The sequence below is a fragment of the Abramis brama genome (genome assembly GCF_963993115.1).
Source record: "Abramis brama genome assembly, chromosome: 13".
NCBI lineage: Eukaryota > Metazoa > Chordata > Actinopteri > Cypriniformes > Leuciscidae > Abramis > Abramis brama.
Window position 1 is genome coordinate 22,361,325 of NC_139975.1, and position 72,089 is coordinate 22,433,413.

Consider the following 72,089-nt stretch of genomic DNA (forward strand, 5'->3'; position numbering starts at 1 on the left):
TCCGTGACATGAGGCTCCCTCTGGTGGATTTTAGTCTGATAAATTTTTCCAAATGCCAAAGTTAAAATAGGCAAACATTCTCTTAATTAAATGGCTGAGACGCCATTTTGTTTCCAGAGTTTCAATGATTTCCAGATTCGAAGAGAGCATCATAATATGTATGCTTTCTCAATTTCAGATCCCAAGAGAGCATCAGGCACTGTGAAAACATACTTTCCGGGAACATTAAAACCAGCACTATCTAGTTAAAAGCAAGATTTATACTTAAGCTTTTTTTTTTCTTTTTTTTTTAAAGAGACAAACACTCAGGAGTAACAGTCAAAACAGAAAAGACAAAAGAAAATAAAGTGGGATTGTGAAAAAAAGTTTTATTTCTCAACTTAAGTCTTCCTTCCACCACAGCTCAAAGCCTTGTACATGGGGTTCTCAAACAAATGTCATGTCCATTGTTACTGATGTTGATAAATACAGGGCACAAGATGTTCTCACTTGAAAATCTTGCCCTGGTTGAAAGCTTTGCCTACATGTTTGAAATCACCCTCCCATGCAAAGTATTCCTTCACCATGGTCTTGCACTCTTCGCTGTCCACATCCAACTTGCGCCAAGTGTATGACTCGTAGTCAATCTGCCAATCATCACTCAGCTGAGGGGAGATGAGAAAAAACATTTAAGTAAAAACATAAAAATAATAAATCCTCAACATTCACATTTTAATAATAATGAATGTCATTGAAGTGATTTAACACCGATTATACTGAGACAACTGAAACGGTCACAAAACTTAGGGCAGATTGTGAACTTATCACCATTTATTTCTGCCATTTGCTGAGAACTACAAACAAAACAGATTTGTACAGTCAACTTGTATCAATATTTGTCAACCAACCATAACTATATACAGATCACTGGTTTTGAAAACATTTCTGCTTTTTATAATACTACCATTTTTATCTACTTAACTGCACAAACACTGAATAAAGCACATCTAATAATGACAAAAACAGCGAGTCAATTAAGCCTGGTTTATTCTGTCTCACATGTAAACCCTTGATGTTAATTTGGTGAGCCATTTTTAGTCTTAGTCCTCTGTCAAATGTTCTTTCTAGTTATATGTTGTCAACCTTGTCCTGTTTTTGTTTAGGGGCTGTTTACACAACACCGTTTTCCACTTAAAACAAAAAATGTTTATGCCTTTTGGCCTGTATGTGGAAAACTCAAAGGAAAAACTTCAAACCAACAATAAGGCAACAACATGCAAGTGCTGACTAGTCCCAGTTTTTTTTTTATATATATAAATATAGACATAGAATACTAAGTGTTAGTATTGGGGTGACCCCAAATAGTCGAAGATTCGATGCTTCGATTGGAGGAGCCTGATTCGACTACCGATCTCACGGTCGAATCTTCGCAGAGGTGTTATTAAACGAGGATCATGCCACTTTGGCTATATAAGGGCGCTCAATGTCTGATTTCACATAGAACTACCGGTTTTCTGTCAATACGTTAATATTCAGCCTATTATGATAATGCTGTATATAAAAATGTGCAAAGAAAGAAGCTTTTAATAAATATTTTTTAACGTGCGTGAATAAATCCAAACACCCTGTGACAGATTTAAGTTTCACTTTCAATCCGTGACCGACAGAGGAGCGTCTTGGCGGCAAGGATTTAAATCTTTAACAATGTCTGGGATGAGAAAATCTAAAGTGTGGATGTACACCATCAGAAAGAATATTCTCCAAGGCTGGATTTAGCATCAGGAAAACCATGATCGCACTTCTGCCGGCCAACGTTAACAAGTTGGTTTTCCACGGGACATTCTAAAATACTTAATGTGAAAAAAGCTTTTAAACGCTTAAAAGGCACTTTAACGTGGCTTAATGTACACAGTACACACTTTATTAAGAAACCATACTATGTGCAGATAAGCAGATGAAACCAGAATATGAACGCAATGCGTTCCTCCTATAGTAAAGCATTTTCTTTACATAATTTGATATTTTAATTTAACTATTTTAAGAGATTAAGTCGTTAAACGTTTTTCACGTTAAGTGTTTTAGAATGTATTTTATCCGCGCGCACAAAAGACTCCAACGGACACAGACAGAGTGAAAGACTGGATTTGTTCTCTCGATCAGGTAGGGTACAAGTGATTTCAAAACTTTTCAGCTGGTTCTAATTTGATTTTTGGATGCTGTGAACATTTTTAGCTAAAAGGACTGCCACTCCAGTTTAGCATTTATTGTTGTTTCTGCAGTTAAAAAGACAAAGTTGAAAATTCTGGCTACTATCGGTATTTCAATAATTTCTTTATTTTTATTTTATTTATTGATCTGTCAGGGTTATCTAATCTAACTATTTTTGGCTTGTGTTTTGAATACATGTTCCCCTGCACTTTAGGCATTTTGCACACATTTGCTCATCTTGTGACTTGATTCTGATTTATTTCGTTTTGTATTTTTATTTATTAGAAAGGTATATTCTGTTCTAATTTAATGTAGTAAATTAATTGTTTATTTTTTCGGTGCATCGATGTTGTGCTGTACTTAGAGCCTGCTCGCACAGGTAATTTAGCCGATTTAATTTGATTTGCATGTGAAATGCCTTTCTGGAGTTATGTTATTTCTTAGTTTTATTGATCCAAAATGTTTTTATACATTTTCTTCTATATCTTTGTGTGATTTTCTGTACATCTCGGCTTTGAAATGTTAAAGCCCCACCCCCATACACATGATTCGACTATTAGTCGACTATAGGCAAGACTTGATTCTGATTCGACTATGAAAATCCATAGTCGGGGACACCCCTAGTTAGTATTAATAAGAAATGGCCAAAGACTAAGCAGCACTGGTTAAGTTAGGCAGGTCATTCCACCAGCAGGGAACAATCCAGGTGAAGGTCCATGAAAGTGATTTTGTTTAGAATTCAGCCTTAGTTCAATTAGGGCATTTAAGTAACTTTTATAAACGTGCCTTAAAGAAACATTACTGGTGTGCATCTTGAGACAAAATGACACCTGCATATTTTAAGATATGTCAGTGCAAGCTGCTTTCAGTTAAAACAGCTCAAACATGTAGCTTCTACCATGTTACAGATGAATTTATGCCAACCATACAATTTGATTGGAATCAGCACCAACAAAATGTGCTGGTTTTCATTTACCAACATTATCAACTTTCAATACATGTGAAATGTTCAAGACTTCTGACATTCAGGTTGTTTACTCCAGCAACGCTGCTGCATTTGTTGCTGTTTTAAGATTGATCACTACAGCAGCTGTGCTGGGATGGAAAGATTGTTTGGTTATTGGTCACAATTGGCCAAAACTCAAAGAAGCTAATGTTCCTTTTATTCAATGCTTTCTGCAAACATGACGCAAGGCGCCGAGTTAAACTTTCACAATGTGCCTTCAATTGTGCCTAATCTGGCTGGCAGTTTTTTAAAACCTGATCTAATCAATGTGGATTGCAATGTTCATAAAACTAACACGTTAAATGTACTGCACATGACATGGGGAAAGACTAGTTTGGTGTTGCTTAACCTAGAAAACAAAAAGACGGATTAAAATTATGATTCACAAATTATCTCTGAACTTAAAGGTGATTTGCTCCAGATATATTTTTTTTGCTGGTTGAAAGTCACCAAGTTAAGTGGGCTAAATGTATATGTATACATCATGGAAGGTGTAGAACCATAAAATGTTTACCCAATCATTGCATTGTCCAACCTGCCTTAATGTACACATTTCCATACCTCCGCACACCCTGCTCACATCACACATCAGTGCGTTTCATGCTACGAGTTAGACAGACGTCAGCCACGCATTTTACAGTTCCTCCTGAACCAGAACAATGAGCTTATGCTGCGTTCACGCCATAACTACTGTAATTTGGAAGAGATGGAAATCCGTATACTCGGAGCAGTGTGTGACTTGAATTTATGCCTTTCAATGGCAACACCAATGCCAAAATGAATCTGAAGCAGTCAGGTGGTACAGGTCAGAGCTCTTCCAAGTTGTTTATATTCATTATTATTGTAATGTTATGTGCTTTGAGACATGAGGTAATTTAACGGTCTCTCGAGACACTTTTGTTTGCTCCCTGCTGTAAGCATGAGTTTATATTTTAACATATGATACAGTTAAGCAACCTCACACAACGAGTGCTGTTTCCCTTCATACAACAGTTCAATAAACAGGTCAAATTAAGTCACTTGCATATGACGCAATATTGACTGATTTTGTTCCGTTTCAGCAGCGAAAATAGTTCCAAACAAAGATCACAGCAGAGCCATAGTGGTTCACAGCAACCGTGTTTCATTACTGAATCATTCAGCATTTTGAACGAATCTGTTGAGTCAAAGAATCAATGATCCATTCATAAACTGCCTCATTCTTGAATCAGTCGTTTGAACGAATCATTTGAATGACTGTCTCAATGACTCGCTCATTAAGATAGTCGCCTGCCGCCACCTACTGGCGGTTTAGTGTTTAAAAGTATCATTCTTTCCAAAGTTTCTTATTTGTATATTAAAAAAATATTTAAAACAATCTCATAACATTAATGCAGTTGTCATTTTTTAGTGTAAATGATTTAAATTGATCAGCCCTACCTAGTCTTATTCTAATTGAATTAATTGATTAAATTTAGCAATTTAAAATGAAAAATTAAGCATACAGTTAATGTTGGGGGGGGGGGATGCCCTTTAAAAGGTACAGATGAGAATATGCAGATTTAAATACATCAAAGCTGATTGAACACTGAGTATTGCTTCAGAATAAATTTAACACCACAATTTATTATTATTTTTCTCAGCAAGTTTTTGAATGACAGATTTCCACATGAAAAGGCTTAATGTAGAGCTCCGTTAAAGATCTGTCCCTTATGGACTGCGTTACTTTGCCACTTCCTGTGGACTTTTTTTCCTCGACTAACCGGCTAATAAAATTTTGGTTGACTAAGCCTCTTCTTGTTGACTAACGTTTAGTTGACTATTAGGAGGCAGCCCCACATTTTTGATACGGTGTTTATCCTGGAATCAAACTATAAACATACATATAGACACTAAACAGGGTTCTGAGTACATGTAAATCACTCACAGTAAATGCAAGGTCCTGGCCTCTGAAGACCCAGATACCAGAGATGCAACTGTCGTTGTTTGCACCGAAGAGGATGACACTGGCAAATGCATTCTTACGTAGTTTGTCAAGTCGTTGGAACATTCCTGAGGAGACGAGCAAGAGAGCACATGTAAATTTTTTTTAAAACTATGCAATGCTAAACTCTTGCGCAAGTAGCACATGCTGAATTGGAAGGAACAAACCAAAAACAAAGTTATATCATTCCAGGCACTCTTTAACGAGACAAGGCAAAGTGATCTGACTGTACCTGTGATAAGATTACAGCTCATGAAGGCCATGGTCAGCTCTTCAGGGAAGCGGTATTCAGCGTACCAAATTGAGAAGCCCTCGCGATCAAAGTGATCCCAGAAGTAAGGCAATGCCACAGTCAAGGTGTCCTCGTTGGAGTATTTCCTCTTGAACTCATCCATGACAAAAGAGCTAGTGCAAGAGGACAAAGGCAGACTGATGAGAGAGCGAACAGACTTAAGCAGTATCTATCTCTAAAGTGAAGGCGTATCAAGTACGTTTTTGGAAGGTGAGCAAATGGGTCCTTTGTTTTCGGCTCAGAAGCCAGTGCAGCCTCACATTCGTCCATCTCCTCCTCAGCAGGGGCTGCTTTCTTTTCCTCCTTTTTCTTCTCTTTTTTCTCCTGCTGCGGTTGTTGCTGCGGCTGCTTGCCTCCTTCCTTGCCACCTTTCTCCTTCTTGATAGGAGTCTCCTTTTTCGGCTGCATCTCAGCAAATTTTTTAGCTAGAAAAAGTACAATAAATAAAAAGCACATATATTAGCACTCAACATCGGGGAAAAAAATAAATAAAAAAAATTGTAAAGCCACAAACTGCTGCACTTCAAGTTTTTACAAAGGAGAGGACTCTGAAGATGAATTAAATTAAAATAAAATGATAAACACCCACAAACACTTGTGTGTGTGTCAGTTCAGAATGCATTACACAGCCTCATAAAATCACAGCCTCATTGCCAAAATGTGAGAAAAACCCTACAAAAAAAGGTGGATTTCCATGGTCATTTCCTTCTTTTATCCAGTCTAAAGAACTCCATTTCCGCATGTTCAACAAAAGCACTGCCCAGTTACAGAATTATGAAACAAATACTTCAAAGAACTATTTATACATGAATGTGCTTTTGTACATCATAATGTATCACAAACCATGTAACACATTTTGAAGCTATCACACTCCTGACAATTCTTTTCCTGCACCACATTTCCATTGACCAGCAGGTGTCCCTGCGTGCATTCGAAGCCTTGAGAAATGAAACACTAACACATCTGGCTGGAAAGCTTCATGAAGTTTCATCTCATCACCACTAAATATATATGATATATAAACATACATACACACACACACATATATACATATATATATATATATATATATATATATAGTGTGAGGAAAATAAGTATTTGAACACCCTGCTATTTTGCAAGTTCTCCCACTTAGAAATCATGGAGGGGTCTGAAATTGTCATCGTAGGTGCATGTCCACTGTGAGAGACAATCTAAAAAAAAAAAAACTCCAGAAATCACAATATATGATTTTTTAACTATTTATTTGTATGATACAGCTGCAAATAAGTATTTGAACACCTGAGAAAATCAATGTTAATATTTGGTACAGTAGCCTTTGTTTGCAATTACAGAGGTCAAACGTTTCCTGTAGTTTTTCACCAGGTTTGCACACACTGCAGGAGGGATTTTGGCCCACTCCTCCACACAGATCTTCTCTAGATCAGTCAGGTTTCTGGGCTGTCGCTGAGAAACACAGAGTTTGAGCTCCCTCCAAAGATTCTCTATTGGGTTTAGGTCTGGAGACTGGCTAGGCCACGCCAGAACCTTGATATGCTTCTTACAGAGCCACTCCTTGGTTATCCTGGCTGTGTGCTTCGGGTCATTGTCATGTTGGAAGACCCAGCCTCGACCCATCTTCAATGCTCTAACTGAGGGAAGGAGGTTGTTCCCCAAAATCTCGCAATACATGGCCCCGGTCATCCTCTCCTTAATACAGTGCAGTCGCCCTGTCCCATGTGCAGAAAAACACCCCCAAAGCATGATGCTACCACCCCCATGCTTCACAGCAGGGATGGTGTTCTTGGGACGGTACTCATCATTCTTCTTCCTCCAAACACGTTTAGTGGAATTATGACCAAAAAGTTCTATTTTGGTCTCATCTGACCACATGACTTTCTCCCATGACTCCTCTGGATCATCCAAATGGTCATTGGCAAACTTAAGACGGGCCTTGACATGTGCTGGTTTAAGCAGGGGAACCTTCCGTGCCATGCATGATTTCAAACCATGACGTCTTAGTGTATTACCAACAGTAACCTTGGAAACGGTGGTCCCAGCTCTTTTCAGGTCATTGACCAGCTCCTCCCGTGTAGTTCTGGGCTGATTTCTCACCTTTCTTAGGATCATTGAGACCCCACGAGGTGAGATCTTGCATGGAGCCCCAGTCCGAGGGAGATTGACAGTCATGTTTAGCTTCTTCCATTTTCTAATGATTGCTCCAACAGTGGACCTTTTTTCACCAAGCTGCTTGGCAATTTCCCCGTAGCCCTTTCCAGCCTTGTGGAGGTGTACAATTTTGTCTCTAGTGTCTTTGGACAGCTCTTTGGTCTTGGCCATGTTAGTAGTTGGATTCTTACTGATTGTATGGGGTGGACAGGTGTCTTTATGCAGCTAACGACCTCAAACAGGTGCATCTAATTTAGGATAATAAATGGAGTGGAGGTGGACATTTTAAAGGCAGACTAACAGGTCTTTGAGGGTCAGAATTCTAGCTGATAGACAGGTGTTCAAATACTTATTTGCAGCTGTATCATACAAATAAATAGTTAAAAAATCATATATTGTGATTTCTGGATTTTTTTTTTTTTAGATTATGTCTCACACAGTGGACATGCACCTACGATGACAACTTCAGACCCCTCCATGATTAAAAAATAGCAGGGTGTTCAAATACTTATTTTCCTCACTGTATATATATAAATAATCAAAGATGTTTCTTTAATCCATGGTGTATAGGCCATACTACCTTTATTTATTTTATATATATATATATATATATATATATATATATATATAATAAATAAAGGTAGTATGGCCTATACACCATGGATTAAAGAAACATCTTTGATTGTGCAATATGCTGATAACCATGAAATCCGATGTTCTGCACTTAAATTCAAGTTCAAGCAGAAGAGCAAAAACTACACAGCAAGGTGGTTTGAGAAACTTACCATCAAATTGAGCCATTTTCTCACAGAGCTTAACCTCCCCCAAAACAGTCTTAAACTGAGGTTGGTTGACACAGGTCACAAACCAGCGAGTGACATTGGGGTAGGGCTGACGGAAAGCAGGCTCAAGAACCTAGATAGGTGAAAGAAATTGCACAAAACATTCAAATGGCAATTTAAAACCGAAATATTAAAAATCACTCTAAAGCTGCTTTGAAACTATCTGTATTGTATAAAACACTATATATAAATAAAGGTGACTTGACTTATGCAACTGATTACCCAATCACTAATACAAGATATTATCTAATGCAAGCATGTTCTGATTAACAGATTGTAGCTTTATCAAGTACATTTACTGTACATTATCATTAGGATGGTTCAGTCATCAGATGGGTGAGGAACAAATGAGCATGGGGCATAACAATAGATTGTTATATCAGGATATTATAATAATAATAATAAGATATCAGTAATGTAAACGATGTGTTGTGATAGTTTTTTGAAGTGAACTTTACCTTATAAATACAGTAAACTGAATCTTGTATTAAAACTAATGTACTCACCCTTATTCTATGTCATTCTAACCTATAAGATCAGTTTATCTTCCAAACAAATATATTTTTTTTGAAACCTGGGAGATTTCTGCCCCTCCATTTAAAGTCTATTCCCCTAAAATTGAAAAGATCCAAAAAAGGTCATAAAGGCATCATAAAAAAAAATTATCGTGTGGTTCAATCCAAGTCTTTTGAAGACATATGATCACTATCTGAAGAACAGATTTACAACGAACATACTGTAGTAAAAGTACGTGCGTGATGTGCGAACGACACGAGTTAACAAAAACAATTGTAACATTTGGATGAAATAAACCTTTAAAGTTTGGGAATGGTCATTTTGACACCGTTTGGGATTAGAACGGTATTTACTGCATTGATCTGAAGCTCATACGCACTGCAGCGGCACTCAAATTGAAAGCACAAACATTTAAATCATATCTCATTTCTAGTTTTAGTAGTATGATGATTAAAATCGTTTTAGATAGTTTATTCTTATGTAAGTGAATTAATAGAGGGAGAGACAGGACATAGTGAGCACCAGGAGAGTCTGTCCATGCACGGCTTGTTTGTGTAACAGATCCAATTGTACTATGCGAAAAAAAAAGTTTAGAGTTTGTGACAGTACTTGAGTTTCAGTGTCAGAACTAACTACTACATATGTTCAATATAATGTATAATAATGCAATGGGGAATATGCAGGTCCTGATAATGAAAAAAAAAAAAAAAAAAAAAAAAAAAGTCAATGAGTGCATTTACATGCACCCTCAATGCGATTATAATGGGATTTTGGCAATATTGCGATTAAACTTTACCTCACGTAACCAGTACTTCAATCAAACTAATGCGATTAAGCTCGTAATCAAAGTAACCATATTCGCATTAAACTATGTGGCATACGTCGATTTTAATCGCAATAAACAGGTAAGTTTACACATTAATCTCATTATTACAGCTGACCATAGCGTGCATGTGCTCGGTTCGTCTACAGATGCCGTGTTTTATTCACACAACTTCATGAATAAACTCTGTGACATTATTCTGAAGTTCTCTCTTCTCCACATCACTAAACTGTCAACAACTCTCCGCTCCGCATCTTCATCCAGACGGCACAAAGAACGCGACAGCAGAATAGGCAAACCCGGCATTGCGATTTTCATCATAAAAGTCCATAAAATTTTTCGAAATGTCCATAAAAATGTATTTTGAATTTGAGGAGTAGATTTAAACAATGACCAGTAACACGCATAATGCATACACATCTGTGTGTGGTATAACAATACTTACAAGTGTATAATCAGAATAGCGTAAATTGCATTGAAACTGGATTGGTAAACATCTTTTTACATGCTGCAATTAAGACAGTTTAAGGAGTGTAACGATACATCACAATATAAAAATGCGACGATATGTATTGTTTATGTAAACGATACGATTCGCAAAAGAGTTAGCTTTATCCAAGGCTCAGCTTACTGTATTTGAGGTAAAATTCACCCAAAAAAGTAAATCGGTCATATACTCACCCTCACGTCCTTTCAAACATATAAGATTATCGTTCAACTTCCAAACACAAATTAAGATAATGAAACCTGAGATTTCTGTCCCTCAATTTAAAGTCCATTCCTCTAGGACTAAGATCCAAAAAAATTCATAAAGGCATCGTAAAAATCAATCGAGTGGTCTAATCCAAATCTAAGTCTTCTGAAGAAACACGATGGCTTTATATGACAAACACATTTACAACGACCCACATACAGTAGTAAACACAGATGTTCAAGCGCTTGCGTGACGTGCGAAAAAACAACATCTCAATCTGGTATGCAGGAATAATTTTTGGATGAACTAACCATTTACAGTTTAGGAATAGTCATTTCGACATGCTTTCTTGCGATTAGAACTGTGATTGATTGCATTAATCATCTTAAGCGCATGCGCGCTTCCGGAATGGCACTACTCAAAGTGAAAGTGCAAACATCATTTAAATTACCATATCACATTTAGTTTTAGTGGCAAGATTATTCAAAGCGTTTTAGATGGTTTCTTCTTGTATGTATAGTGCATTAATAGTGGGAGACAGTGAGCACTGGGAGTCTGTGCCTGAGCGGCTTATCTGTGTAAGAGATCCAACGAATGCCTGCATTGAAAGTACGAGTACTGCGTGAGGAAAAAAAAAAGTTAATGTTTACGGAGATTGTGACATTAATTCATTAAACAATTAAGATGTTGAATATAATGAATGCAATGGGGGAATATTTTGTGGGTATAAAAAAATATGGCTTAAAATATCACGATATGTATCGTATCGTGAGTTCAGTATCCCAATTTGCATCAAAACGTGACGAGTGTATCGTTACACCCCTTTTTTACAAGACCTTTCACTGATCATAAAAAAAAAACAAAAAAAAAACACATTATTTGTGATTTATCCAAGCACATATCTAACTTAATTCTGCATTTTCAGCTTCAGAATCATGAATTTTCAGAGCAAAATTGCCCTGTGCATTGGGGACAAGGACCAAGTCCAGGCCTATTCAAGCACACCCCGTAATAAATTTGTTAAATTTTTACCATGTTTTGGAAGTAATAATAATAATAAACCTCTTTATTTTTGCTAAAAGTATTGTAATAGTATTATATGTTTAGTATCGAAATACTATCATGACGTGTATAGACCACTAAAATAGACCAATAACCAATTGTCCATTTAAAATAAAACACTAAACAATACAATAATAGAAATAATAATAATAAATAGATTATCTTTAAGAATTAAATCTTAAATCATCAACAATCAATCCTAAAGAGGTAGAAATTCTTGTTAAATTTCCAATACTGACACTTAGTCACTGATATCAGATGAACCAATATGGACCCAATTTATTGTGCATCCCTAATAAAAAAAGACCTGATTACAGCTGAGATTTTCATGACACCCTGTAGACTCACCTGTTTGTAGAGCCAGAGCAGAGAGCAGACAACAGTGATGTCAGCCAGACTGACTCTCTCCCCAACCAGGAAAGTGCGAGTGTTTAAGTGCTGATTCAGGACGGCAAGGACTCGTTTCACCTCTTCCTTAGCCTGTTCTGTGGCCTATATACAAGACGAAGGACAGTCTTACAAAACATTCAATGCACTTCCTGAACGATAAATGCATTACATCAACGGATATACAAAGCTCACCTGTTTGTTGAACTGCATGATACCCAAGGTGGGGAACACCCAGGCACTAGCTGGAGGGATGATCTCAGAATCAGCAAAACTGACCCACTGCAGCACCTGGGCACTGGCCTGGGGAGTGCTGCCACGAAGAGCATCACTGCTCACTGTCGGGACACACATCAAAAGCATTGATGGCGTGCAATAAAACACCATAATGGGCTCACTTACAATTGGCCACTTCATGCATGAAGACCTGGGGTCTCATTTATAAAGACGTGCATATGATAATCCTAAATTTAAAAATACAACAATTTCCAAAATGTTGCTATGACCACTTTTGAAAAGTCTGTATGCACACACACAAAAAAAAGATTGAGTTTAGGCACTCAGCAAGGAAATCCAAGTACACTCTCCAAAAAATTGATGTGGGATAGGCATGGGCTGGTTTTCTGTACAAGGCATATCATTTTTTTCAGGATATCATTAATTTCAGTGATATAGCAGTTAAAATGACGCTAATTTGCAGATACAATTATATTAAAGCATATTATGATTGTCTTCATCTTCACATTTTCAAAATTGTTTAATTGAATTACCACGGCGAAAAGTTTGTATGCATGCTCTTCAGTTGGTGTGCGCGTAAGAACATTTTCACATCAGTTTCTGCCTTTATAAATCCTAATTTTGTTCTTCACATTTGAAGTAGGAAAAAATCCACAGAACTTATGTTAAAAACAAATGAGGCCTCAGGTTTAAAAGCCCCCTGAAATGCTTTTAAATGGGATTACAATCCGATCGCTCAATCCCCTTTAGGTTGTCGTTTGAGATGCATTCCAGATGCACCGGGACAAGTGCATTTGGTTGATGAAGTCACGCATGTAAAATACACTTCTCCCAAAATGGTAAAAAAAATAAAGGTGTGAGAGCATGTTACGTCAGCTCCTGCCTGCCAGAAACCACAGCAGCACGCATCTCCACAGATATGGCCCACCACAAATCAGCATCTCTCTTCAGCAAGCCGCAAAATGGCCACGAATGACACTCAATATTCAGCATCCTGAAGCTTAACTCGGACATCTACAATAAATGTGGTGAACAATTCTCTCACTAGAGCTCATGCCGCTCTCTCCCATTGAAGCCATGCTCTTGAAATCAGATGATAAATAAAATGCATTTGGGCAAACGTAAATGGAAATTTTGTATCAAACTGGATAACTTATCCAATAAAATGAAGTGGCCAAGCGTAAATAGGCACTATAAAGCTTACTTACAGTAGTGAGCAATGGCATTGCTCTCAAACAGACAGAAGCCATCATCACCCTGGTAAGCAGGAACCTAAAATGGATCGGAACCACATCAATTAATTAATTCAACATCAAGAACATAAGCAAAAAAAAAAAAGAAAGAACAACACTGACCTTGCCCAAGGGAAAATTGCTAAGGAAAGCAGGGGATCGGTTCGTCTGCCCAAAGGTGAAGGCAGGGGGGGCGTTTGAAATCTTCAGACGAGCCCCACTGTACTGGGCAGCGATCTGAGCCTTAAAGGCCCTCCAGTTCTCTGGGTATGTGTAGAGAGTCTGCAGAAACAAGGTTCGAGATCAGATTGCTGAAACTAATGCAGCTTGTTCGGCCTCCATCATCTAATAACAGAAAATGCCAACACAAGCTGCCCCCCTCATTACACAGCACTTTCCACAAGCTGACGCAGCTGACAGTGAATTCCCTGCAATAAAATTACTTAACAGATTGTAAACAATGATTGTATAGTCAAATAGGGGGTTACTAGTGGCAGAACTAACTAACTGGATGGTGATGCAGTGCCATTTATTTGTAAAACATATCGTTAATCATTAAAACCTATTTGATTGAGATTTTAAAGAGTCTGAAAGTGTTTGACACTACCACTAAATTTCAGAATCGGACGTGTAACGTTAAATAGTTAAACCGGAAAACGTTTTACTTTGTCTTAACTACACAATGAATGCATAACCGACTACGCTTTCTATCAGCTCACACTGGTTATTTATGCTTTTAACCTTTACGAAATGTAAGTACAACTACAAACATGACATTCTGCTTTTTACAAACAGATTAAAGCGGAGAATGAGGGGCAATGGAAGGGAAGGCAAGGGAAACGTGGCACAAAGAACGCAGCGCTGTACTTCTGCCCGTCATCACACTAACCACCTTATAAAGGGGTGTGGAGAGTATTTACAACTTAAATAATCATCGCAACAGCTTCATAAGAGACTACAAAATAACACGGTATGAAAACAACGTACAAAGATATAAGGATTAGAGTGATTGGGGTACGATTGTGGAGAGAGATGTGCTGTAATAAGGCATGTAAGGGTTTTCTCCCATCTTACTCACCCCTGCCGCCATCTTCAGGATGAGAGAAAGGAGGAACGAGCTGCGCGGTGCTGACGTATAGGCTCGTCCTGGCGCAGCAATTATACGTCATAAAGGCGTGAAAGTGAGAGTTGGACGACGTGTTTTACCTTTATAAAATGTGATTTAAACTTTTCACTGAACGATGTATTTATTATTTTTGACAGCAGCCGTGTTTTTAACTTATTTTCTTTGTTTTTTATTGCAAATTCTTCATTCACAAGAACAAGAATTTGTTCTCAACACTTTGCCTAGATTTGATGTGTTTCTCACACTGTAAAATCTCTTAAACTCATAAATAATAGTAAGAGTAACAAATTTCTTAAGAACTATGATCTTATCTTTCTTACAGGTTGAGGTTTCCTTTATTTACCTCTTTCCTGTATTCCCTTTCCATTTTTTTTCTTTGTATTTCAAATGCAGTGGCTTCTTCTTTGCAATAAAAAGGGGAAATAATATTTAAATGTTTTATTTTTTAAACCCAATCTACAGATTTCCTTTCAAATCAAAATGTAAATAATAAAAAAAAATGTCTGTCTAGGCTTGAATGCTCAACTTATTGATCTCTGTAAAATATTTAAAGGACTTAAATCCACTTGCTCTGATATTTATGTTGAAGATGAACCAGTTTCTGTGAATGGAATGGACCCCGTTGTGAGATTTAATTTTAATGTAGTGCAACATTAAATATAATCAAGGTCATCATTTTGGGTGGAATTTTGTTTATCACTAAACATGTTGAGAATTTATGGCAAAAATATATTAAAATGTCAAACACTGAGAGATTTTGTGTGACTGGCATGATAGGAGGTTTCAGTTGTAAATATTTTCCTGTCAAAATTGTTGCTATGATATATTGTTATCAGAGGGGGGTGGAATCCAAAAATTAACAAAAATCAGCAACGCACTGTGTAATATGTATTAAGTAAAGTAGACATCTTTGCTTAATATAAAAGAATATCAGAATAGACAACAACAAAAAAAGACAAGATGGAGACATGTTCAAATTTTTTATGAGTGCTGTATTACAAAAGAGAAATATATTCAACAAAAGGCTGACTGGCATTTACGAAAATAATTCTAAAAATGACCTTATATAATAATAATGAGACTGAATAACTTCTAAAAGCAATGTGATTAATGATTCCGTCCAAAACGTGCTTGTGAACTGCTTACATGATCTTTCAACAGCCGAAGAGATCAAAAAAAAAAAAAAAAAAAAAAATTATATATATATATATATATATATGAAGAGTTCAGATGCAAAAGCCTCTAAGTGCCATCTGAAATTTTCTTCTAGAATGATCATTTTTATCAAGCTCGTATATTTAAGTTCAATAATTTCACTTAAATGGCAATGCAAATTACCTATTAATTGTCATTTAAGTGAAATTACTTAACTTAAATATACAAGCTTTATAAAAATGATCATTCTAGAAGAAAATTTCAGATGGCACTTAGAGGCTTTTGCATCTGAACTCTTCATATATATATATACATACACACACACACACACACACACACACTCACTCTTTTCTCTGCTGCCTCGCTATAAATGAAACAGTTGAAAGTCTTTCCATCATGTAGAGCCACTGCAACATTTTGTTCCCATTCGACTTGATGTTTCACAAAACAAACTGTTGCCATAGGAAAACTATAGATATACCAACATGGGGATCAAAGGAAGCCATAAAAAAACCAGAAGATAAATGGGGAAATAATTACAGTATATACAAACTACGTAGCATCCTCACACCATCAAGTTTCATATTTCCCATATTCTTGACAGAAGAATCAGCTCACAAGACCTAGAAGTATAAAAGTGAAACTTTTAGACAATGGTTGGATAGCACAACATAACTTAGAAATAAAGAAGAATTAAATAATGATAAATTGAGAGAATCAGTTTTGATATCACATTTTAATAATTACAAGAATAGTATAAAATCAACATAAAAGTTATAGCACAGCTAACTGCAAGCCTCTGACAGTAAACAAAGAGCTGTGACAGAATACGTTTATCATAGGAAATACATACCCAGGTAGTCATCCATAAGAGATCCAATGGCAAACTAATAAAAAAGGAACAAAAAAAATTGAATGATCAAAAGCAGAAGGAAATATTTGTATCCAAATAGAATATTATTCAGCATATTCAAGAAAGTGCCAGGGATTTACAATATCATTCTTATCCACTCGAGTTCCCACAATCTTCAGACGAATTTCATCATCTTGTTGGATCACAATGTCCTGTTAAAGAAAACAAACTGAAATGTTCTATATTTGTACATCTTTTCAACAAACTGAAATGTTCTATATTTGTACATCTTTTCAACAAACATTTCTTAATGCTGATTTACTGACTCTTACCTCATCGACTGTCTTATAGCATGGAGGATTTGAGTTTGGGTCAAACTCCATCTCAGAGGGAATAGACTGGACACAGAAATATCACAGATATAAGACAACTACGAAAGGCACTGAATATCAACACAATCATATACATACACATATATATATATATATATATATATATATATATATATATATATATATATATATATTTATTTTACTCTCCATGGAAAACCTACATGACGAGAAATGAAGCAAGACATGGGGCCAATTTCTGTAAAGAGTCCGACCTGGAGAAAAAAAGAAAAAAAATATTGTATTGAAGACTATAAAAAAATCAAAAGCAGGGACAATGAGTTTTATTAATGCAGTATGATTACTGTGCATGCAAGTTATTTATTCAAGAGCTCTTAAATGAGATCTGTCTCCCCACATTGAGTCACACTAGAGTAGGATACATGAACTAATGAACATCCAGAATGAGTGTTCAGCACTAGAAGACGATAAAAATGGTCTCGTACTTTGTTAACCTGAGTGACAACAGCATCCACAACTTCTCCCTTGAAGGGACGGAATACGATGGCTTTGTATTTGACAGGATACAGCACAAAACCTCTGCCAGGCTGTATTACACCTGCTCCAATGTTATCGATTGTGGTTACTGCAATAACAAAGCCATACCTGTGAAACAAAAGAGAGACATTAGAGACTCATATTTCAAAATATTCATTACTTGAAGAAAGTCAGATCTCAAACCCTTCTGTTGGACTTACTTTCCTGTACATGTTCCCTCCACCTCAGTGAACAGTTTCTGCTTGACTGTGTTCAAAAGGTTAGGTCCAAAGTATCTTGGATGGAGGAGAATCTCATGCTCCAAAGAGATCTGTTGTGACGGTTATTAAGAAAACAACAACAAGCTACATTAAGGTAATTAATATACATCTAGAATCGGTTTATATAACACACTGGATTAACAAAAACATAATAGACTGATTTCGACTTTTAATCAAATGCGGCAAGTAAATATATCAACACAATATTAATTTAAAAATACCCAGCGAGTGTGCAAGTAACGTTAACGTTAGCCGAGACAAAACACGAGCCGACATGATTATATTCTTAATGGTGGGGTTCGTTATACCCTCAAAAATAAAACAATTACGGACTTACGTGATAAAACATCTCTTAACTGTTTTTTATCTCACAAATGTCTTAGTTTTAAATTTAAAAAGCCGCGAGTATTGATCTCTGCGTGTCACGGCGCCGACCCTCAAAAAGAATCGAGCCACAAAAGCGTTTCCGGGTGACCATGACTTCAAATTAAGAGTCACATGAAGGCTTTTATATAAAATAAATAAATACATTAATTAATTAATTTAAAAAAAGAAGGTTTTGCTCTGGTTAAACAAATATTTTGTGAGCTATTTATTTTATCAAATAACTATTTATTTACTATTTAATCAAAAAGTTCAATGCATTTTAAAAATGCATTATAAAAAACTCTGATGTAGCCTATGTTGTTTTATACTTTACTAGCAATAAACATCATTAAAATAGCCTAGGTTTATTTAAATGCATTTCTGTCATGCTGTATAAAAGGTCCAAATTATGTTACCTCCGGTTGTACTTTATTGAATATTTCATTCCACAATTCCATACATTTTAATTAACATTACATTCCACGAATGAAACGTTTTTATGTAATTAAAACTGGCTAATAAATAAAATAATGTTTACATATATTTTAAAATCAATTCATCAAATTATGCGAACGTTTAGCTACTTTTAATTGTAGGATACACCTTTTTAGGTGCGTTAGACGTTTTATGTGTTTTGAACTACATTCTGTTAATGCTAAGGTAATTTTATGCTTTTTTAGTTTTTATAACATAGTTAATTGATCTCACAGCATATTTTCACTATTTTACTTTTTTTTTTTTTAAAGGCATCAGTAGGCTACTCCTTTTGTAGCCCTATTGCAAAACATATTTTTCAAAACTGTATGAAAATATTTGCTGTCCAGATAGCATTGAACAAAGTGATATCCATTCTAATAGTATTTTAACATAATGGTAGCCTATCTAAATTTAATCAGCAATCAGTCATTTTGTTGTTTCCACAAAATCAAGATTTGTACTCAATCAATTTTAAAAGGGCTACTTTGTCTCGAGAATCTCGTTCTCTGACACACAGAATGCAAGACAAATCATGAACACAAGAGGTCACTATAATTCCAAACTTATGCAACGTGTGGCAAATTGATAGGACATTTACAGTGTTTCTCAATCGCTTTGGCTCAACTGTCGAATGATATTTTTTTCTCAAAACAATACGTTTGAACGGTTAAATTCTTGATCACATCAGATTTGAATTTCTTATTGATTTAAGCAAATTGCATGTGTTTTGGCACATGTGTGCAAAAGAGTAGCAATCTAATTTGCACAATAACTGAATGCACATGGCTTGTTGATCAAAACTGATGAGTTGATTCTCAGTGAAATTGTCAAACTCTTCACAAATTCTAAACATTCTTTCATCGTGTGAGCCTTCACATGAAAAAATATACATTCAAATCAAAATCTGTCAGATATGCATGTTTATTCCATAACATGGAATGTTTGTAATATCTGCTAAATTGGCAGCTGGCCTGCCATTGTAATGAATTAGGAATCACGATCTTACCAATCAACCAATCAGGTTTGGAAGCATACAGGAGGTTATATGGAGTTTGTCCAGCAGGATCACTGCAGGAACATGGAGGAACTTCACACCCCTAAACAGCAACATCAGTTTATTTTTGTACAAATATAAGCTGAAAATTCACAGGTGCTTGTCATGGAAGAATATGTAGATATGTAAGAATATGTGGTGTTAGGGGAAGACATAAGAGTGTGTAAAAATGCACAAGCAACTGTGAATTTTCAGCTTACATAACACATTTCTACAAAAATAAATGTGCTGTGTAAATAAAAATATCAGTCCCTCTTTATATTGGTTGTTTTTAACTATTTGCACTTACACTTTAGAGAATGTTAAGACTGTTTCGAAAGATGTGCCAAAGCGATTGAGAAAAACTGCAAAGCGCTTTCTATCAGAGCAAGCATGAGTGCAGTTTCAGTGCTGTTGAATCCAAAGGTTTTTAAATTAAGCTCATTAAATAAAAATATGCCTACGTGTGGCTTTGCTGGTGTAGGTTTGCCAAGGAACAAAACTAAAATCAATGGATAGATAGATAGATATGTGGAAATCCTGAAAGTATACTTCCAGTTTGTTGCTTTTCTGTAGCCTTAATAGCAAGTTTTAAAAGCTTCTCTTTCACAAGCAAATAAAAGCAAATGCAGTGGAGTGCTATAGATCAGACTGTCTCACTATTGTTGCTGAGGCAGGTCAGATACCCGCGGACTAAAGCCATGCATGCTGATGAGCATGGGCAGATGTCCACAAATATCTGAGCATGGTGGATGGGGTTTGCATCATGCATAGTCCAAATCGAAGACGGTCCTTGGGGACTTCTTCATTTTGTCCGCACCACATTCTTGCAGAGAGCTGGCACTCATCGCATTAACCTTGATATTATAAAAGAGAGAGAGAGAGAGAATGCTTGCAGATGTCCTCACAGTCACAAGTTCATGGCCTTCATGTTGTGGATGCAGTGCCTTCATTTAAATCAAACCCTTTCTATTTCGGTGGAATTTTGCTTTTTATCAAGTTATACAGCAATTTCTTGTTTCAAATTGGTGCTGTCTTTGACTTAATGAGAGTGCAAATCCAATTCAAAATGCCTTAAAAGGATCAACCTCGAGTTGTTCTCAACCTGCATGAAGTTCTTTCTTCTGCTCAACATAAAAGAAGATATTTTGAAGAATGTTGGTAACCAAACGGTTTTTGGTCCCCATTGACTTCCATAGTTTTTTGCTGGGGTTTTCTATACAGAAGTTAATGGGGACCAGGAACTGTCTGGTTACCAACATTCTTTAAAACATCTTCTTTTATGTTCAGCAGAAGAAAGAACTTAATGCAGGTTTAGAACAACTCAAGGGTGAGTAAGTAATGACAGCATTTTTGGGTGAACTATCCCTTTAAGGCAGTATTTGACAGATATATAAGACAGATATATTAAGACAGTATTTGACGATATTTTACAGATATAAAGGCATTTTGGCCGAGCATGTGGAACTAATCATAGACAGGTCTGCATAGGAAAATATATTTTTGCGTTTATTTCAATGTATTGCTGAAAAATAACAAACTCACAATCACTTTCTGCAACACAGTAAACTCTGTTTGAAAGTAAAACAAATACATAATGCATAACTTCAAAAATACATTTGTTTTATTTATTTCTTAATTCTCATTTCTGTGACTGATTTATCCGTAGGAAGTGTTATAGATTTTTTAAACAATTTGAACACATGTAAGCAAACCTGCACTTGTCGTTTATTCCCCTTTCATTGAGCAACATGTGTTTCGACCAACACGCTGTGTTCAAATATATTTCTCTTGTGTCGCTTTTGTTTTTTTGAAAGCAAAGCCCTTCTCCAGTGTTGATCCGAGTGCTCTCGGAGCTGATGGAAAGAAAACCCCTGTTCCTGAGCTTCAGCTCACTCCTTTCCTTCCCCCTCTCCCCCTGCTCTCGCCAAAGGTAGCTTTCAGATGCAAAATAAGCAGACATATGGAGAGGAGGTCTTTCTCCGGCCCTCCTAAAGATTCAGATTGTATGACAAATCACGTCCACCACCACCCTCCCAACCCCACACAGAATCTCCAGACAACAGCTTCATTAGAGTGAAAGAAGGAGTTTTTGCAGCTTTGTCGAGTCAAGCTCAGACTTCTTTCCCTTCTCAATTACTCCTTTGTTGGCTGGAGATTCAAGTTATTGCACTCAAAACCATATGGCTGATTTGAACACCTACAAGTGATGCCATCACTGGGGGGGGGTGCACATCTAGAAATAGAAATGGACAGCCATGGCACGTTTTTCTTTAACAAATGGATGCGTTGACTTGCAGTTGAGCAGGACTACTAAGTGAAAAGTCGAATGCATGGAACAGTCTGACGGCGAGGTCAGGTGTATGAACTTATCATTAGTCAGGGAATCGCTGTGGACTTCCTCCCTTTTACGGTGATGTGGCTTGTGCAAAGCTTCTTCTCATTTTACCAAAGAGTTGCCCTGGTTACTTTCAAATATAAAGTCTTTAGAGACACAGCTCTCATTGTTAGCACTGATGCTGGGTAAACTAGAGGTAAATTATGCACTTGCACAAACACACGAAGACAAGTGAATGCCCCACCGTAGGGTTTGTATTTAGAATGGACGTCTGATTGATAGTACTAGGTTCACGAACTGGTACATTATGTGTCTGACTCACAAAGAGAGCCGAAAATTTACATTCACATAGCTTGTAATGAGATTCCATTGCATTTTGATAATAGCACCTGTTTTGAAATCTTGTAAATATGCACAAAAATATATATATTCCAGGTATATCTGGCAAATAAGTTCGGAACCATTTTTGTAATGTTTATGAAATGCAGCTTTCAGTTATGCGTTTCAGACACATGCAGGACACATGCAATATCTGTAAAATGTCTAAATAATAATAATAAGAAGAAGAATTATGTTATTATTGTTATGGTTTTATAAAAGATAAATGTTGTATGCATTTTTAAAAATGAATTAAAAAAAATATGTGTGTAAATATAACAAAACACCACGCATTTAATGTTCTGGAAAAAAAATGTGGTAAATATTTCCAATAACTGGGCTGTTAGCACAAAATTCAGTATAGAAAGAAAGAAAGAAAGAAAGAAAGAAAGAAAGAAAGAAAGAAAGAAAGAAAGAAAGAAAGAAAGAAAGAAAGAAAGAAAGAAAAAAAGAAAGAAAGAAAGAAAGAAAGAAAAAAAGAAAGAAAGAAAGAAATTAGATGTGCAATATTTTCCAACATTAGCTAAATAAATTATATTTTACTAAATATTATATGTTTTGGTTTTTTTAAAGTAGAGCAGTTAATTAAAATATTGAGTTGGATTAAGTTTAGATTTTTGGGCTTTATTAAAACTTCAAGAATATTACAGGGAGTGACAAAGCATGCTGCATGTCTTTAACCATTGTGCAACCCTAGAATTTATTTCCAGTCTCTTCTTGCACGAGGCATGAGGGGCTTGATTTTCTTATTTGGGGTGTGGTATCCCCGTACAATTGAAGCACTGGAGTAAGGAATTAATTATCATTCAAAAGTAATGGCCCTATTCTGCCCTGCTTGAATCCTAAGGAAGGAAGAAAAGGTCCTCTGGCCCCGATCCTGCCGCAGCGCCAGGGGAAAGGATTATTCCGGGGATTACCATGTGAAAACTTCTATCAGACTTTCTGACTCAAAGATCTTTTGCGAGCAGTAATCGCGTTAATACCCGGGGATTAATGCTGGGCCAAATGCAAAATTGAATTTTAATTCCAATTGCATAAATAGATATAAAATAAATTAAAAGACTATTCTAGCGGGGACTAAAGCGAGTTCTGTGCCTCACGCGTCACATGTCAATCCAAGACAGGTCGAACAAGACCAATGCACCTTTCACTTCTTGATGTGCTTCACACACCTGTCATGCAAATCTTTCGCGTTTTAATACTGCTCTCTTTCTTTTACCCTTCTTAATGTTGCATTAAGCCATTGTGCATTGGAATATCAGTTCCATTCAGGCCGCATATTTAAGTTTACTCGCAGCAGACCCTCAACCACGCGCGTTGCATCGCTTTCTTTTTAAAATGTGCAGTGTGCATGATTGTTTTGGGGTTCGGATCAGACCCTCTTTAAGTAATTCAGTTGTTTCATTTTCTCACGTGTTTCTGCTATTGAAATGCAATCAGGTCTCGTGCACTTGTGCCTAATCCTGTCAAAATCTCCTTGGCAACATCTCTCAGCTGTGGGCAAAACCCCTTCTTCCTCCACACCGCCCCATTCTAGGGGGGCCTGACACATCCATCACTTTGGTGGAAATAAGTAATGTTAAGTAACATTGTAAAACAATAACTTTTTTATGACTTTATAAGAGCAATAAGTACAAGGTCCAGACCAGATCACTAATGCTCTGACTGGAAGCAAAATAGTCATTCAAGCTGTTTTCTCTCTTTGAAGTTATTACTGACAGGTTGGTGTTGTAATAGTAAAATCGATCTCCCCCATCACCCCAGTCTGGACCTCCACAGAGTGACCAGAGGGGCTTTAAAACGCATGCATTCGGAGGAAAAGCGTAAAAAGAAAAGAAAGAACATGTCTGTTTATGCTATTTGTTTATATGTTTATATATATATATATATATATATATGCTATATTATCGATTAATCACGATTAATCGCATCTAACATAAAAGTTTGTGTTTATATAATTTAGGCTCAGTGTGTATGTACAAATAAACGCACATATATTACATAAACACAAACTTTAAAACGTTATTTTAATGTCAAATATCAGTAAAAGATTGTAATTTACCTAGGCATACCTACCTTTTTAAATAACATTATAAAAAGCTAATGTTATTTAAATTATGCATTAAAGCAGTACTTTAAACATTATTGCAAAATGTTAAGATTATTTTATTTTTAGTAAAACGAACGAATATAGCTATCATTTATTTATTTCCAGAATTCCTTCCTCTTACCAGCACATTTGAATTGTATAGGCTATACATTGCATAGGCCCTATTTTGTTTCTTTTTGTTGTGTATGTATATATAGGCCTATATACACACCCACACACACACGCACATATAAACACAAACTTTTATATTAGATGCGATTAATCGCGATTAATCGATTTGACAAAACAAGGCTATATATAGCATATTATTATACTATCTATATATGTAGGCTACAGCCTACTACTATTTGCATGTTCCAATGGAAAAAAAAAACAGAGTCTCAGGTCACTCAGAAGTTCACTACATCTTCATGAGTCCATATTAGTTTATGTATCTAAAATGATCCATCTCCACTTGTGCTTCACTTCATGCCAGCGAAAGCACAAACGTGCCTCAGAAGCGGGGTGTTTTTGTTCACGCTGGGACTATTTGAATAAGAATAATGCTATTGGAGTGTCGCAGGCCGAGAAAAATGAGTGACAAAAGCTCAGAGGCGCAGAATTTGGACGGGGGACAAGCCGTATAGAGCTGAAAAGAAGAGAGAGGAGAGGCGCACAATGGAACAATTCACCTTATAATCGCTTTGATATATCATACATGCCTGAAGACTCTAAACATTGTGTAATTATTTATAAATGACTGTGCCCCTATCGCCATAATACCGCACGGAGAAAGGCGCCGCAGGTCTCTCCCCAAACTATTTCTAAATAGTGCCCGTTCATTTTTTTTTTTTTTTTTTTTTTTTTTCAAAGAGGGGCGAGTTGCTTGCAATTGAATAAATTGAATAATTAATGAACAATTGTACGGCTGTCTCATAAAGATGTCTTTAAATAAAACTTAAGGCTCTGGGCACAGCGGAGGAGTTTGATTGAACTGCATCTTTCACCTCGAGAGTTATAACTCAAGATTCGTGCAGCAGGCAGGGTGGAATAAAGTCCATAGGCTACACTAAAACGTTATTTTAATGTAAAATACAGTAAAATAAAATAAAAGTAAAAAAAAAAAAAAAAGATTTACCACATATGCCTATATGGTAAAGAAAAGAAAAAGAAAAAAAAATTATATAATAAAAAAATATTTTTTTATTTATTTAAAATTATTAATTAAAGCAATAAAAGACATTACGGTAAAATGTTATAATATATTATTTTTTTAGTAAAACGAACGAATATGGTATCATTCATTTCCAGAATTATTTCCGCTTACCAACACATTTGAATTTTTTACACTGTAAAAAAAGTTGCTGCCTAAAATTACAATCAACATGGATGTTTAATTTCAACTTAAATTACATTAAACTGACTTTTAAAATTGGTTGAATCTTGTAGCTATAACTTATAAAAAAGTTAAATATGTTGTCATAACCATTTGATCATATCTTTTTTTACAGTGCAGTTATGCACATTGCAGTAGGCCCTTTTATGTTGTAGCCTATGTTATTGTTTAGTTAACATTTTTGTATTGCCACGTGTGTTACACTTATGCTTTGTTTGTCTATCACAGCTGGCAAGAGGCAAATTCTGATGAACTTTAGTCATCACGTCGTAACATTCAGTAAAATATAAGCTACATAAAAAAAGTACTTTTTTTGCAATATACAAAATGGTTTGCATATAGAAGTATTAAAATATAGGTAACTACTAATACTAGCTCGTTTCACCTTGTATTATAGGTAATGTGTAGAATGAAAATGAGCTGAAACGTTAAAAAAATAAAATAATCACATTTTTTGGCATCAAATCAAAACAATTGTGTGAAATAAAATTTTAAAGAGCTATGCGTACAAAATACAAAACTTGTCTTCTAGCCTCGGGCCACTTCGTGTTGTCTCTTCTTTTCAATTTCCTCCAGAGATTTAAGTTAAAGTGGGCTTGGTTCATGCTGGACAGATAGCAACAGCTCTGCTCGCGTGGCTTGGCAGCTCTCCGGCTCTCTGATTGGCCAGCGGTGATTACAGGCACGCTTCAGAGGGCGAACAAACAACGGGCATAAATTATGCTAATGAGATGGTCGTGCGGCACGGGGCAGACCTGATGCAAACCATTCATTCATCCTTCACAAAAATGGCAAAGCGAGGGGGGTACGTCCATTGTCTCACCAGGGTATATAAGGTAGGTGAGGCCAGTCGTGTGCCAAGCTCACAAGCTCACACGAGCTGATTGAGGGGTAAGAGCAAGACAGACGCGTGCCTTTAACTTCAACACAAACTATCTGCAGGACTCTGCAAGACCTCAAACACCCAGTTTCATCTCTCAGCCCACATAAGGTGCGTATTTGCAGCATAAAACACCCTAGATGCTGCACTCAGAGAATTTGGAATGACTTTCCACGACTGTTTTTGGTGCATTCCTAACTCTTTTTTTTCTACATCTCCAGGTTATCAACAATGGAAACTGTCTACTCCGACATGGACACCTCAAGCTGTGACTACTCCTTTACGCACACCGATGATGAAGACTCGGGCAGCAGCCTCCACCCCGCGTCCCCCGCGTCCTCCTGCGGCAAGCCACCTGCGTCTCCAACCGAGCTGCAGCAGAAAAAGCGGCGCAGGGGGCGCGCGAGGAACGACGGCACCGTGCACGTGGTGAAGAAGAACCGCCGGATGAAGGCCAACGACCGCGAGAGGAACAGAATGCACAACCTCAACGACGCCTTGGATTCGTTGAGAAGCGTGCTGCCTGCCTTTCCCGACGACACGAAGCTGACCAAAATCGAGACTCTGCGCTTCGCTCACAACTACATCTGGGCACTTTCGGAGACCATCCGAATCGCTGACCAGCGGCAGAGCAAGTCAAGAGACCCTCCGTTGCTGCTCCCCGGACTAAGCTGCATGGGAGATGCACCCAGCCCCGGCCGGGACTCTTGCTCCTGGCCATCCAGCGCATCCTCTTCGTCTTCATCCCCATCTTACTGCAATTCAGACCCGAGCAGCCCCGCAGCCATGGACGATTATGGATATTTGCAAACCGATGTAGTTTACAGCTACACCAAATTCGTACCAAGCATCTATTAATGTGACCTAAGCATTCTCATGTCTGTATAGAGTCTGCAGATGTAGTGTAATATCAAAGGATGTTGCTGTTACTTTTCTATTAGAACCAAGAGCACAGAGACAACATTAGGTATTCACTGTTTGCCTTAATGACAGTTCACAAATGAGAATGTTTTTTATTTTTGTATTTTTGTATTTTTTGTACGTTTTGTTACTGATATTGATGCTTTTCCCGATATATTTGCACTTTTTTTGCATTCCTTGGAGCATGACCTTAACCCCTGTTAGAGAAAATTATAATTTAAACCAAGACAGATTGGCCTTTGCAGTCCAAGGTGAAAAGTCAATATTACAATTTGTAGAGCGATAAAGCAGAAAAACGAGCGTGAAAATTCAGTTTCAACGCTGTGACAATAGGCTGAAAGGACAAGACAAAGATCTGGCCTTATGCATTATGTATTTTGACCTGAAGAAACCTCCTCTGTCTGACTGATCCGTACAGTTAACTATAGCTCTCTCGACTGCTTTCCCATCACTTTCTTTTTGTTTTATTTATTCAACCTGTTGCTTTCGTATGCTATTGTATTTTTATTGTATATAAAGAGATTTATTCTATTATGTATTTACCTCAAAATTTTAATCTGGTGCAAACATGTTTTTGTACGAATAAATATAACGTTTTCTACAAAATATCTGTGCTTGTTTGTTTGCTTCATAATGTGACGCTAATATAGACCATAAACAACTCATAGCAATGTCTGGCAACATAATAGGCATCATTGTAATGAGTGCAGCCATTGAAGCGTCACACTGGGTCACAGCGCATAAAATAACGGTTATGCAGCAGGTGCATGGATATAGATCGAGATCGTCTACGCGTCATCTAATCTGTCAACCAATGCACATTTTATACACGATTGCACTCGATTGTATCGAAACGTCCACTTGAGTTTTAGTCATTAGGATCTCAAAGATAAAAGCTTGAATTAAAAAAAATGCAAATCTTTATTGTTAAAAATGCACACGAGGTGGCATTTTGGTCACTGTGTATGCCTATTTTACAATATCTGTAGCCTATTACATGAAATCATATTCTAATGTAAATATACCAAGTTATCTGAGTTATTTTTGTTACTATAAATGAATTAATAAGACAGGTGGATGCAATTCACCAAACTTGTAGCCAAAATCGAAATAAATGCCCCTATTGTAAGGTAATAAAAAACATGTCTCAACTTTTTACCGTAAAACTATAATGTAGCCTAAATTACTATTCTTCTAAAATCATTTTGCATAGTAGCCTAGCCTATACAGTTTATTATCTTTACAGTATCGTTTTTACAGTACTATATAAGATACAAAATAAAAACAAATTAACAGGCTTGTATCTAGCATTTTTACATTATTTTTCAATAAATAAATTAATAAAACGCAAATTCATTTACAGGCTAATCTGCGCGTTCAGATAGCCTATTCAAAAGATGTATGAACATTCTATAATCCATTACACATTTTGCCACAAATGAAAAAGAAAAAAAAAAGATTTAATTATACAAATAATTTAAATATAAACAATCGAATATTGTTTGATTTTAAATGGACCTTATGTAGTCTACACTAACTTTTTTGGCGAATGCATATGGCTTCATGAACGTTTTTATTCTGTGCACGTTGTGCATGTGGATCAGTTGATTTCTGAAGGGGTTCAGGTTAAATCCTCTATTTGGGAGTTCCGCATGAGGTCCAGTCAAGGCTCTTGTATCTGCACGTGTCGGGGATAGAAAAGTATAATAGCGCGTGCTGAAAGCCTTAGGGAAGGGCGCATGCCAGCTGAAACGAGAAAAGGGGGCACAGGCATGATGTTTATCACCCTCTCAAGAAGTTCATTTTACAGACCTTCACTGCACATCAAACACTCATGATGAGTCGTTCACAAAGTAAAACACAAAGTACATTCACAAAGTAAAAATCTGCAATGGACTTCAAAGTACAGCACCCCACACCCCCACCCCACACACACTCACACACACACAAAAATGTCTTCATTGACATTATGACTATCTCTTTGTTCTCAATCAGAGAGGCATAAGCAATAAGCTTCAAACTGCCCTGAAATGTACCTGCAATCTGCTCTTTATTATATTGTTTAACATGCACTGTAAAAAATTATATGATCAATAAGTTATGACAACATGATTTTACATTGCTTTCAATCAGAATAAGTTCAGCAACTTTTTATGTTATACAAGATTCAACTCAATTTTTTAAAGTCAGTTTAATGTAGCCTAATTTAAGTTGAAATGACTTAAACATCCAAGTTGCATATACTTCAAGATTTAAGGCAGCAACTTTTTTACAGTGGCTATTCAACATATTAAATGTAGTCCACAACTACACATGTGCATATTATTAGCAAGTTCAGGAATTCAGAATTTCAACATGCAATGCAGAAACCATAAACAGAAGATATAGTCTAAAATGGGTTGTCATGGATTTAAATTTCCTTGTTGGTTAAACTGATTGATGGTTTATATTTATTCTTTGTACGAATATTTCCCATTATCTAAACTAAAAGAATATATCAAGGATAAAAGAAAAGCCTGCAACTGAGCCTTACAGATGAGAGCTATTCCCCTCTCTCCCCCTTCCCTTAGGGCTGAAAGCCTGTATCAGTGCAGAAGGGCTCACTCGGGTCACAGGTCACACAAGGGCAGGAGACCCCTCACCTCCCAAGGAGATGGCCTCCCATGTCAACGAGCACAAAAACATCAAAACAGCCTTCATGTTTGTACAGCCATTTGCACACAGCTACATATCGCACCCCTTCAGAGGTAGACATTATGCCTTGGGAGGTACATATACTTGACCTCACTTCTGTCAAAAATATCACTTGCATCACTTCAGTGAAAAGTGATTGAAAGAATGTAGGTATTGGGAACGTAATGAAAAAATCAAAACTGTCCCAGACACACAGATTCCATCACATATGGAGTGTAAAACAGTAAAAAAAAAAGAAAAAAGAAATCTGTCATTCTATTGCATTTAAACATGTTTTTGAGTAGTAAAAACAAGAAGCATTGAATAATAACAGAAGCTGAGAAATTATATTGATAATGCATTCCCAGCTAACAAATATATGTTTTTTGAACAAATTATAACATTTTGAAAACATTGACATTAAGTTATAAAAACGTTACTTCTGAACATTCTCTGAATGTTCAAAACGCCCAGTGTTTGTTTTATTGATTGATTGATTGATTGATTTTATTTTATTTTATTTTATTTTATTTTATTTTATTTTATTTTATTTTATTTTATTTTATTTTATTTTATTTTATTTTATTTTATTTTATTTTATTTTATTTTATTTTATTTTATTTTATTTATTATGTGAAAGTTAATGGAACATTCCATTTAATCATTTCCAAACATTATGGGAACGTTACTTTTAACCTGAAACATAAAAAAAAAAAAACAACCATCCAAATAAAACTTTTCAGAAAAAAAGAAAACCTTTCACGAATGATGTATAAATATACAGATGTTTTATATGTTTTAGTTAAATTGAAATGAGGGAAGGAATTAGTTCAACATGGCCAAAATTTATTGACAGGAGGGAATGAATTAATAATAGTGGGAACGATTACTTAATTCATGGTCAAAATTTAGCTAAAATGAGTGAACGAAGTAGTAAATCGTTGCCACATTAACGAGAGAACAAATTCTTAATTCGTGGCCAGGATATATATATATATATATATATATATATATATATATATATATATATGTCCGCATGTCATGTGCGGCGTTCCATATTATGATGTTTTTGTGCTAAAATTTAAAAACATTATTAAAGACCAGACAAACATTCTATTAATAAAGAATGTTTGCGCCTAACCTTCTGAGAACCTTGCCAGTACCTTAGCAAAAGTTCTGAGAAAGTTCCCTGTTAGCCGGGTTGCAATGATTTTTTTTTTTTTATGATTCTCTTTCATCTTTCAGACTTTGTTCTTTATTGAGAAGTTTTCATGTTTCTGGCATTTTCAGTTTACAAGAGAATTGAAGAAAGGAGAATTGAATTGCACAGATTTATTGGTTGGTTGTTGTTTTTTTTTGCATTCATTCCATGTTTATCATTAATATGTTTGTTGCTTTGACTATAAACACCCCTTTATTTTAGTTATGGTTCAGATTTAATCTGATATAATTATCTATAAACATGCTGTGATGTTTTGGAGAGCAGCGTGCAGCATCTCTCTTGCCTGTAAGGATAAAGAAGAATCACTGAGAGGAGAAAAGAGCCCAAATTCAGCAGAAGGACAAAGAATGGGCAGAAGATGGACGAGGCTCTTCAGTGAAAACTTAACCAGAGACCCCAGAGAGTCATACGTAAGGACCAATTAAACTATAACTGCCAGTTAATGACAAACAGAAGGTGGAAAACAGGGGAAGAAGATTATAGAGACAGTCTAGGGAACCAAGGCTGAAAAGATCATGAACATTTCATAAAGCATGATGGAAAAATTAGATCATTTGAAATTTGATATTTAATTAAAAAAAATGATTATCAATTAAATGTCAAGATGGAGATATTTAAATCAGGAAAAGTATGACCAGTGCAAATGTGGACCAGATGCATAATTTATACATAAACTAATATGGACTCATGAAGATGTAGTGAACGTCAGAGTGAACCAAGAGCCAAGTTTTATCATTGGAACATGCATTGATTATAAAATAAATTTTAGAAATATATGAAAAGAAATAGTAGAAATAAATATGGGTTATATGGTAGGTAATTTCGTTCTTTCTCCTGACCATAGATGACAAAAAATCTCATCTCAGTACTTTTGATGAATGGCTACACTACTTTTAATTTTGTCGTTTCATCTGAATATCAAGATTTGTGAGAATTAGTCAGCCGACACAGTTTTGAGGTTAATTGATCTAATTTTGTGTCTCTGGGAAAAAAATGTATCTATGACATTGTATTATGTTGAACATCAAAGTTTTTTGTGTCTATTTGTTAATGAGGGATTTGTGGACACATCATATTTTAGATTTGTGGAGTATATAAGTTATAGCTTTTATTTTGAAGTAAAAATAAATATATATATTAAATATATTTATGTAATAATTGTTGTAATTAATGGGGTTATTATTCAGTATTTCCATGAATTATATTTACATTTCAGACATCTTTGCTTTCATTAAAAACTATAGGTTAGTGTAAGGGTATAGAAAATGGCGGCCTGAGCGGCTTCAACCCAGCAAGCAATTTTGCGTTCAAAAGACATCTAATTGCCATCACTGACATCTAGGCTAAAACCAGGCAAAATTTGGGTTGTCAGTGGAAATTTAATAGACGTCAAGAATAGACTAGTCATCAATTAGATAACATGTCAAAGAAATAAAACCAAACACATTGTAATCACTGTTAACTTTGCTTACATCTTGCAAGTTATTTAGGCAAAAACGACATGTAACTAAATTCAAGGTTATTTTAGCCAGAAGTGGGTTACTCATAGTCAGACTATATCGGGTCTATATTAACTGTCTGTCAGAGACGTGCATAATACATAACGCATGCACATGAGTATAAATTAGCTTGAATCGGTATGATCAGGGAACTGAGTGAAATACGCCAATCCCATTGATAAACACGTGCTGACTTTTTTATGCATAAACTATGCATTCTGATATTACCGATTTGAATATTTCCAATAATATTCTATTCTTGACTGATCTTTTTCATGATTTTGAGATGAACTGTGATATTGAGATGAGTCCCTGCAGTCCAGTTTGACTCTCATACACTTCTGTAATATCTACACTTAACAGGTGAATTTTATAAAATGTAGTTTGAATACTATCTTCTCAGTTGTTAAAAATATTAAGACAATTATCAAAGTTTGATAAAATGTTTAATTTCATAAAAGATTTTTTTATTTGTGACATTTAATTACTTTGAATGATTCTGATTCACACTAGTCTTATGAGTCTTGTCCGATAAGCCTGAGCTTTAGGGGTAGCAGAAACCTCAGCCAGCCCTCATTGCTTGTTTTGGGTTGTAGGTTGCTCTCCTGAACCCTGGAGATCTGTGACTAATTCTGTTTGGGGCCTTATCCTAAACAGAGATTAACAGATGAGTGCTGAAAATTGGATGGTCCTGCCCTCTGCAAAACTCACCTTTAGATCAGTGCAATCCTTCCCTTTAGCACCTAAACAGAAACCTTCACACCTTGAGCTCTGATGGACCTAAAAGAGTCATTGAGAACAGCAGCACAGGATCATTAGGGAAGCTAATGGTTTGTTGGGAAAATAGAGGATTATTTTAAGTCTGATTGGGGAGACAGGTGTCACAAAGCGTCCTTTGCTAGCCATATATTCCTAAAAGCATTTAAGAATCTGGAATTCTCCTTGAAATTGATCTGCTTTTATAGTGCATAATGTTTTAGAGTTATAATTGAGTCAATCTCTTATCAACAGGTAGATTTAATGTGTCCAAATTCCAGTTAAAGCACTTTGGCTACACACTTTCGGTCGCTTCTTTCAGTGGCCACAATGGGCTAGTATTGATCACACTGTAAATTCCTGAACATTGTTCTCAATTTGTAAACCCACTTTATATTCTTTGTCTGTTAGAACTAAAGCCCCACTTCTCAAGACCCTCCCTCTGAATCCTCCTACAGTCAGTTTTACGACAGTTCAACCTTTGTTTTGTATTCACTTGTCCGTGGAGAGGAACCAGCGAGTGCCAGGAATGTCAAAAGTCAAAGGACCTCTTGGCCCTTCTTCAGTGTGCTGACAGAGGAGGATTCAATCCAACTAACTGTATTCTGCCACAGGCTGCTTGACTCATCCTGTTTTCTTCCCATACACCTTGAGCATCCTCTCTTTGTGCTTTCCCCTGGACTTTATGAAGGTGGAAATGAGTCCATTAGTGTTTTATTTCTTGCTAGGAGCAAGAGGTGCTTTCTCATGGATGTATCATAATGGTGAATTTAGCCTAAAGCATACAAACCTTTCCTCAAATCAACACTATAGCTTGTATTTGAGATGCTAATGCGAGCAGCTTTGATTTGCAAATGCAAATCAAAGAGAGACCCTACAATAAACTACAGTCAGTTTTTAAGGCAAAAATCTATATATCTATATCAAGATGGACTTATGTTGTTTATAATATTAGATTCAAATATTAGATTACATCAAAATAGATATTTTAAAAGAAGATGGCCGAATTAATTGTTTCTAAATGATGGGAGGAGATATAGTAAAACACAATTCTGAAATAATACTTTTGAATATCTTTAAAATATCTAATATTTTCAGATACACTAGTGTTCAAAAGTTTGGGGTCAGAAAGATTTATTTATTTATTTATTTATTTTGGAAATAAATACATTTATTTAACAGGGATGCATTAAATTAATCAAAAGTGACAGTATTTCAAATAGTATTTTGACCCTTAAATGCATGAATGTTTCACCAATCATTATTACATATTCCAGGTCTTTAGCGATCTGGATTTATATCTAACACGAATGGATCTCCACCTGTCGCGATAATACAAAACTCTCCTGATATTAGAGGAACAGTTACAGAAGAATAAAAGAAAGCAGAATTTGTTATCTTTTGAAGCTTGTAAGGGTTCAGTTTGAGCAGATGTTTTATACCATCATCACTGTCCTCATCAAAACTCATTTCCCACATTCAGCATCTGGCTCAGTTATTCTCAAAACTATAATTTTCAACATCTTCAAAATCAATATTTTGATCGCTGACAGCTTCTTCTACAGATCCACCATCAAGTGACAGTGACACTAATATTTGATTGCATTCAGTACTTGCTCTGCAGTAAATCACTGAGCCATTTCAAGTTTTGCTGATGATACTTCCTATTCTTTTGTTTTATTGCCTGCGGTAACTATGAGTAAAAAATGACCTTGTGGAATAAAGATGAATTGCACTTATTCAGTCATCAAAGATTACATTTTTAAATATAAAAAGGGAAAACAGGCATTATAATAACAGGCATTATAATATAATATAAAATATCTTTTATAATTGTATTATTTTTCCTTGTTATATTGTTTATAATGAATTGATTGATGAATAATAGGAAGGTTGATGTCTAACTTTAATAGTGAATGACGTCCCGGGTGTCATGGGTGGTTACAGGAAGGCAGACGGAGACGAAGATATATTTCCACAAACGAAGGTTTAATGTAATAAATCACAAGACAGCAGAACAGGTTGCAACACTCACTAAAATGTAACGGAGATCGGACAAAGACTGACAGAACAGACGGAACTTAAATACAAACGCAGATTACACTGATAAACAGAACACAGGTGATACAGATGACGATGATGACTAAACAGGTGATACAACCGAACTAAATGACAGTAACCATGGAAACGAAGGAGTGGCTGGAAAAGAGCAAAGGAAAACAGGAACAAATCAAAACACAAACCGAAAGTCCAAACATACACTGACACGTGACAGTACTCCCCCCTCCCGATAGGCGCGTCCTCGCGCCGTAGATAGACCAACTGTGGAGGTAGGGAGGGGGCTCAGGAGGAGGACGAAGAGCAGGTGAAGGGCAGACAGAAGGCAGGAGGGACCAGGGCGGAGCAGACGGTGCAGGAGGCCAGGGTGGAGCAAGCGAGGGCGGAGCAGGCGGCCAGGGCGGAGCAGACGGAGGGAGGAGCCATGGTGGAGGCAAGGCATGCGACTCCAGGGGGCCGACTGACGGAGGCGGAGCAGGTGGCAGAGGATACCCGGATGAAGCCAGAGAGCCGACGAGCCAAGGCGATGCTGAGGATCCCGAGGGACATGGCAATGCCGACGGCTCTGGTGGAGCTGGTGGACTGATGGACCATGGTGGAGATGAGGGAGGTGGGAGCCAAGGTAGAGCTAATGGACCGACGGGCCGAGGTGGAGTCCTGGTCATGAAGGCAGGAGGCGGAGACCGGAGATCCACCGACCATGATGGAGCTGGAGACTGGCAGAACCACGGCGACCCCACATCACAGAAGGTGGAATAAGGGTAAGCTGAGGGGCTGACAGGAAGCAGCGGAAGTGTAGATGAGGAGATTATGATGGGAGGTGGTGGGAGAGGGAGGCTGGGTGGGAGTTCAGAAACAGGCTCAGGCTCAGGTTCTGGAACAGACTTAGGCTCGGGAACAGATACAGGCTCAGGAAAAGATACAGGCTTGAGGTCTGGGAATGACTCAGATCAGGGAACAGGAACAGTTCTTGGGGCAGGAACAGGTCTAGGAACATGAAAAGTTCTTGAGGCAGGAACAGGTCTAGGGACAGGAACAGGCTCTGACGTGGCGACGGTCATCCTGGCTGAGGACTCAGGCGGTGAGGCGGCAGCCATCTTTGCCGAGGGCTCAGGCAGTGAGGTGGCGGCCATCCTTGTCGAGGGTTCAGGCAGTGAGGCAGCGGCCATCTTTGCCAAGGGCTCGACAGGCATGACGTGAAGACTCTTTAAGGGTGGTCTCAACGGGACGAGACTCTGGAAGGGTGGTCTCAGCGGGACAAGATTCTGGAATGGTGATCTCGGCAGCTGCTGGTGATGGTGGTTGTTCTCTGGATCGGGACGCAAGGTTCACCAAACACCTGCTGATAGCTTCCCTCCAGTTCAGTCCATCGGTGTTTGGGAGGTCGATGGCCTGGTGGAAATTGGCCCAGATCCAGAAAAGCAGCTTGAGGGTTTCATCGTAGAGGGGGCTAATGACGGCTCAACGAACAAAGTTCACCACGAAGGCGAAAAAATCTGTGCTCTCTTGAGCAATGGCGACAAAAATAGCCCTGTCGTCCATATGGGCTGGTCCGATCTTCTGTCACGGGTGGTTTAGTGACACGTGACACCGGGTCACTAAAGTTTAAGGGTTAGACATAATAGTATTTCAAACAAGGTTTCAAATAAGTGTTGTTCTTTTAAACTTTCTATTCATTTAAAGAATCCAGAATTGTTTTTTTGCGTGGTTTACACAAAAATATTAAGCAGCACAACTGGTTTCAAAATTGATAATATTAATAAGAAATGTTTCTTTGAGCATCAAATAAGCATATTAATCATTTCTGAAGGATGAGTAATGATTATGAAAACTCAGCTTTGACATCACAGGAATAAATTTCATTTTACTTACAGACAAACACTAATCCAAACCACTTCATTGTTCAGTTTTAATTTTAAAAAAATACACCTGAACTTTAAAAACAGCAGGGCTCTTGTGTCTTAAGTGGCCACTCACTAATGCAAAGTGATTCTATTTTGTGTATCCAGTGCTTTAGCGACACCATAATGCATTGCCACAGAGTTGTCGCCTCATTGGTTCAGTCATTTGAGAAGCACCTACACCTGTACTGAGGCAGCGAGTGCAGATGTTCCTCTATGGTAGATTAGGCATATGTCACCCATAACCTGAGGAAGAGGCCATCCCTCTGGTTTAAGGCTTGAGGAGTCCACTTTAGAACGAGAGGCAGACAAAGACACAGAGGGCCCTTGCCCGAGGGCTGCCGGTTCCAAGTGGCTGGCTGCAGTATGTAAAGATATCTTGTCTTCATTTGTAATGGAAAGCCACCAACACACACCTACACTCAGCCTCCGCCTCTAAACACACATGCATGCATACATCCTCGTTTGTACCTTTGTGAAGGCTTTTTCGTGTGTGACCATACAACAATTCTCAATTTCATGTGATAATATGTGTTCGGGTGCAAAAGTTGAGATGATCCGAAGAGCGCTTGAGCTTCAGTGAAAGCAAGAAAATCTGATCATCTCTACAACAGAGTTCACATGATTAAAAATGTTTGTTTGATAGGTGAAATAGTGTAGAATCTAAAATATTTCTTCATTTAACAATATAACATTTCTTTAAAAAAAATGATCAAAATACTAAAACATTCTGATCATTTCCACACTGTAAAAAATAATTTGTTATTGGAATTATGACAATATTTTTATATTGCTTTAACTCATATCAAAATAAGTTAAAAATTCAGTTTAATGTAATTTAAGTTGGAATGACTTAAACATCTGAGTTGAATGTACTTAAATTTAAAACAGCAACTTTTTTTCAGTGTAGGATTAAAGGGAAAAAAAATAAAAAATACATTTTTGCACCCAACTTTAACCTTTATAAATGTTTAACATATTTATGTTCACCAAGGCTGCAATTATTTGATTAAAATACAGTAAAAACAGAAATATTCTTAAATAATATTACAATTTAAATAACAGTTTTCTGTTTTAATAGACTTAAAAAAATACATTTATTCCTGATAGTAAAGCTGAATTTTCAGCATCATTACTCCAGTCTTCAGTGTCACATGATCCTTCAGAAATTATTCTAATACACTGATTTGCCTTTAAAGAAACAGTTTTTATTATTATCAATGTTAAAAAACAGTTGTGCTGCTTAATATTTTTGTGAAAACCAATGAATATAATGTTCAAAAGAACAGCATTTTGTAACATTATAAATGTCTTTACTGTCACTTTTGATCAATTGAATGTATCCTTGCTTAATAAAAGTATACAATTCTTTTTAAAAAAAAAGTATTTATTTTGGTAAGATCTGGAAAGGCAGTGTATAATCCCATGAATTTGTTCAATTATGCATTTCCATTAAGTTGAAACGATTAACTTCACAACAATAGTGGTCTCATTTAGCTATCAGTCACATGATCTTATCATAATATGTCCTCTTGCCAATACACTAGCACTGTGCTTGAAACGGATGCATCTCAAAGTGGCTTTAAAGTGGAGGGCAGCAGGTTACGAGTGCTGTAGACTGAGTTAAGTGCTGTCTGATTAGACTGGAGTGCCTATGAGAGCAGAACCACCGGTAGAGGAGGAGCAGCTCTCGCCAGTATCGCCACGCACTGTCACCTGCGCCTCACCTGCCCCCTCTATCTTCCTCAAGGGCAAGGAGGAACGACCCATGCCCCCCAGCCCACGGCGACAGGAAAGTGTCAATCAAAAGGGAAGCCATGCAGCTGCTCGAACGCAAACTATGATTTTCTGCTAAATAGATGGCTTTTTCACCCCACTCCCACTGGTGAGGCAGCTCCTCAGAGACTCCAGATAAAAATCAGGGAAATTCAATCCAAGCCACAGCTTTGGATAAACAGATGTGATTTTTCCCCTCTCAGTGCTACACAAGATAACCTCTTCCCCCGTCTTCCATCTCTCCGTGACCCTGCACCTGCACCAACGCTATGCCACGGTAAGACTGATGTCTCACTCTGCTCTCTGGTGACCTGGAATTACAGATAACTATCCAATTAATCAATTTGGTGGCAACAGGCTATTTTGATCATATCACTTGTCGGTTGTGACTAATGCCATTTAGCAAGCATGTATTTAACACTGGTAATTAAAATACCAGTTGGAAACTATTCAAATTCAAGGGTATAGCCTTTTAAAAGAACTTGACTTGTGCTTATGTTATTATTTATCCATTATCCTTACTAAATATTCATTTACTAGCATACTACAAACATGAAATAATGTAACATAATGCAATATATACTAAGTATATATGTGTGTGTGTGTGTGTGTGTGTGTGTGTGTGTGTGTGTGTGTGTGTGTGTGTGTGTGTGTGTGTGTGTGTGTGTGTGTGTGTGTGTGTGTGTGCGCGTGCGTGCGTGTGTGTGTGTGGTTCAGGTAAACCCTTCATAATGGGGACAAAATGTCCCCACAATGACGGCAATATCCAATATCCTTGTGGAGATTTTTTATTTTTATTATTTTGGTCCCCACGAGAAAAAGAGCTTGGAACTTGATGTTTTTTTGAAAATGTACAAATGCATAAAGTTTTCTGTGATGGAAAGGTTTAGGGGTAGGGTATAGGGATAGAATATACTGATTGTTCTGTATAAAAAATCATACGTGTGTGTGCGTGTGTGTGTGTGTGTGTGTGTGTGTGTGTTTGTGGTATATATATATATATATATATATATATATATATATATACACACACACATATAGTGAACACAAACCTTTATGTTAGAAGATAGATTTTTATATATAAGCACTATACAAATAATATGTAACCTAACAACGGAAACAAAAGATGTAAGAAGTTTCATGAAATATTAATTTCTTGCCTATAGCTAAACCCTAACTTTTGAAATTAACTGGCAAAATACATGTAAAACACATGTCTGAAATGTTCAAATTAGTGTGGCGAGATCTTAATAGAGATAATACAAGCAGTCCCAGGAGATGTTGAATATTGATGACTGTATGATACGATCCAAGAAGGGTCTTTTCAAAGCAGCAAATTAATAAAACCCTGACCCTAACCCAAACCCAGACTTGATAAGCTAATCAAATAAAAGTGGTGTCTAATGATTGTGTGCAAATCTACAATCATCACATTATTTTGGTAAGTAAAACTATTTATTGCTTACGACAAAATTGCTTTTAAGGTTTACAAAGTACTTTACAGGAGACAAATATAGATGTGCATAAACATTCACAAATATACAAAAAAAAAAAACTTTAAATAAAGGCAGGAGTTGATATAAAACTGTAAAAGGGTTTTTGGTTCACTCTAATCTGCTCAACTTCACGACTCCTCTCAGAAGACCAATGTTTTTTTTTTTTACTGTCTGAGGGCATCAATGGGGCCAGGCTATGGGCTTTTTATGAGAACTCAATCAGGCCAGTGGAGGTCAAGCCCTCCTCCTTGTCTTCAACAATTACCATGAAATTCTTAATGTCCACACAGCCGAGGGATCCCCAAAATTCAGAGTGTCATCCAGAGGGCGAGGACTCTGGCTGTGCGTCTCCAGCTCCCTCACATCTCCTCCCATCATCCCCTGCCTTGGTGCGCAGAACTTGAAGGTGCAGCCAGGCTACAGCTGAACCCATGACCCCTGCAGACTGTGGAGAGGAGCAATTTCCAGGGCAATAAAAACAACCATGGCAACAGAGATGCTGTCTGTGACTCACGGCCTTTAGAAAACTGCTTGATATCGACAGAGAGGCTTTTTGGTAACCAAATGAGCATTTTTAGGCTATATAAAAATATTAAGCGCCAGTTATGCAAGACTTGTTTTTGATCGGAAAGGCCTGCAGATATCACAGCTCTTGTAGCTCATGAAGTAAAATGTCACGAAAACAATTGGTGATGTCTAGAAAACTGGAGTCTCTTGTATTATTTTTTTCCCAGCAATGGCCCAGCAGTCGGTTAAATAATGAAGCCCATTTTCTACCTTATAAAATAAAGCTGAATCAAGCCCATTCATTTGAGCTGTGCGTCTGGCTTCTGCAATTTTTTTTGTTTAAATACACCGTGAAGAAAAGTATAAATCACACATTTAAGTTGGCCTGCTACATGGCAAAACAATGCCTCGTGGAGAGGAGATGAAGAGGGTAACGCCATAATGTAAAATAGTTAAAAGCTTATTAGAGCCATTGAAAGGCAGCGTGATTTCCACTTTGTTTCGGAACACCCTGAGCTCTGCCTTTCAAGTGATTGTGAAGGGGGCAATTCAAATCTCTTTGGGTCCATATGAATGAAGGCCTCTTAAAGCTCTTTTATAAGCCAGCAAATTCCCCACAGGCTATGCCCTTTAGCTCTATTACTGATTTACCAAAAGCATTCATCTCGAGCCTTCTGCTTCTCTTCTCCCATTGTTCTCTCCGGTCACCCCAGCACCTGACAACTCTAGCACCAGGCTTTCTTAGTTGCTCAAAACGTGCAGGCCAAAAACAACTGCGAATATTGCTATATATCTTTTGACGCCTTTGCACCACTGCACATTTTACAACAGTTAAAAAGGAATGAGGACAGAGTTGGAGTGATTGATTCTGCTCACCCACGGGGTATAACATTCAGTAATGTTAACATAAATGGCTGAATGAGGCGGACTCCTCTCTGGACAGAAAGGGGAGGCCTGATCCCATTCTTTCTTTCTGCACAGAGAAAGAAGGGAAAAAATTCCAAGAGGGCCCATTGCCTCTATACTTAGATTAATTAGGCCCCCTTTAAGAGCCATTCAAGCCAGTTCTAAAATAGGGGTCCGAGTTACATTATGTAAAGTTTTCAGACTGATTTGCATTTGTTTGTGTGGCTGAGAGTTGTGTGGAGGAGGACTTGGAGAGAGACAGAGGGAAATAAAAACAAAGAGAGGGGAAAATATTCTTTTAATGGCTTTACAATCTTCTATACTGTTTTTCTTGCTCACTGAAGTTAATGGTGCTTTGAAATTAAGTCAGACCCTAAAAATCATATCTATTGTGTTGCACGGTAAAACGCATTCAGCTATAGTCTTTCACGATAAAGGAAGAAAACAATGTTTTACTGATATCTGAATGTGTCATGTGCCGAACCAATTTATCACTATATTTTTTAATCCAAATATTTTGAAGCAAGTGTCATCTACAAGTTCCTTACAAAATGCACAGATATCAAAAATGGTTTGTTTGTTTTTTGTCTATGAAGGTTTTATAGTCATCCAAATAGAAAGTCGAGCGAAGCAAGCAGGTTTTTTTAATTGCTAAAAGAATGATTTAGTTATAAACCAAATATCAGTTGTTCTGTTTGACTGAATTATGTATACTTTCAAATACTTACTATCTCACTAAGATAAATAAATACATTCTTTTCAAATCTAAAGTGACAGTAAAGGCACTTATAATGTTACAAAAAAATGCTTTTCAAATAAATGTTGTTCTAAACTTTCTATTCATCAAATTCTGAAAACAAAACGTAAGGTTTCCACAAAAATATTACATATTAGATATATTAGAATGATTTCTGAAGTATCATGTGACACTGAAAACTGGAGTAACGGCTTCTGAAAATTCAGCTTTGCCATCACAGGAACAAATTACTTCACGTAATAATATTATTATACATATATAATTCTGACAACAAGTGCATAAAATGAACAATATGTCTGCAGCAGTTACAACATTCAGTTTTTAGTTCAACAATTTATTTAAATTCTGGAAAAAAAACAATATATTTACAATATTTACAACAATTATTTTATTGTCACATAAAGTTTAATTTAAGGATTGCAGATGCAAAGAACAGAACAGATATGAACAGATATAAACAGTTATGGCTGTAACACTTTATTTTAAGGTGACATACTACACGTTACTACATGTACGTACTATAGTAATAAATGATGCATAATTACAAGAAACTAACCCTAAAGCAAACCCTATGTAGTTAATTACTATTAAATATTTGATTAAGTAATGTAACTACGTCACCTTAAAATAAAGTCTAACCTTTATGGCACTCAGGTGCAACATCTCAGTGCATGAGACCACAGTGATGGAGAAGATTTCACCATTTGTCTGATAAGGCCCCTTTCTCTGTGTCTGCGGGTACACAACTGGCACGTGAAGCAACATGGGATAAGCCGGGCGACGTGAAGGAGGGCCTCTCAGGCAGGAGAGGGGCAGCACGCAGCTCAGAGGATGGGGGGTGATGTGCCTGGACCTAACAAAGCGCCAAGGCTGTGTGTTAGTAAGGGGATTGGGCTGCCAAGGCTTCTTAATACTGAGGAACGATTAAGAACACAAAAGAGCAGGATGAAGCGGTGTGAATGGGAACCGTGTGTCCCAGATCACATAAGGGTCTTAAAGCTGGGGGATGGATTAAGCTCTGAGTGAAAGTGTCTGGAGCAGAGAATGAGAAGGCAGCTTCTTTTAATTGCATTTTGTGTGTACCTATTGGTGTGCCAGGGATGAACCCAGACTGGGCAATATCTCAAAGCAAGGGTTAAATCAAAGGAGACGGAGCACAACTTTTACTCTTCACCTTTCTTTTCAATGAACCACAAAGTTGGATTTGGTTTGGCTTTTTAAGATTTGGAAATAGCCAACTGTTGCACATTTGTTACTGCGTGGTGCGGCTGATGTTGGGAATCGGTGGCTGCAGATTTGGCACATAATAGAGAAGTGTGTAACACCTGCTTCTACCATGATCTTTCCTCCAACCGCAAAGAAAAGAGAGAATTCACAACAGAGCCACTCAGCATTTCATTGGATGTACTTTCTGGGGTAAAATTGAGACTAATATAGTTTTTTGTTTTTCCATTATATTTTCAGTATTGAAATCATTATCGCAATTTCTAATCACATGAGCATCTGCCTACAAAGAAGGTACTCTAACTAATGGTTTCGAATCAGATTTACACATCAGTTGAAACAAATAAGATACTCCTTCCCAGTTTCAGGAAACCAGAACCTGTTCCCTGAACTTAAATAGAGATAGAGAACCTGAGCAAAAACAAGAGCTGAATCTTAAAGGCATTACAGACATAAGCTGCTTTGAACTGCTGTGTATTGTGAAAAAGCTATACAACACATTTCACTTGAATCTCTATTTTCCTTGACCTACAAGCTTGAAAATACAGATTCAGTTGAATGAAACTCTTTTGGTTGCTTTTAGAGAGAAGGATACAGAGGGACGGCATGGTTGTACAAGGAAAAGTAAAACAAAGAGAGAATAGGCGCTGTGTATTACAGCCTCGCAAAACAAGGAGGTCGCCTTGTGGACATTAAATCTTTCTGCTGCTCTGCTTCTCTCATGTGTCCGATGACAACTCCCCTGGTTCACCTTTGTGCCGGGTCTTCACCCCGACCGCTCCTTGGGGAATGGCAGTCATGCGAGTCTGAACCCTGCTTCCCTCGGACGACAATACAGAACGCCCTAGATCCCTCTCCATTTCCTTGAAGGGCTAAGCATGTCCACAGTGAGGTCAGAGGGGGCATCCCAAAGTGGATAACAAAGCTTTGAAAAGCTTTGCCACTTGAAGATTGCCTGACAGAGCTACTGGCTCCCTTCCCCCTCGACTCAAAGTGTGGGCTGTCAGATTTGCCCACCCTCAGATCAAGCCCTGGAGCTCTCTCTGTGGCCGTCAGTGACACAAAGGAAGCCCTCGCTGCAAAGAATGAGCCCACTTGTCTATATACAGTACATGCTGTAACAACAGACGTGGCAAGACTGATGAATGAACAAGTGTTCGCGCTCTTGTTATGGTAACATTTAGAGCAATGACGAACACTGGCGTGAGGTAATAGCTCTGTGCAAATGTACCAATAAACAAAAATTCATTCAAAGTGTGTTTTCATTAAATTATAATTTCTTCAATTTGAATAAGTCACTTTTACTACTTAATTGTGAATTCATATAAATGAACCATGATAAATGTTCACTGAACAAAAAAAACAAAAAAAGCTATTTTTAGTGTAAACGCTATCTAGTGACAAATCATCAAATCAATTCTGCTTTAGGGTTTTGTTTGGAGAATGAGGACCACAATGGAGCCAGAACACTTTGCATTAAACTAACAAAAAAGTACCAAAAAGGACTGTTGTACTACAATGGTTTATGGGACATGCTAATAGCCAATATTCGTTGAAGTACTATGTAAATACCATGGTATATTCAGTACCATGATAACATAAAAAGTATTTGAACACTTACACTACACCTAAAAATATATATGCATATTTGGTCACATTTTAGTTTAGGGTCCAATTCTCAATATTAACTACGACTTCTGCCTCAGTAAACTCCTAATTATTGCTAATTAATAGTTAGTAAGGTAGTTGTTAAGTTTGGATATTAGGTAGGATTAAGGGATATAGAATATGGTCATGCAGAATAAGGCATTGATATGTGCTTTATAAGTACTAATAAACAGCCAATATCCTATAATATGCATGCTAATAAGCAACTAGTTAATAGTGAAAAATGGACCCAAAACTAAACCGAATATTTCTGCATAATAACAAAATGTTAAACTAAGTGACGTTTAATTTAAGAAATTCAGCACAAATACTTTTCTGACAGTAAAAAAAGTTCACAAAGAAATTGCTTTTAGGTATAATAACATATAATAGATAAGGTAAAATATTAGATATCCTGTTAAAAATTAACCACCATTACACTTTTTGTCTGTCAAACGTTAATGGATTATGTTCATATATTTAATGTGATGAAGTACACCTGTGGTTAGTTACTCTTAAGAGAACAGATGTGGCTGTTTTTTGTGGCTTTTCAGCCACTTAATTTTTTGTATCTAATACAATGACATTCATGCAACTTAAGTGTCAAAAAGTGTCCATTTCGGGCAACAGTATCAAAGTATCATGGCATTATTATCTGATACCAACTCTGTTATAAATTAACGCCAGTTTTTTATTGCAAGAGCATTAGGCACCACATGTGCTTAAACATAAGAGATCTTACACTGGAAAACTACAAAATATACATAAAATATGACATAATGCTTCCTTCTAGGTACAGTCTAATCTGTCTAACCAGCAGTGAGTTGTGCCATATGCAGAGGTTCAGTGCTCTTAGACTAATGACGGATCCTCTGTCCATTAGTATCACCTGTAGCTGTGACCTCAGAGCGCGGCTGATCTGCTTTTGCACGGGGGGGCTCTCGGTGTGCACCAGAGAGAGCTGGGGGGCTGAAGTGTGCCGTCCGGCTGCCAAAAGACTCTGTGAATGGGCATGCAGGAGATCAATGCAAGCCCCTGAAAATCCCATTAGGTCCCAAAGGCACTTGTTGCCTTGGCTTAGACCTTTGCTAGCCGTCCTGCCCAGGGCTACATCTTTCTCTTTGTCAACCTTGTCTTTTTCTTAGATTTTATCACATTAGTTCCAGGGGAAGTTAGAAATCGGCAATAATTGCAAGTTCTGTGATGCTGGCAGGACTAAGGAGGGGAGGGAGAGATCAGGGCAAAAGGCCACATGAAACAGGGGGCAAATGGTACATGGTAAAATTGGAAAGGCATCTCTGTTTTCCACCGTTAAAAAATGTGGAAAATGAATTGAGACCACATATCATGGCCAAGCCGAGTTTTCTTTGTTGCAGTTCAGGGGATTCGTCACACCGGACCTTTGAGTTGAAGGTTCTAGATCCCTCTGTTCTTCAAACATATCAGGGTTTTTAAAATGTGCTTTGTGTTGTGTTGATTTTTCCTTGTGTAGATCAAGAAAATATTTGTATTCAAAATGGATCACATTTAAAGAGCATCCAACTACTTTTAAGATAGCCACCCGGATGCCATATACAAGGTGTGAACAAAATAATGGAAGTGTCACATGAAAGATAAGTTTAATGTATGCAAATCACATTTAGAAATGCATATTCAGGATTATTCAGATTAGTTAGCGGATAGGTGTCAGAGATTTCTGTGATTCCAAATAAAAAGACAAGTAGGCTGAATAGTCAGGGCCCATACTGACATTAAAAATGTTACAAAAACACAAGCCATGAGCCTCACGTGATGAACATGCATGAGCATAAAGGCACATCTACACTCTTAAAAATAGAGGTCACAATTTGTTGTATGCATCTAAAAAGGTAGCAAACAAAACGTCTAGGTTACGGGTGTAACCTCTGTTCCCTGAGAACAGGGAACTCGCACTGCGTCGATGACGCTATAGGGGAACGCCCTCCACATGAACCAGTGTCTGAAAAGCTATCCAATCACGCCAATCGATATTGACCGGCGACAGCCTATGACGTCACTACTAGTGTGACCAGGAAGTATAAAAGGGTCACCAAGAGAACATGTCATCCACTTTCGTAGGGACTGTTCGTAGGGACTGTTCAGCAGGCATCCTGAGGCACGGCTAACGATGCAGTGGGAACAGAGGTTACAGTCATAACCTAGACGTTCCCTTTCGAAAGGGAACCATGCTGAGGGGAGTTTATGCCAATTATGGCTTGTGACAAAAATGTCAGAACTGCCAGTTTCAACCTGAAATGCCAAGAACACACTCCCCCTTTGGGTTATATACAGGCTGTCAGTGACATTATTCCCTATGGTCACTGCCCAATAAGCCTCAAAGTGGCCTCCAAACAACGGAAGGCCTACCAAGGCTGCTCAAAGGCTTGGAACCAACAGCTTCCATGGAAGGGTGTTCCTTTAAGGGAATATGGCCAGGGGGTCCGAAAGGAGTCCCGTCCAGTCACTTTCTGAGGGAAACATAAAGTCAACCCCACATGCCACCAGGGAGGCTGACCTGGTCAAATTTACTGACCTAGTCTTGCCAACAACCTGTCTGTTTCCTAAACAGAGTCTCTCACAAAATCCAATAGGGAAAAAACTGCAAATAATGCCAGTAGTTCAATCACAAACCGGATCATAGAGATGGGCATCCTGGAGAGTTGAACTCAGCATAGCGCTTTATAACCCTTGCAAACGAGGGAAGTAACTCTACTCTATTCTGGATCTACACAGTGCTTCAAATCCCTGTGGAGGCTGGGCACTCTAAAGGGACCCTAATAAGGGGAGCGCCTCCAGCTCTAGGGCTGATCTAACAGGGAGGCCTCGTGAGAGTCTTTCGACCTTCCGACCAGACTTAGGGAGTTAAGTATTCAAACAGAGCGATCCTCAGATAGATTCTGGAACACTATGCTCAACCTGATAAGTACTGACCAGGCTCTGGGCTAAAATCAGGGAGGCTCCATGGGGCCTGCACCATGATATTTAATGCCTTTGCAATGCTAAGCATCCAACTCGTAGGGGAGCCACATTCAAGGAGGCCTGTTAAGGCCTAACTACTTGATAGCGAGGATGCATTGGCGTCGGAAGAAAAAAAAAAGTGGGTGGGTCCTCCCCCAGAAAAATGTTACTGGAGTAAATACCATTTCATTCTGGTGCCTTTTAATTAAGTAAACTAAACTCCACTTAACGTTGGGCGGTTCTTTGCCTCCACGTCGTGCATTAAATGCACAGCTATCCGTGGATTATCCCCCTAATACGGTAATTTGCCAGCAATGACAACTTAAAGCTGTTATTGATGTTTGCAACGCAATATTTGACTGGAAAGGTACAACGGGCGGTTACTTTCGTCAGTTGCGGCTCGTTGAGAAATGTAATGTAGCGATTCAGCGGAAATGGAGTTTAATTTATTAATTTTAATAAAAAAAAATATTTATTTTAATTCCTCAAGTGGAATGGATTTGACTGATGGCGCTCTGAAAAGCGAACAGACAAATGCGCTGAATTAGAGACATTAAAAGTGAGTGGGTATAATATCATTGATCTTAAAAAGTGGGTGGGTCCTGTCCCACCCATATACAATGGTTCCGACGCCCATGCGAGGATGTATGCAGAGCCATCAGAAGCCTAGGTGCTCTCACAGACATTTCTGTGGGCCTGGTTATACTTATTTAACATTGCCAACGGGCAGTGTACTCAGCAGAAGTGCTATCAATCCTTTAAAGCAAGGAGAGTACAATCTTACGTTATCAGAGTATCGAGGAGGCCTACTGTAAGGCCTACAGCTTCGAAAGTCATGGGCGTCAGCCCGGGCAGTGCTTTGGCTCTAAGGGAGCATACTCAACCATCCCAAGTGGGAGGGAGTAACTAATCTGTCTCTACCTGAGCCTGGGTGGTGAAGGGTGATAACATATGAGCTATGGGTAGCAAAGTACTCTGATTAATGACCCTAACAAGGGGAGCACTATCAGCATGACCCTGAAAGATGTATCAGGGTCGAGGCAAAAGGCGGGCCTTGGCCAGACAACTCTTGAGTAAAAGGAGGCTAGTACTAGGAAAACTAGATTTACAGGATAATTCTCCTGATGGTCTAAGGAACCTACACTCAGATACTGAGAGGCTCAAGTTGAGAATGCTTAGCAGACCGCCACCAAAAATCCTAGATACTAAGCCTAAGCCAGATATCGAGGCGGCCCCATGAGGGCCGACACACGAATATTATGTCTGAAGTTCAGAGCCATAATCTCAAAATGACTCTCAAAAGTGAGAGGAGAACTACTGCTCTAGTATAAGGTGGCTAACAATGTGGCCTGACGAGGGCCAACACTTGGTTTTGTAGTTTTATCTGGAGCTTGACAGAGCCTCAGTAGAAAAACTTCCGACAGGGAGGAAGCCATCTCACGCAGAAATGTCCGTTTGATGCTCGGATGAACGGCGGCCTGACTAGAAATTTTTCATATAATACGGACAACCTGTTCACTACCACAGATTGGCACTACCTACAACAGAAGCCTGACGACTCTAAATCAGAGGAGGCCTATGGGAAGGGTATGCATAGCCTACCTATATATGGGAACTTCAGGGCCCTATTTCTACTCCTATAAAAACCCTACCTAACAAACCCCTTAATACTTTCTTAATACTTTCTTTCTTTGCTGCCTGTAGAGTGATGGCCTAAACTACATAAAATGGAAACCTATCACCATATAGAGCTCGAAAGAGCACACTTACTACCAAACCCGACGCCAGACCTACAGAAGGGTTCCAAATTGAAGGAATCACTCATCACAGGTCCAGCCTCAGGGCTGATGCAAGAAGTGCCTGGGGTGTAGGAAGTGTGCAGATTCGGACCGCAGTGTTATGCAAGATTTAATGCAGCCAAGCCTCCTTCGCCTCTCTGAACTTTCCCATCTCGACGGAGGTGCCGAAAAGTTCAGAAGTCGACACTGATGCATCGAGAACAACTCATCATACACGGGGCAGGGTGGCTGTCCTAAATCCTCTTCACCCTCATCAGCCATCTCCTGCTTTCTTGGGCTGCCAGCAGAGCACTCGCTGTCAGATCAGAGGATGTTAGTGACAACACATCCTCATCCAGCAGCTCAAACTCGCGAGCATCCAATGGGGCGTGAGAGATAAACAACTCTCTCAAACTCCTCGGCGAGCTCCCTCTGAAACCCCACGATTCTAGTCTCTGCTCTGCCTCAGCACGAGCGCGACCTAAATCGCCAGGCACAGATGTCTGTCCCTCTTCCCTCGAAAAGAGGGCCAGACGAGAGCGGAAGGAACTCGAGGGAAAAAACTCACAGTTGGCACAAGCAGTTCCCTCAAGAACTGATAGTGCTTGCTCTGAGCCCAAACAGTAAACGCACAAGTTGTGTGTGTCATCAAGTCTCAATAACTTAGACACGAATCCACAGTCTTCCTGAAGCATTTTTCACAAGCCATGATTACCTTTTGAAGTTTTCAGGTTTTCAGCTTACAAACAAAACAGTCCCTCAAGACGAAAAGAGGATGACATGTTCTCTAGGCGCCCCTTTTATACTTCAGGGGTGCACTAGTAGTGACGTCATAGGCTGTTGCCGATCAATATCAATTGCCGTGATTGGATAGCTTTCCTTTTGCCCGCACTCTCGCGCCTGTAAATGGACTACAACGAGCACAGAACTAACAAATACCTCGTTTTCACATACCTGATGCCATGATGATGCTTCACCAAACGTCAAGATTTTTATGATTTGTGCCTTTGTGAAACCTGAATGATTTGTCATAATATTCGATTGTAATCTTCCACTCGCCTTAGCAAAAGTTTGATGATGTTTACTCCATTGGAGTGGGCAGAGTTACCTGTAACATACTTCCATATTCTGTAAAACAGGTTGCATCGTTTCCGGTTCAGGTCTTTTGCATATGCGTCGTTAAATATATGCTGTATTCGAAAACGAGTGAGTGAATTCGGACACTGAGTGCACCGGAAGGGCTGCTGATTTTCCTTAGTTTGCGCTTGCTGTTTAATAATAATTATTTGAAACAGCAAACTGGCAGATCCAGTACACTGAAAAAAACTACTTGTAAGATTTACTTAATAAAATCCTCGTAACAATTTGCACAAGTAAATTTTAAGTAAATTTTACTGCCATAATATCAAGTACAACTTACGTGTCATTATCAAGTAAAATCTACTTAGTATTGAACGTAACGCTCATGAAGAAATTAAGTAAAAATTACCTATTTACATTTCATTTAGAAGCTATATTTATTTAAAGTAATTAAGTAAAGTTTATTTATTGTTTTATAATTAGGAAGCTTGCTTTTATGAAATTATGAAGTAAATCTTACCATTTAATGAAGTACATAAGTAGATTTTATTTAAGTTTTTTTGGTTTTCATTTACTTAGTTTTATGAAATTATAATACTCCCCACAATTATGAAACATTGCTAATTTCTTTTTTATAAATAATCATGAACATAAATTAACATTTTCTCTATATTTTTCACAAATCACACAATTAAGATACAATTAAACAGTTTATTTATTTTTCAGTCATCAAAAAATTCTTCATACAAAAATGGACATTCACAGTCATCTCTTGACACAGGTGCATTCAGTAAAACTTCAGAATTATACTGTAACCCTTGTTTTAAACATAAAAATGTATTTAAAAAAAATTCATGCAAAACATTCAACATTCAAAACAGCACTCTGAAATAGTGAACTTTAAAGAATACCATTACAACTTTAATGAAACAAATGAAAGTTTAAACAGTTCTATCATACCATAGCATTTAATACAACTTCATCTTCAATCTTTGAACTTTTGGGGAGAGTTTAAAGGACGAGTTTGGTATTTTACACATAAAGCCCTGTTTTCAGATCGTTTCTGATTAAATAGAACGGTTAAGATTGAAATTTGGACACATGCTTCTGGCCCGAGAATTTTCGGTTTCTGTGGTAGCAAAAAAAACAAAAAAACATTTCCGTTGGCGGAGTAATACCGTACCTCACAGCACATCCAATACAAGTCAATGGAGTTAGACAAAAACTATGATAAAACCTGTTGGAAAGCATATTTTACAGCGATTTTTGTGTGAGCACATCAGTGAACACCCCTGACCACTCGGTGAGTTTCACGTCTTTGTAAACGAAAGTTTAATGCGTTTTAGGAAGGATTGTTCCAGTGCACCTATGCATTCATCTTCGGAACACAAATTAAGATATTTTTTATTAAATCTGAGAGCTGGATCACTCCTCCATAGGCTTCTAAGACACTATAACTTGCTGGCCCAGAAAATGTATTAAAGACATCGTTAATATAGTCCAAGTGACTACAGTGGCTCAATCTTAAGTTTATAAAGCGACGAGAATACTTTTTGTGCGCAAAAACAAACAAAAATAACGACTTTATTCCACTTTTCATTTTCTTCTCTCTGGGCCTCGGGTCTTTTCACGTAGTGTTTAAGCGCAGTGCGTCTGTGTTGTATGTCACACGTAGGCTCACTATTGGGCGACGCTGGTCATGTGTGTGATACGTGGTGACGAAAAAAGTATTCTTGTCGCTTTATAAACTTAAGATTGAGCCACTGTAGTCACTTGGACTATATTAACGATGTCTTTAATAAATTTTCTGGGCCAGCAAGTTATAGTGTCTTAGAAGCCTATGGAGGAGTGATCCAGCTCTCAGATTTAATCAAAAATATCTTAATTTGTGTTCCGAAGATGAGCGAAGGTCTTATGGGGTTGGAACAACATGAGGGTGAGTAATTACTGACAGAATTTTCATTTTTGGGTGAACTAACCCTTTAAGTGTAAAATACCGAACTTGTCCTTTAAGAAGGCTGGATACATCGATTGGATCTTCTCCATCAGCACCATGGACAACCAGTATTTTAATGATGTGCTGAGTGATGTCACTGCTGCTGTCCTCCTGCATACAGTTTAGAAAAAGAAAAAATATAATTATATTGAGAAACAAAAATATAAAGTGACTTCATTATCATAACAGAATGAACACATACATAATCGAAACCATATGGTCTTTTTTAGTATGTTAACCCTTTGATGCGTACGATTAAACCGGTGTGATTATATAGTGCATTTCAGGCATTTAAATACACCTAACGTTAAGTATTACCTTCACATTGTGTAGGTAACTATAAAGTTTACTCTCTTTTTTTCTCCCACTTCACCGTATTCAGTAAGAAAATTCAAACTATAATTCCATACAACAGTCAACGGTAACTTATAACGTTAACTTAACGTAACGTTAGGCCTACTTCAGCAGGAAAGCGGTTAACGTTAATTTTAAGGCCTAATCATGTTAGCAAGCTACTAGCAGTTACAACGGTATCCAATCAGTTTGAAATTTTTACACGAAAAACAGTGTTTTATCTATAAAACTATTGAAAACTTTTCCGATTAAATATACGTTAACTAATGTAACTTAGGAAGTGAAATGTAAGGGTTAACGTATGTTATAACGTTAATGTACTGTGGATAACCCAGACGCGTTACACTAATATGAGGTCATGTTATAAGATGAGCATTAATGTTTATTGAGTCACGTAAACAAGAATCATCAATCAAAATCCACACAGACCCATGTTTTATTAAATGTAAAACAGAAAGACAAACTTACCTCAAACACGACAAAAAGCAGCCACGCAGCAGCTCACCAATCCGTCTGACCCAAAGTGGCAGTTAGACTGTCTTGTCCAAACACGCATGTGCGGATTCAAACGCGCTATACTTTTCGATTAAAATTTACTTAAAATTACTATGTTTATGTGAAGTGACTATAAAATGTTTAAATATTACAAGCAAATATATAATAATATTTACTCTTTCCAACCAGTTAATTTATTACATGAATTAAATGTGTAGATATTTAAAATTTTACTTAGAAAATTCTAGTTCTCATTGAATTTTAATTTTATAAAGTAAAAATTATGATGGTTAATTTAATATATATTACTATACCAAAAAGTTCGTTTTTACAGTGTAGTAATGAAAAGATTTATCTTGAACTCTGCCATGGAAACTAGCATATAAACCTTAATTAAACAATTTAATAAAATATTAAAAAGGAATTTATACCTGTATGATGGATGATTTGATTCAGCTGTCAGCTGTACAGCTGCCATCTCCTGGCGAGACGCGGGAACTCATTCAGCGCGCGACTCACAGTGCATTATGGGTATTCTCGAGCCATTGAGCCATTGTACACTCGTTATTGCGGTGCATTGTGGGATTGAATGAGTGCACTCAATAACGTCCACTATAGTTCTGGACACCACTAGAAATGGTTGTCCACTAAAATAGTGCCCTATTTAAGGGTATAGGTGATTTCGGACACAGCCATAGAGCTGTTATTATCTTCTCGCTAACATTTGGAGGCCTAATAAAATAGAATAAAATGCCAACAGTAAATGTAACGCTGTCAATTCTGCTGTTAACATTTTGTGTTAGTGGATGCAATAAGACCTGTTTTCCTGTTTGTTGATTTGATCAGATCAGAGAATATCCCACCCTTCACTGGTTAAGGTTAGGGTGTAGGGTAGGTTTAGGGGTTAGTATTTGTTTTAGCACTGTGTAGTAGGCAGTCAGCACTGTGATTGACATGACAGTGAAATGTAAATTGACTTAACGGAGGAAGATCATTTGAATACGATCTTGCAGTCGACTTCAGGAAAGAGGTGGAGTTTCAGTGGACTAAATGATTGGAGAAGTCCACCATATGTCACCAGAGAGAAATCTGTAACATTAAAGGGTAACTAAACCCTAAAACAACTTTTTTTAGTTAATGATCTGTAAGACTGGGGCTTTATTAAAGCTGTTCATTGATTCAAGTAATTTTTTTGACATTTGGGTTTAAAGTGTTTTAATTCTACAATATATGGTGTAAAAAAATCTGAGTGCTGCCCTCTTCAGGTTGAACGGTGGCTACTGCAGTTGAATTTTCCTGTTGGAAGTTGTGGTACCCTGTGACGTCAGAGGGTACCAGCTAACCACGCCCTTGCCTACAGAGAGACGCGTCTCAGATGCACGCCCCCCCCCCCTCCGCTGGGCTCTGCCCACTTTTCCAGCATTTTTCAAATATTGCCAGTGGGTGGAGTCAGGCTCTGACCAGGGCTTTTACCCTTTAAAGGCCCACTGAAGTGCCCTGAAACACGCAGCATTATTCAATGGGTTGATGAAACAGGAAGACAGGGCAAGACAGGGCGAGACAAATCGAACAGCTCCTCCCCATTTTTAAAATAACCAATATCGTCTCATTTATATCTCAGCTCGGTCAGAGCTGTTGAGCTTGGTAAAGCCGCAGTTTCCTCCTAATCTATAACTGTTTCTCCTCCTAATCTCCTACATATCGCTTTAAAATACAGCATTCTGTGCAGAATTCAAAAGTGTCCGATACGTTCTCTGTAGGGGGCAGGACTCTTCAGAGAGCATTTGATAGGACAGAAAATCTGATGAGAAGCTGAAGTGCAGAGTGATGTCATCAAAATCATTGATCCATATTGGCGGTAGTGAGAGACTGTAAGTTTTGAACACTTATGTCTTCTAAATGTGAATTTTGTCATTGTTTTGGAGCACACTATAACAGTAAGGTTAACAAATTCATACTAAAAGCCAAAAAAACCTTACATTTTGGTTTCATGGCGACTTTAAAATTGGCAATAAAAATTCATTTTTGCATCTTTAAACTACTGACTTGAATTTGTATTTGTATTTGCTAGTCTAGCTACAAATTATACTTTTATGCTTACAAACTGTGCAAAAAAAAATTGCATTTTAAAATGTTTGTCAAAGAAAGAAGACTTAATTTGACAAAGAGCCAGAGTTTTACATTGTTAGCAAAAAAAGGTAGGCTATATATAAATATAATTATTTCCTAATTTGCCTATCAACCTATTAAATAATAATGTAATACAAGAGGAAATAATGTATAGACACACAATGCACAGGTCCTCAATGGCAGTTAAATCATGCTGCAGTTTGCCATGTCCATTAGGACAAACTGGATATTGATCTCAGACAAATAGACCATTTGTCACTGAGAAGTATTGGCATGTGTTTGAGTCTTTAACCTGATAGAATAGAGAAAGCTATACCTTATAGCAAATGTAGTGGAGAATATATAAATGTATCTCTAAATATTTTTTCTCTCACTATATTCCATGATGATTATTTCAGATGCATTTTTTTTTTTTTGCAGACATAAATAAGAGGAATTGTATTAACATTAAGACACAAAATACCTTCTATAGGCTCCCCAGTTACATTAATATTTAGTAAGAAGTTACTTTGTCCAGCCCTGTATTTGTTTTAAATGTTTGTCCAGCCATATAGCAGCATTTCCAGTGCATGCTAAAGAGCGCTCTTAATCCTCCTGTCAGAGGAATAATGCAAAGTGGGCACAGTACCTGGGGTGTGACGTTCGTGCGACGCCTCAGCTGCCCCACTTACACCTCCAGATTGGGAGAACAGTGGGAGCAATGATCAATAAAGCTGCTGATCAATCGTGACCTCTCTTTTTCTTATTCAAGGCTGAGGAACCCACTCCACTCTTGACGTAGCACTTCTTTTTCAAACTGGGCTTCCTGTCCTCATTATTGTAAAGCCAGAGGAGGCTGCTGATCACTCCTCTGGAAGCTCAGAGAGGGGCGAGCATCCATCATTCGTCCTGAGGTCCTGACACTGAGGCTTTTGATGGGTTCTTGCCAGTACTCTGTCACGAGAATGATTAACATACTGCCGAATACCCTTTCCAACCTAACTAGACCTGCCACCTCTCATTCACAGGGTAATGGTCTGGAGTCATCAGTTCTACTGCCTGTCTATGACGGACTGACAAGATGAAGGTTTGCAGTAAAGCACAGTCGTCTTCATGTGTGACTCCACTTTTGACAACACATTACTGTAAGTTGACAGCTGTCTGTGCAATGATCAGTACACATTTTCTGTTGAAAGTGCATCTCAATTCAAAGACTGAGATACACCCTAAAGCAGCTTGTAGTTCAGACACTGTAAAATAGGGACACATACTGCTATTATTACCTATTTCATGATCTGAACAAAGGTTAATTTAGACATAAATAATATATCAGACCAAAATGTAGATATTTCAACCCTGCATTTTAAGAAAATACCCCTAACACAATCAACACACACTCTTTCCTAAAAAATGGAAATTCCATCTCTAACACATCAGCTATTGAATCAATTATAGCCAATAATCTAAACTTAAATAACTTAAATATTTAAAACAACAACATTGATGTTGATGAAGATGAAGATGATGATGATGATGATGATGATGATGATGATGATGATGATGATGATGATGATGATGATGATGATGATGAGAATGATGATGTGCACATTATGCTGACACCAATAAAACACTGCATTATAATTTAATAGGCAAAAGAAATCTGACCAGTCTGTTTGCTCATTAAATTATTTTCTTATTTCCCTAAGGGCTGAATTTCATAGTTCTCTACTTCTAATCTACTCTAATATATTCCACACAGAATATTATAAATGCAATTTTATTTTTAATTTAATTTGGATTATTTTTAATTATGAAGCCAGTGTTTGTTATATTTTTAGTAATTTATCATTTTAGTCATTATTAAAAAAAATTATTTACCTCAGTATCATTGACTTTTTCAGCTAGTACTTTTAATTTTTAATACCCCTTATTATACAGGCCAATAGACAATATGCGGACATGAAAGAAATATAGTATGGAGAAAAGGACAGTGTCACATTTATGATTCCCCTTTACTCCCAGTAACAATTGTGGACTCGCTTTGCAAGTCGGATTTATCGCGTGAACTTCTGAACCTATTATTTTGACCACTGTGTAAACACAAAATGCAAACAATTCTGATACCATGGAAACACCTAATATTGGTTATGTAAAAAAGCTTCATTGTTTCCTTTGCTTTTGGATTAAGTTTTAAAGAATCAATGCTGCTAGCATTGATATGGAACACTGGAATGCCAAACAAAACAATGTAATATACATATTATACTATAATATTGAATTAAATTAAAATATAAAAATTTGAAGACAATTCAAAACAAAGAACTAGTTTGACAGTGAGGCAAAATGCAATCAGTCTTCGTTTTCAGATTCAAATTGGACCAATCTCCCTTTTCATGTAACTGACTTTAAAAAGTTAGGGCCATTCTTAAAGAAAAAATAAATTGATTAAATTTTACAACTATAGTTCAAGCCATTTATGCAATCAGCCACTAACTCTCCGTGTTTTGCTAATCACTGGTCAAAAAAGCCATGGAAACTCAACTAAGTCTCAGACTGTCCATAGGAAAGGTTTTTTTGAAACAACAATGTAAAGAGTGTTTTCCTTTGTTTTATCAGGTTTGTCAATATTTGCAGAGTTCGCCCATATATTTGGCCTAAAATTAAGCCCATATTTTCCTTTACTATACGTACATTTCAGTGGATTTTAACGGATCATTCTTCTGCTTCGTTGTAGTGACTGGCTGCACAGTATGCTCTCAAACTTCACAAACTTATTACTTCAGATAACTAGCACTTGTTTTGTGCAATGATGACTTAAAATAAAAACTGAATGTTTCTTAATAGTGCAGACAATCCTGGTTTCCCCTGTGAAACCTGACCTGTGTGCACTGGTCCATAATGCTTGGTTTTATTATGGAAGGCTTCAGTGGTGCCACCTTCTTACCACTCTATTGTGTGTTTAGAGAGGGAAAGGATTATGTGGTCATGTTTAAAAAGCTGGGGAAACAACTCCCCTTTGCAAAATGCTTAAATGGTGGCCAAAGAATGGGATCCTGCTTTTTTCTGCATTAGGGAACATTGGGCTTCACCCTTCAGGTTGCTCTAGTCACCTGGTGTCTTTGCCACCCAGCAGGACACGCTTTCATCTTTTGTTGTTGAGCAGGGAATGGGCGGCGTTTTGCCATGCAGCTGGTTGGGACCACCGGTTCCCAAACCTCCCTTCTACCCCATGCAGCCAAACCAACCTCCAATATTCAGAAACTAAACATCACAGAGGAAAAAAAAAACCTTATGCTGCATTAATAAAATTTGTGAAGATCAATGGTAATTGTAAAACACAAAGGCTAAGTTCAGCCTCATTCAGTATCCAGTTTATAATAATATCTTTACGTATATATATATATATATATATATATATATATATATATATATATGGAAAGATATTAAAATGATAAACTGGATACTGAATGAGTATCCATTGAATGCTATATATTGCATGCATGTGCATTCAAGACCATGCTTAATATTCCTCAAACTGAAGACTGGAGTAACGGCTGCTGAAAATTCAGCTTTGCGTAACAGGAATAAATTGCATTTTAAAATATATTATGATAGAAAACAGTCATTTTAAATTAAAAAAAAAAAATATTTCACAATATTTGCTAAATGCAGCTTTAAGAACCCAAAGATGAAGATAATAATTGTGTCTTAAGTGTTTAAAGTCTCACGTGGCGTTCGTACCACCATATCTAACGGCAACAAGCTACGGATGCAGAATGTGGGACTCTTTATTGGATAAGTGGAGTTCCTTTGTGCTTTTGAACTGAAGATAGCCCGTTGGGATCTTAATCACTGGCTTTCGGAGGTAACAAGTGTTCAGAGGCAAAAGGATAAAGAAGCCGCAGCCATTCAAGGAGCTGTTGATCTAGACCTCATTGTTCTCACCACTATGGCTTGGGTAAGCAAGGTAAATAAATGGCAAACAAAAGGCGGTGCTTCACAGCAAAGCGGGCTCTGTGGGGGGTTCATGTCCTGAGACTGGGCCGAGGCCTACAGCCTTCATTATGAGTGTCAGCGCCACTCGCACCTATGAGGACTGTATGTCCCCACTGTCCCTCGCCAGACATAGGTCTGTCACAGTGGATCCGACAAGGAAAATGGCACAATTAGCACTGTATTCCCCTGATAACAACACCTGTAGGAATAAAAACTGCTTATCATGATCCTTAGACCTGATGTTGGCGATTGCCGATGTTACTTTGTAAAGTAACACTACGGGCCTTTAGACTGAACATGTAACATGCAAGCGAAGCAAATTTGTGTTTTTGTAGTTTACATCGAGACGATAATGGTATCGCTCTCAAATTTTTTTAAAAGTTTGTGTTTTCTGGCCACCAAAACACCACTGTCATGTAAAAGAACGGCCAAAACGCATACAATCTTTTCAGTTTTTAGTTGAAAACGGTGTTGTGTAAACGGCCTCTGAGTGGCATCTGCAAAACAATGACTCAATCAATCACCTTTAATAAACTGGTCTTATAGGCTATTTTTACTGAACGTACGAAGCAGTGTTATGTTAGTGTTATTTATATAGGCTACTATTAGAGTTTTTATTCATATTTTGAAATAGCTTTTTTATATTTAAAATGTTTATTTTTAGGTTAATCTTCAGTAATTTTGTTGGGATTTTGTCATTTTTATTCTTTTTTTTATATTACTATTTAGGTTTAATTTATTTGGATTTTAGTTTTAGTTTTTTTCAGTTTTAGTGTTTATTTATTTTCCCCCTAAAAAAAAATCTATACCAAAATGTATTTAAAATACATTTATTTTATACTAAGTAGGCTATAGTGCAAATCCATTATCATATTTACTGACATATAACTTGAGACTTACTGATATAGATTTAATTAAATATAATTAACTTTATTTAAAGTACTTCTTTATTGCACAATGCATACTATAGTATGTATAATATATAACATTATCATATCCTGTGACACTGAAGACCGGAGTGATGATGCTGAAAATTCAGCTTTGTCATCACAGGAATAAATAACAAAATTTAAAATATAATGAAATAAAAACAGTTATTAATACTGTTTTACTGTGTATTTGCTCAAATACATTCAGCCTTGGTGAGCATACGAGATTACTTTAAAAACATATTTAAAAATCTTACCGACCCCTAACTTTTGAAAGGTAGTGTATAACAAAATTAAAAAAACATAAAAGTGCCTTAAGTGTCTTAAGTCTCTAAATAATTTTGGGGGTCACTGTAAATTAATGTGACCATGCAATACTTACATAGAAGCTTATAGAGAAGCTATTTTATTAGCTAGGCTCGGATTTATATGAAATGCATTCGTTTCAGGGTTTATATTTCATCAAAACTGCATTCAGCTCTTAGCAAGTTGAGGAAGAAGCACAAATGTCATTAGTCTAGCCTTAGGCATGCTTCTATCATTTCACTTCTTCTATCATATCACCATTTAAAGGGATTATGATGCTACCTGTGGGGGTTGAGCATAGGGCTAGTATATAGTGGTGAAGCCTTTATTTGTCAATTACATTATCTAACTAATGTCAGGGGATTAAGCTGTGCCATCTGGTGTAAGTGCAGAGTGGTGAAAATCACAAACATGAATAGAAAAGAGTCATGTGACCGGATATATGCACTGGCATGCAGCTAAAAATAGCCAGTGAGATATTAGGACATTAAATCTAGACATATTTAGCCTGATTTAGAATGTAAACATTGGTGGTTTTACACACTGGTGGCGGTTCTACACACCCTCAATGGTGGTAGAGATTAAGTTTGCAAAAAGCATTATAAAAAGCTGTCTAATTGAGGACAAATTTTCACTGATTTAGAATGAACCATGATGAAGAACCAAACTCCTGTTCCTGTGCGTGTGACTGGAAACCTGGGGCACAAGGAAGTACAGCAGCACCATTTTTGTTGACTGACTTGGGCTAGGAACCAACTAACAACCCAGAATGCTCTAGCAAACTCATAGCAAACACTTTATACCCCTCACAACATTTTAGCAACCGCATAGCAATACTCTGGCACCCATCGACACTACTTGTTTTACATGAAGTTTGCAAAATTTGGAGTGTTATATATTTTATTAGTATGACATTACATTTGCACATATGATTTCATGAATTGTGTAAAATGTAGTCTGACAAGTTTGCTTTACATCGTTTTACACTGTCCAGCTGCACAAAAATCCACATCCACAAGCAGAACCACCTGAGATCTCAGATATGATTGAAAGCGGTCATTTGCCCAAATTTGTGCAAACGTCCTCAATATATTTAGAATTAGAGTTGAAATAAAAGGAAGAAAAGAGAATCATTTGCACACATGAACTGACACAAATGCTCACTGAACCCTCCATAATAAGGGTCTGCACGGGTGACAGTGGCTTCACTCATCTCACACCCTCATTTTAGTCAAAAGACAAAGGGTAAAAAAAACTAGAAAGAGCTTTGTTTGATAGAACAAAAGTCGTCTCTCAAAATTATGAAAATTCACAAAAACAGGGAGTTCCCTTGTCTTCCAATGCACCATCAATCATTCCCAACTTTCAGTGTCCATTCCAATGCAATCTATGGGCATTTGACTGGAGATGTCAGTCAAAATGCCTGTTCTGTTCATCTGTCACTCGAAGAGTAATTGCTCTGTCTGTCTATTATTGCACGAATTATATTCTCTCGTAGAACTTTTAAATATTATCTTTGAAAGGATTTAAAAAAAAAAAAAACACCCTGAAAAGCCCACCTTGTTACACACCATCTGCATTTGCTCCTCAACAACGTGGAAAGAGCCAGACATGGCGCAAGTCCGGGGGGAGTCCGTCCGCCCGCCTGCCTTTGGCCGAGTGTCACACAGCCCATTGAGAGGATTTATGCTTGTGTACTTTATTTTGTTTTGTATAAACAACGGCGCTACGCAGTACCTTTATCGGCCGCGGCGCGTTCTGATTATTCCTCCCTAAAGTCCTCCCATCTGTCCCCGATTCTGTAGCCCGAGCCTCTTTCAGAAGCCTGACAGGGAGTAGCGCTGGAAAAAAGTAAACTGGTAGGGGGCCCTCATTTCACACCAACCCCTCGATTGTGCCCTTCCGAAGCAAAGCACTCTTCTATAGCTTTTTGATAGGCTTTCAATCCCAGCCCCACTGACAAGGTTTTCTTTAGGAGGAGTAGGAGTTGTGGCTTTTTTGGCTCTGGGGTAGGGGGGCTTACCGCGGAGACTTAAGCGAGAGCAGAGGTGATTTCTTCGGGGAGGGGGGCCGCCGGTGGAAAGGAAAAACTGCAGCAGATGGGGCTGATTGTGCTCCCTACGCAAATTAAGGAGAGAGACATCTGCAGCCGCAACATACTGGTGGTCCGAGGCAATTAAGGCAGGGGTACGAGGCGAGGGGGGGGGCGCAGGACAGAGGAAAAGACAGTCCTGCCTGCCGGTGCATAGAGATGAAGTCAGGCTCACATTACAATGAGCCGGGCTACAATAGAGGGAGCCGTCCAAGTGGAGATGGGGGGGGGGGGGGGGCAAGCGGGGGGTTGAAGATTAATGTACGGAGAAGCCGGCAACAACACTTTGTGCAGCCAAAATAAGAGGTGGGGCCTTCGGGGCTGAATTGAGCCCGAGTTATAAAGTGTGTCCTTTTCTGCTGTCTTCCCCATTCGAGGCCTGAGGTCATTTACAGAGGTGACAGCTTAGACGTGCACTGTTGTGGATTTAATGTGGAGCGTTTTCCCCCATTTTTCTCCCCACCCGTCCCCCTTCAGCTCTGGAGAGGTGACGTGACAAAGCGGGGTCATCCCCGGGATTAGACCCCTTTAACGTTGCCTTTATTTATCGACTGGGCGCTGAGGGGGAAATTCGGGGCTGAGGGAAGAATGCCGCCATGGTGTTTACAGGCTCATCCCTCCAGGGATATATGTGTGCAACAATGCTGTCCCCATGCAGATTTGCATAATTCAGGCACATCTAAACAGGCTCAAGTTGTTTTAAATAACTGGGGCAACTAACAGGATGCAATTGTTTTGTGGGGGACGTTCTGGCTAACTAAAGACAAATCGTACTCTCATTAGTGCGAACGCACGCCGTGATGTGCAGGTGCACTAGCGCTTTTCAAGGTCACATAGAGATAGTGAACAAATGTACTTGTTTGATTGTTAAGGGGCAGTCAAACTACACGTTAAGCACGCGGAATTGCTTCAGTTGCTTCACACTTTTTAAAAACCATAAATTCAACATAATTAATAAAATCAAAAAAATGAAAGTCTTTCCTGCAAGACTGCAAACCTGCAGCTTTAAAGTTTGTGTTCTTTTAATTCAGCTTAAAGGTCACGTTGTGATGTATCCATCTTCTGATACGAATTCGCAGGTCAGATTTCACCAAACTTGAACTTTGGAACACACTGAGCTTGTGTTTCCGGGCTCCAACATTCGAACTGTGTCCGCCCCTTTATATTTACTTCATCTTAAACTGCAGTGTTGTTTTGCAAAGAAAAAAAATATTATGTTTAAATCAGGTGAAATGTTTAGTCAGTAGCCTAATAAAAGATTCTACTCACTTTATCTCCGTAATACTTTCTTGCTCGCAGAATTCATTATGTCTGACTGTCACTACTATAATGGCATCACTGAAATCTTTTGCTTTTGCACAAAATCCACTCCAGTAGGTGCCAGTATAAGTTCAAGATGCCTTTCGAGGTTCTGAAATATCTCTCCAAGTGTTGTTGCTATCAAATGTTTTAATAATCTAGCAGTTTAATGACGAATTGTGACAACTTGTCATAGTTTTATAATATTAGAATGATTTCTGAAGGGTCATGTGACACTGAAGACTGGAGTGAGGATGCTGAGAATTCAGCTTTGCATCACAAGAAATAAATTACATTGTAATATATATATTCAAATAGAAAACAGTTATTTTAAATTGTAATAATATTTCACAATATTACCATTATTACTTTATTTTTGATCAAATAAATGCAGCCTTGGTGAGCTTAAGAGACTTAATCTTACCGACCCTAAACTTTTGAACATTGGCAAATATAAATCGAATAAAGCCTATAGTGTAAATAATAATAATAATTGCCTTAAACATACATGTTGATTGTACTTAAAAATTTAAGTCATTTCAACTTAAATTACATTCAAATTGTTGAAAATTGCTTAACTTATTTTGATAAATTAAAGCAATGTAAAATGTGTCTTCATATGTTTTGGTCATATAATTTTTACAGTGAGAAAATCAATGGAAAATGGCCCAAAATTGTTCATGACGTTTTATATACTATATAGGCTAGCTTGTTTTTCTTCAAATAGCATATCTAAATAATATAACCATATATTCCAAAGCCTTGTCTACTTCGCTGTCTGTGGCGCCCATTAAAGCTACATTATAGAGTGGGATCCAAAAATATGAGATCACATTGAAAATCTGAAATTTAAAAATTAATTTTAACTGGGGCAAAAAGAGACAAAGTTTAAGGATTTGGAAACATGATCATCTGGTTTTACACATACTTTTTCATTTCACTCCGTTCGAGTGCTGCCATCATAAAGCACACCTAATACTATGACATTCTGGAATTCAAGAAAGTCTTGTAATTCAACTTTTGGTTGCACTTTATTTTACAGTACATCCACTTACGTGTACTTACCTAAGAAAGTAATTTTTAATATAAGGTAACTAGAAGAGTTCAGGGTTAGTACCTTATTACCCAGTTATTGTAATTACTATAGTATGTACATGGGGAACAGATCTGTAAAATAAAGCACTACCCAACTTTTTTACTCAAACTGTTATGACGATGATATAATTTGTAATGAAACATTTCACATTGCATGAGCAAAATGCAGAATAGAAGCATTTTCACTCGTGCTCTCATACTCATTGTTTGTGTGTCGCCCCAAATTCAGACCGACTGTACTCCAGGGTCATATTAAACGAGTGTTAAGGGTTTGGTTTGTGACCATCTAATTCAAATCCTAATTGCCGGGCCAAAGGACAACTATAATGGCGGTTATCCGAGAGGCTCCCTTGTCTTTGAAGAAATGCTACTCAGACAAAAGTCCCAATTACACCCAATTGTCGTGGGGCTCGAAAACAGGCAGCGCCTCCTCGAGACTGAAACGAAATCCTGGTCTGTGGTAAGCCTGCGGTTTCTTCACCTTTTTGTAGCTTCTATCTCTCTCCATTGGGTCAGACACCCCGAGTGTGAGGCTTACTCCAAAACCACTGTTAAATGGGTGTAGAGTCCCCCTTCAGATTCACACTGAAGGAGTCTGCTTTCAAAGACACACTAGAGGATCCTTTTGAAGAGCGAGCAGTCCGAGGTTACTCATCCATGGACTCAATGAATCCTTTCAGAGCGGGGTACTCATACACAGACAGACTCAACAATAAGTGTTTGCTCACAAGAGGGTGCCCAGTGCAAGAAGACCGAGCCGTGTCATCACTCGACAACTGTCCATCATCTCAACATTAGCTTTCAAGGTGATTCAACTGCCCAGAAAAGAAAGAAACGCTTGAATGTTTAAGACTAGCTAAGCATTCGAATGATTCGACGCCGTTGCATTTTCCTCAATTGATTCATGGAGTTAATAACGTTGCACCAAGGAGAGATTTCGGTCCTGAGACCATGCATATTGGGTCACACGAGCATTAGATTGACAATCTTGACAACAAATCCTCATAATCAGCTTTTTTTTGGTACAGAAAGTAGTACAGAACTGACACATTGATACAAAGGCTCACTAAGGATCTTCTATACTCCAACATTGTTCGGCTTGCGGCCCGAGCAGCTTGCGTTCAACTTCATGATTTAGCGCTTTTTTTTGTCCCCTTGTATTCGATGAGGGACTAAAACCCCGAGGATATTTTTCCTCCTGCTTTTGGAGGAGCTGATGTTTCTTATGATTGTTCACTGAAGTGAATCAGCCACCACAAAACACTGCAGCACATTGAGACCACTAGCAGAGGGCACAAGGAAGGTGACGAATTGGCAGTGAGAATGAACTTAATCCCCTAAGCTCTTGTTGGGGCTTGTCTTTGCTGTCCCTTCTTCCCTAGAAAAGACCCCAAACTTACAAAGCAACTCAAACAAGAGCTCCCACTCGGAGCTTGCTGAATGCTAAAAAAAAAAAAAAAAAAAAAAACCACTGGTACATATCTGTGTGTTCTGCCAACTGTAGGGGGAATGAGCTTACAGCTGCAATTTGTAACATTAGAAAACCAATACCAAATTAGAAAAAAATAAAAATAAAAACAAAATATGAAAAATATGTAAATTTTTCAATTAATAAATGGCTTGAAACAATAGTTTTTTGTTGTTTTTTATGTCAATAAGTTTTTCTTTTCTGCAACATGTGATGCTTAGCCTTTAGATGTAACCTAATGTTGATCACCGACCTCACAAGGCTTTGGGACATGTTTAAATATAGTTGAGAACCCTGATTTGTGAAATTTTCTAATAGCAGTAAATGAACATCAAACTAGACATTTATACAATTAAAGAAATATGTGTACAGACTTATACAATTAAAATACAATAAAAATTTAATTAAGAAATACATTTTATTTTAAAATAATATATATTTTTTAATTAAATAAATTATAGAATAAAATAAAATATATATAATAACAAATTAAATTAAAATAAAATAAAATTGGTAACAGTTTGATTGGGACCAAATATTGGTTCTGTAGGAACTTAAAGCTGCAGTCTGTAGTTTTTCCTTTTTGTCGCCATCTCTGTTTGAAATCTGCAATTGCAGTTATTCGCGGAATTATCAACTTTACGTGGGTTGTGCCTCGGCACGGCACAGCGCGGATGAATCCAATGTTTTGAGGAGAATGTGCGTCTGTCGCCGCGCCGGTGTGGAAACTGTCATTCGGAATCACAGATTCTACTTTTTGGAAGTATGACTAACTTAAGAATTTTCATCGGAAAATGTCATCTGAACAAGTAAGTAACATCCACTTTTGTTCTGACCAACTAAGGGGAAAAAAGCATTGCAGTAAATCACGCTGATTAAATCTAACGATCGCTAATCACATCACGTCAAACCGTGCAAATTATACCTTGTTCTCAAATGGTTAATGTTAACAACATCAGCATTGCATGACTACATTTAATGCCCTTCTGATATTTATCCTTGTTTTCGCATGGGCCGGTTGCAGTCTCTTTTTTTCTGTAGCCACTCCGAAGTCTGAAGTCTTTTGCATTTTACAACGGGTGAATCTCTAGTTGTCACTGGGGATTGTCGTTTGAACATTTCTGGATCCGCCATCCAATTGATAAGTTTAACTATATCAAGTGCTGTGAGAAAAGGCTATAAATCTCCACCTCCAACATCCTCACACGCAACATAGCCTACTAGCCGAGACTCCTTCTTTATGTGTACAGAAGTGACGTAATGACGCGAAGAATTTCCCGCGGAAATCCACCAGAACCACTGGAATTAAAAACATTATTACAAGCTTACTGTTTTGAATCGAGCTAAGGCAAGCCGATAGTTTTGAACACTGGCTGGTTATGTACTTGCTAAAAAAATTCATTTTGGATCATTTTTAACCCAAAAAAGTTACGGACTGCAGCTTTAAATAGTTTATTAAACATATCTAACAGTTCTCATAACAAAAACATGGGATATGTGTTTCTAATGTTTCAAAATAACTATAATAATAATACTAATAATAATAAATCATGGAAAGTTCCTCATATTGCCAAATCTGGGTCAAGTGTTTGATTTGTAGAGCCACATTCAAATAATCACAAAGATCGTATTTTCCATGAAATTGGTGACATTTAATTGTTAGTATTCTCATAAAAGGCTTCAGTGTCTCACAACTTAATACAACCCCAGCTTCAACTTTTGGTCCTCATAAACCTTTTTTTTAATGAGTCTCCCATTTCCCAAAAACATAAAATCCATAGCATCAAATATCATAATGATAATTTCATATCCAAAAATTATTATTATTATTTTCCTCATTTATCCTGGGAGGGAACAATTGAATGCTCCAAATTAAAATGATATTTGACTGATTTGGACATAAAGAGAGAGATTATCTGAGAGGAAATGAGAGGCATCCCTTCCATGACAAGGTTACTTCAGAGGTGTCCAGTTAAAAGCGTGGATAATAAGATTACTCTTAAAGTCAAATCTCCCCAGAAGACACTTTTGATTGACTGATCCTCAGCCAGGCTTACATGCTTGCTCTCATAAACAAAAATAATCAGTTTTTACTCAAACTGCTTCCTTTACCACACCTGAAGACTCAAGTCAATACCTCAAACCCATTTATACAGTAGTTTTACCTTGAATACATTAGGATACTAATTAATGTGACCAATAATTATCTTGATATTGATGCATCTGCATTTAATTTCACACACAAGGACTCAATATAAACCAGCGAAGATCTCAGTGACTAAAAACATTTACATTTAAACTAATTAAAGCTGCAGTCCGTAGTTTTTCCTTTTTGTCGCCATCTCTGTTTGAAATCTGCAATTGCAGTTATTCGCGGAATTATCAACTTTACGTGGGTTGTGCCTCGGCACAGCACAGCGCGGACGAATCCAATGTTTTGAGGAGAATGTGCGTCTGTCAGTCGCCGCGCCGGTGTGGAAACTGTCATTCGCAATCACAGATTCTACTTTTTGGAAGTATGACCAACATAATAATTTTCACCGGAAAATGAAAATGTAATCTGAACAAGTAACATTTTGTTAGTGTTGCTTTCGTCAACGAAAATTATGACGAAATATTGTCGTCAACGAACCGTTATCACCTGAGGAAAACAAGATGAGATGTAAATGCTGGTCATGTGACCATGACTAAAATACATGTATAATGCAATATGGTTGACGAATAAAAACGAGACTAAATGTGGTTTACAAAATAAAAACTATGCTAAAATGTCTCTTCATTTTCGTTGACCAAAACGAGACGAGACGAAATGTTATAACGTCACGACGAATGAGAGAGTTGTGCGTGAACCCATAGCTTTGTCGGCTTTAAATTCTGGTTTGCGATCTGGTCACCCGATTATCAGCGAATTTAACAATATTATTCCATTAGTTATTCCATTAAAATGTCTCATTGATATATTTGACACATTCATAATCATTACTTTTGCCGGTTCTTTGTGACAGCTGTTATATGTGCTTACTGGCAGCGTCACACGGTTACATGAACGCGTCACCGCATCAGCACCAGAACATGGAGATTTTATTTTAGAGAATAATGCACAACCTATTCGATATTCTATAATTAAATAAACTAATCGAATATCCAAAAATCGTGACTCATCCCTGCATGGAATCTCTTGTTTCTTTTCCCAAATCTTCACTCACGTCTCACCCATTTTCTAAAGGGATTAAACGTTTCTTCATTGGTTCGCTTTTAATTAGGCCTATTATATTCGTATTCTTTACTGTGGTAAAGTAGAAAAATGCTGTAGGACAGATAGCCTACATTTGTACTTGCATGTCAAATTCTTTTTAACAGTTTGTGCTTGTTATATTAGACATAGGCGCGTCAAGTTTAGTTGTAAAGCGCGTTTCACACGCGCGGGTGATTTTTAGTTTCACTTTCTCTGGCAGCGCAATCTCAAACATAGCCTAAATATTTCGCCCTTGTGGAGGATAAAATTCGCTCTTCAGACCAATTTACATCAAGTAGAAAACACGAAGATATCATAAAGAGATTGATGGTCTCTTTCCTGCTCGTGTCCCACATCCCTCTCAAAGCGCAGAGTGGTAGGCTATATCACGCATCTTTGTGTGGAAATATAAAACGAGTTTTTATTTTTTTAAATAACCCCCCAACCACCGCCGGTAGTTTGTCCATTACCACGGTGGTAAAAAAAAACTGCCACCATCACAGCCCTAAATATACTAAAAAAAGATAACCTTGTTTGAAATTCTATATTGACGGGGTTAAATAGAATTGCATTACTAAAAAGAGACTAAAATACAATTTTCATTGACTAAAACTAGACTAAAATGTCATCAGTTTTCGTCGACTAAAACTAGACTAGACTAAAATGTCATCAGTTTTCGTTGACTAAAACTAGACTAAAATGTCATCAGTTTTCGTAGACTAAAACTTGACTAGACTAAAAAGAGTATGAAGGTGACTAAAACTAATAAAAACTAAAACGACAGCTTGACACAAAGACTAGACTAAAACTAAAATTAAAACAGGCCGCCAAAAACAACACTAGTTCTGACCAACTAAGGGGGAAAAAAGCATTGCAGTAAATCACGCTGATTAAATCTAACAATCGCTAAT

At 37.5% G+C, this 72,089-nt stretch overlaps 3 protein-coding genes across 3 annotated transcripts; 1 reads left to right on the forward strand and 2 right to left on the reverse strand.

The window, feature by feature from the left end:
* Positions 1-348: 348 nt before the first annotated feature.
* On the reverse strand, positions 349-14,566 carry eef1g (eukaryotic translation elongation factor 1 gamma). The gene is made up of 10 exons (XM_084132270.1): positions 14,468-14,566; positions 13,513-13,671; positions 13,366-13,429; positions 12,116-12,258; positions 11,882-12,025; positions 8,382-8,511; positions 5,648-5,873; positions 5,389-5,561; positions 5,100-5,224; positions 349-644 (listed from the first exon to the last, which is right to left on the reverse strand). The coding sequence occupies exons 1-10, from the start codon at positions 14,477-14,479 to the stop codon at positions 486-488; spliced, it is 1,335 nt and encodes a 444-aa protein (XP_083988396.1). The 5' UTR covers positions 14,480-14,566; the 3' UTR covers positions 349-485.
* A 1,512-nt stretch (positions 14,567-16,078) lies between these two features.
* Positions 16,079-18,143, reverse strand: polr2g (RNA polymerase II subunit G). Its single transcript, XM_084133760.1, has 8 exons — positions 18,008-18,143; positions 17,611-17,720; positions 17,359-17,518; positions 17,077-17,127; positions 16,856-16,921; positions 16,664-16,735; positions 16,524-16,557; positions 16,079-16,293 (listed from the first exon to the last, which is right to left on the reverse strand). Exons 1-8 carry the CDS (start codon positions 18,017-18,019, stop codon positions 16,280-16,282), a joined length of 519 nt encoding a protein of 172 aa, XP_083989886.1. The 5' UTR covers positions 18,020-18,143; the 3' UTR covers positions 16,079-16,279.
* Positions 18,144-26,583: 8,440 nt separating this feature from the next.
* Positions 26,584-28,144, forward strand: neurog1 (neurogenin 1). The gene is made up of 2 exons (XM_084133904.1): positions 26,584-26,738; positions 26,849-28,144. Exon 2 carries the CDS (start codon positions 26,859-26,861, stop codon positions 27,483-27,485), a length of 627 nt encoding a protein of 208 aa, XP_083990030.1. The 5' UTR covers positions 26,584-26,738; positions 26,849-26,858; the 3' UTR covers positions 27,486-28,144.
* Positions 28,145-72,089: the final 43,945 nt, after the last annotated feature.

Coding starts and splice junctions, on each gene's coding strand:
- eef1g (XM_084132270.1), bottom strand. Junction 8,512..11,881: donor TGCTCTGGCTCTACAAACAG/GTGAGTCTACAG, acceptor TCACCTATCTAG/GTTCTTGAGCCTGCTTTCCG. Junction 5,874..8,381: donor GAAAATGGCTCAATTTGATG/GTAAGTTTCTCA, acceptor TACTTTTTCTAG/CTAAAAAATTTGCTGAGATG.
- polr2g (XM_084133760.1), bottom strand. Junction 17,519..17,610: donor GAGGGAACATGTACAGGAAA/GTAAGTCCAACA, acceptor TTTGTTTCACAG/GTATGGCTTTGTTATTGCAG. Junction 17,128..17,358: donor TTGTCACTCAGGTTAACAAA/GTACGAGACCAT, acceptor TTTTTTCTCCAG/GTCGGACTCTTTACAGAAAT.
- neurog1 (XM_084133904.1), top strand. CDS start 26,859: ATGGAAACTGTCTACTCCGACATGGACACCTCAAGCTGTGACTACTCC.